General features: G+C 36.7%; 3 protein-coding genes across 3 annotated transcripts; 1 reads left to right on the top strand and 2 right to left on the bottom strand.

The window, feature by feature from the left end:
* Positions 1-46,516: 46,516 nt before the first annotated feature.
* LOC110909510 (1-aminocyclopropane-1-carboxylate synthase 3) lies at positions 46,517-48,737 on the top strand. Its single transcript, XM_022154426.2, has 3 exons — positions 46,517-46,880; positions 47,036-47,196; positions 47,488-48,737. The coding sequence occupies exons 1-3, from the start codon at positions 46,605-46,607 to the stop codon at positions 48,467-48,469; spliced, it is 1,419 nt and encodes a 472-aa protein (XP_022010118.1). The 5' UTR covers positions 46,517-46,604; the 3' UTR covers positions 48,470-48,737.
* A 664-nt stretch (positions 48,738-49,401) lies between these two features.
* Positions 49,402-60,715, bottom strand: LOC110909511 (serine/arginine-rich splicing factor RSZ22-like). The gene is made up of 5 exons (XM_022154430.2): positions 60,640-60,715; positions 60,314-60,551; positions 60,015-60,234; positions 59,760-59,904; positions 49,402-49,485 (listed from the first exon to the last, which is right to left on the bottom strand). The coding sequence occupies exons 2-5, from the start codon at positions 60,348-60,350 to the stop codon at positions 49,402-49,404; spliced, it is 486 nt and encodes a 161-aa protein (XP_022010122.2). The 5' UTR covers positions 60,351-60,551; positions 60,640-60,715.
* Positions 60,716-63,413: 2,698 nt separating this feature from the next.
* LOC110909512 (cyclin-A2-1-like) lies at positions 63,414-64,628 on the bottom strand. The gene is made up of 5 exons (XM_035983697.1): positions 64,515-64,628; positions 64,334-64,428; positions 64,175-64,250; positions 63,657-63,733; positions 63,414-63,580 (listed from the first exon to the last, which is right to left on the bottom strand). Exons 2-5 carry the CDS (start codon positions 64,381-64,383, stop codon positions 63,490-63,492), a joined length of 294 nt encoding a protein of 97 aa, XP_035839590.1. The 5' UTR covers positions 64,384-64,428; positions 64,515-64,628; the 3' UTR covers positions 63,414-63,489.
* Positions 64,629-72,089: the final 7,461 nt, after the last annotated feature.

Below are 72,089 nucleotides of genomic sequence, written 5' to 3'. Positions count from 1 at the left end.
GTAGGGTTTATATACATATGAAACGGTGCCTTGAACCAACACACCTATTTATAAGGCATAACTGCCTTAACTACCAATCTAAATAATGTTTGTATATCACTGTAGGGTAAGGATAGTATAAAAAGGTTATAAAGTGTGAGAAGTGTAAGAAGTGTTTTAAACAATTAAATCTTTGATCTAATGGTTGAGATCAATAGGGACCAAATTGCAAATTGTGTTTTAATTATTTAGACTGATTTGAAAATTGTAAGGGTAATAGTGTCTTTTTATATGTTTCAAATAAGTTAACCTCTCCTAAGTTCCAGCGATCCATTTTTAAACTAACACTAAAAATCCGGACATTCTAAAATCTGGAAACATCTAACTGCTACCAGAAATATATAAGATCTATAACACTATATAACCCTATATAACACTATATATCACCATATAACGCTATGTAACACTTTATAACACTATACATCTATCGTAGACCTACTACAAGAAAAAATATAACACTATAACACTATATAACATTATATAACACTATATATCCATTATAGACCTGCTTCCAGAAAATATAACACTATATAACACTATGCATTATCATAGACTGTTACCAAAAAAAATATAACACTATAACATTGTATGTTATAATTGATGAACTTTAAAAAAAATTACAAACTCGTAGATTAATTCGTATTCCTAAAATAAAGAGTGGCGGTTATGGAAGGTTATCAATTAATTGAATCAATGAGAAATTACTTGTTTACCCTTTTGAATTAATTTTGATTGAGGACACATGCCATCTCCACAATATTTCTCACACTTCTCACACTTTTGAATTAGTGTACAGGATCTTTAATCTATCACTGTATATCCCTACCATACTTATAAAGATATGTTACAAATAATACATAACTAATAAAGTTTAATATATGCTAAACTTATATTCCAACATTCATGCCCCTAAGTTTAGCATCCAATCTTCACGAACCTTGCACGTTTCTAGGGAGGCATATCTGCTTCCGTCTTCATTCTTTTTCCTTTCTTTTCTGCAGCCATGTTTTTTTTCTCCATTTTCTATTACCAGTTCTCTGCCTTTGTATTTTAAGTGGTACTATTCTGCCATTTCTAAATACCTTAAATACACCAACTTGATAGTCTTCACAATCTCATCATTCTCGTTATATTTGAGCAGTCCAAACCCATAGCCCAAATAAATGGAAACTTATTCCCATAGATTATCATTGTTTACGCCTTCATATCTTCCAAATTTCTATAATATCATGTATAAATCTAAGATACTTATACGGTGTCCTTGATTATCTTTAGGGTTTGTCGCAGTCACCATACTACAAATCTCTGGAGCCAATCCCCAGATGTAGCGCTCGATGCGCTTAAATTCAGGAGTTACGAGGTAGGGGATCACTCGCGAGAGATCACAAAATCTTTGAGTGTAACCTACAATGTCCGCACCAACCATGGACAGATACCAAAACTCAGTTTCAAGCTTCTGAAGTTCAGCACATGAACAATACTTCTCCCTCATCCTTTCCTTTAAGTCATCCCATGACATACCATAAGCTGCATCATCACCCAGAGTTTGTACTTGTAAGTTCCACCAAGTCAGGGCTTCATCGACAAACAACCAAGTAACGAAAGTAACTTGGTGATTCGTGGTGCACTTATTCAGATCGTGGAATCAGTTTTCTCCGTCCAGCGCACGAAAGCCACTGCACCTCCAGTGCTATCATAATTCAGTGGCTTGTAGTCTAGAAACTGCTTATAGGTGCAACCTTGGTTAGGGTTTCCTCCTGATGAATCTCCATGTCCATTGCGGACAGTACCTCCTGAGCCGCCACTCTGCTCAGCACGGTTCGCCTCGTACTGGTCGACAGCTTTAGAAATCCGTTCTTCAAGAAGAGAGTTAAACTCCTCAGCAGTCCTCGGCATTGGTGGGGGTGGTTTTACCCTTCATGTGCGAATCATCCTTCTTTCTGGTGCCATATTCTTCTAATTAATCATACGACAATGATTAGGGTAGTGTGAGGGGAATATGAGGTGTGAGTGGGTGTATAGGTAGGAGTAGGAGTAGATGTAGCTGGGACCGTAGAGGCGAAATCATCAGCAGGTTATACCTCTAAGCCAACGGTCCGAAGTGCAGTCGATGTAACTAACTCCTTAGGGTCAGAATCAGAAGGGATATCGACAACCGGCACAACACAACAAACAGACCAACCACCACACTAGCAACGTCGAAGACTTTTCCATCCCTGAGGTCCTCATCAGCGAGGTCTTCGTGAAATAATGGGATATTGTCAGCGTCATCGTCCAAGTCGATGATGAATGGCCAATCCTCAGCGGGAATAACAGCAAGCGGGATGGCGTGAATAGTTATGGGCTCAACGATATGCTCGCGATCAGGGTGTGTGATGATAAGCTGATCGTGGATAGGTAGGGGTAGAGCAAGCACGTCATCCTCTAGAGGGATGTCATCGTCACCAAATCAGGTAAGGCAAAAAGCTGGAAGTTCTCTAAATCGTCCTCATTGGGCATCATCTTAGGATCGGACTCGGAGTCGGAAGTGAAGATCTCGGAAATAGGTGCTATCTCATCATCAGAGACGATCGCCATCGGATCGTGCTCATCGGACAGACCGCTACTCTCAAAGGAAGACATGAGTACCTGTAATCATAAAAATAATGGCATATGTACATATATTAATTATTATTACTTAATTAACATATATATATATATATATATATATATATATATATATATATGTATGTATAAGGTCAGGATTTAGAGAAAACGGTGAAAAGTGTGAGAACGGTGAGAACGGTTATGGATCGTCCGATCAAAACAATCTATGGACTAGATTGGGGCGGTGGCATTTTCGTAAATAACATCAATTTTATTACGTAGACGTGCTTCATTAAAGGTAAAATGGTAAGATATAACAACCATCCAAAAATATTTCCGACACCCCTAATATATTTAGAATGTCTCTAAACGTCCTAAAATACACCCCGTATACGAAAACCAGATCCAAAATACCTTATATAATTAAAAATTAAATAAAAACAAGAATCTGGGGGTCGCTCGCGGGCCGCGAAGTCCTTAGTCGTCTTCTACGCGAGCCGCGACAGCTAGGAGATCAGGCGGAAACCCTAGCGTGCCATGTGTCGGCATCGTGGCAAGTCTACCCGGTGATTGGTCAAGGCTAGGGGCTACGTACCCTACGTGGTGGGCCGCGAAGGCCTTTCCTTCTATTTATGCGGACCACGAGGACCTAGTCGACCAGCCCTATAAAATGGGAGCTCAGCAATTCATTTTCATCGCTCATTCTCTTGATTGTAGGTCCCTTTTCGCGGAGGATTACGAACCTAAACCTTGTTATACAAACCTACTAGCGAGTGCGGAATCCAAGCTAGCAAGCAAACCGAGTTAGTAGCAAGTAGAGAAACAAACACACAAAGATTCACCGATTAACACTAGTCGTATTAATGCAAATGAAGGTTCGGTTACAAGCTCAATGTTTACAGAAGTGTTCTATAAACTCTCTAAGTGTGTGTGTGAGTTCTGGGCAGAATGCTCTCTAAGCTTCTATCTCTTGGTGTGTAAAATGGCAGAACTCAGAACTCCAGAACTAACTCACACTCAACACATGCATGGGTATATATACCCAGCTCAGCAGGTCTGGTCGAAGGATTCGACAGATGGTCCGAAGGATCATCTGTCGACCACATGTTACACGAAAGATCAGCATGGACCTCGAAGGATCATCCTTCGAGGTCTAATGGTCGAACCATGGTCGAACCATATCTTTCGATCACCTCGAAGGATCAGGTGTATCCTTCGAGGCTATCCTTCGATCAGAACCTCTTTCAACTGTTGTCCAAGTCAAACCGGAGGATGGTTGACTTGGTCAACTTACAATACAAATCAGGACATCGTTTATATCAGACCGAATACAGACAAAGTACAGACACAAGTGCACCAACAAACTCCCCCTTGGCTGTAGCTTTGTCTTTGATCTCTAATCTTTGTCTTGTTCTTCTAAAAGTGTAGACTCGTCTTGAACTTCGACGGTCTTTGGTCCTCAAGTCTTCAAGACTCTGATGTCCTATCATGTCTTCAATGTCGGAGGATCTTCAAAGTCTTCACGTCTTGAAAGTAGAAAGTGTATCAACAAACTACCCGTATCATGTAGGAAGTGTGTTGACAAACTCCCCCTTAACATAAGCTCCCCCTTGAGTTATGCTCGTGAAAAGACTTTATCTTTATGAAGTGAGATCCTTGTGGTGATGATGATGGCCAGCGGCGACTCGATCACCTTCATTCATTGAGTGCCTTCGTGTCTTCATTCCAAAGCTCGTCATCGACCATGTTCTCCTAGCCTTTAGAATCTGCACATGCAAGAAATCTAAACGCGTAATGAGAACAACTGCTTGGAATAGTATAAACAAATGACACACGAGTGACCATGTCAAAATCAAACACCGTCCGACAGTTTGAAAGTTTAATAAAATTTGTCAATTTTAGTTTTTAACTTTCAAAACATGCAAATTTCGACCGTTTATGAAGATTTAGTCAGTTTGGTTTTCAGTCAGGTTTCAGGTAACGAAGACTTGAGCTCCAACATCGTACGATCGAAAATAAAGCAGAAATAAAATCTTTTTGGCTTTTATAAAGTTTATATTAAAACAAGCCTAAAATCTTTTTGGTATTTTTGAAATTAAAAGACAACAATTTAAAATCCTTTGAGTGTTATCAAACGACATCACCGCTAATGTCGTGCTGATATGCACCAAACGACGAAACTGTTTAAAAGAAATAATAAAAGTTAAGCAGTAAATAAATATATACAAACATTCTTTTTGCGAGTTTCGAGGGTAAGAGAATCATATCAGTGTACGGTCATGCCAAAACACTCTTGTTGTTTAGTTAGTTAACATTAAGATAAGCATCCTATAACAATTATCGGTATTGTTGTCCACTTAAGCTCAACTTATCAGATGTAATCATGTTTAGAGGATACGTTAAGGTATGATTTATACTTACCGACCGGTGTTCATCCACATCACGACACATTCCCGTATCAAGGTATGCACGAGTGTTCATCTTACCGGTGAGTATACCGATTATCATCTGTTTGACCGTATAAAATTGTGAGATACTCACTTATTTTGTTTTGAAAACAAGTCCTATGTGATATAATCACTTATTGATGAGGAACTTGATTTTCGTATGCATGAGGGCACAGGTGCAAGTCCGTGAACAGGTCAGTACTTCCGTACAGCAGAGAGACGAACTTGACACCCGGATAAATGTGATATTTTATCACTTATTTGATATGGACATGTGATTGTTTATCACTTATTGAGGTCGAATACAGTATGCAATATGTACACGTATGTATAGTATCATGGAAGATCTAGACTTGCGTCCCCGTTATTTTTCGGTAAAAGATACAACCATGATACCCAGATGATAAGCAGCATAAAGACCGAATATCTCAGAACCTCGGCAATCTATCAAACGAAATTTCGGTACTAAGACCATATGCCAATGAATGGTTCCCACCTGATCTTCAATCGATTAAGATTTATATCACCCTGCACACTTTAAAATGATTGTGAGCCTACCGATACATCTTATATAGAGCTGCTTATCGTTTTGCATTTAAGGTTTAAAGAGGTTAGGATAGACCACTGATGTACTATCATTTTCTCTTTTGCTCGCCAGGAAACTCATTTTTGATTTTCTATTGTTTTTGTGTTTTTGAAATTTTTCAATGTTTTTGGATTTTCAGATTTTGGATTTACTCCCCCTAAAATCAATAAACTAAGATAAATTTAAAAACACACAAAGATATTTACAAAAATGATTTTCCGATGCTGGTTTTACTCTTGCTTGACCTTAATGCCGTTTACCAAAATTAAGTTTTATCAGAAAAGATTTAACAAATTTTGGAAAAATGAGTTGGCATGTCGGTAAGCGGTGCGAACCATGACAACATTGATGAGTTTCACATTGAAACAATCACGTGTGAGGTGATATCCGAGATCAACGTGTCAGGTCAAAGAGTGCTGTACGAGATAATAACAATTCACAAAGCAGCTAAAATATCGACAAGTATAGGAGAGATTAAGGATTTAAAGGCGTATCCTGCAACTGTTCCGTGCATTGCAAGGAATCTAAGCACTCCCCCAACTTAATATTCACCCGGTGTGAACTTCAAGGTCGAATGTGCAGCTACTGAGAAATCTCTTGACAGCAACAAGCTCATAAACCTCCGGGTCCGGCTGGTCTTCCACATTCCACCAGCGAAGGTCTTTGACTTTCTCTTTCAGAAATGGTGTGCGGATGTTCAATCCATGCCAAGGCATCGGCACACATTTCACTTCATTCGTTCCTGAGGACCCGATCAAAAACCATAATGACCAACTTTTGGCACGTTCTTCATTTGGTCGAATTTTTGCAACTTCATTCAGCCACATTTTCTTTTTCTTTCCTCTTTCTCCATCAAAGGCAACAATTTCTTCTGTCGCCTATCTTGTGCAAGGACATTCCACCATCAACAATCCTAAGACTATCAATAGTTCCTCCTGGAACTTCCTGCACACTCACTCAGAGATTAGTTGGAGAGAGGGACCCAAGCCTTCACAGACTTGGGTCGTCCGTCATCATCGAGAATTGTAACATCCATTTCCCGATGATTCGGAATTGATGTAGCTCCCCCTGAAACAGTTACCGGTTTTGGTATCCAAATCTCTTTCTGTTTTTCATGTTTAACATCCGATTTAACAGATTTTGTTTGGATAATCTCCGGTTTTAAAAACTTTTCAACTTCTTTTCTTTGTTTCTTTTTCTGTTTCTTTGCTCGTTGTTTAACAAGACGAGGGTCCTGTTTTGGTGAAACAGATCTTTTATGGTAATTGTTACCATGGGGGGCATCAATTTTTGTCTTTCTTTTGGTGAGATATGGACAATTCTTAATGATGTGCCCATACTCACAGCATTCAAAGCATGATCTCCGCTCAACAAACCTCGGAGTATCATAACTGCAATAGCCGGATGATGAACTTCGTGATCTTGAGGTACTTGGTCCTACATCACAACCGTTTGTGTGTTGTGTATAGTTGTTTTGACTGTTTCTTTTCAAAATTTTACTTTGTTTAACAAAATCCTTATTGGATTTGTTTTTGGAAGTATCAATTTTATCAGTCCCTCTTGATTTCACGAGGTTTATCTTCCGAACCTTTTTCTTGTTTTCGCCCTGTTTGCCTTTTCTATTCTCTTGGACGGCATGATTTTGTTCACGGGGATCATCAACCTTTGCTTTCAGCTTATGAAGATATGGACAATTTCGAATGATATGTCCAATTGTTCCACACTCAAAACAATATCTTCGTTCAACAATCCCCGAAGCATCATGTGCTCGTCTTGACGATGATGATGAACTTTGTGATCCCGAGGTACTAGGTTTTGAACAGTTTGGATCATTTCTTTTCAAAACTGTTGCTTGTTTAACAAAATCTAAGTTAGATTTGTTCTCATAAGTTTCGATTTTGTCCGTTCCCTTAGATTTCACAAAGTTCACATTCTTGTTTTTCTTTTGGGTCTGTTTCTTCTGACCCTGAGTCGGTGCCTTTCCTTTAGGTTTGGCATGATTCTGCTGTTTTTGTACTGTTGGTAATTTCTTATTCCCAAATTGTTTTCGAATTTCAGCCTTTGGAATAGGAGGACACTGTGTAACTGTAACACGTGGTCCTGTCTTTCCCAAAAATTTACTTGTCGAATCTTCAAAGACTTTACTTATTAAAGATTGATTAACATTCTTAATAGGAAAATCTTTGTCAGAGTAGATTTTATCATCACCAACAAGAGTGTACAGCAAATTCACACCCTCCGACTCTTTTGCAGACGAGGACTCGATTGCAACAGTCTTAGCGGGTTTTGCAGGAGGATCACATAGAATGTAATTCTCGAGAGGTATGTCCCCATTTTTGACTTCCGCATCAGACTTTGCTGGGATGGTATCATCAGATTCATCATCAGAAGAATCAGCATCCTCAATGATGACTGGAGGATCCTGATTCAGTTCAGCAGAGGACACACATGCATCTGCTGAAGTATCTGAGTCTGGTGATACATCTTTCTTGTATCCGAGTCCTGCTGCAAACTCCTTTACATCTAGAGGAACAGATGGTTCAAAGAACACTCTATCCTCCTCGTCAGGCATCGCATCATAATTGTGTCTCACAGGTGGTGGACATTTCTTATATCCTATGCATGTGACATCCCGTTTTTCTTTCTGAACGTCAATGATGTGATCCAACACATAGCTAGAGCTCAAATAACTATCTAGCTTAAGTTGGATCGCATCACTTTCGGTTTTCACACAAGCCATTTCTTTTTGCATTGTCTCAAGACGTGAGATATACAAATTAATTTCCGTTTGTTTTCTGGAAACCATTTTAGTCAATTCAGTTTTATCTTTCTTTAACGTCTCAATCATTGACTTAAATTCTTTTTCATGGTTTTCATAAAACATATTGGCTTCTGTGCATTTTGAAAGATCCACGGTCAACTTCTGGTTGTGGATAAATGTCACATCATATTTCTCTTGCAAAGCTTCGTGTTTGCTTTGAAATTCACACCACTTGGCATTCAATGAAACATGTTTGTCTTGCAAGTCAAACAAACTAGCTTGTACAGCATCATGTTTGCCTTGCAACTCAGACATGTTTGCCTTTAATCTAGCACAATTATCACAATCTACAGCAGTTGGTTCATCAACACATACCTGACTGGAATTACTCTCAGGTGTTGGCCTTTCTGCATCAGAATCAATACCAGATCCATCCTCACTTGAACTTGAAGTTATATCACCTTCCACTGAAGTTGAAACATCTTCACCTGAACTTCTAACATGTTCAGAACTGTTATCATTCCCCGAGGATCCACCATTGCTGACATCTTTGACAATTTCAGCATACAACGCCGTTTTTGTCTGACTACTGTTCTTGGGATTAAGAAATGACGATTCTACAGTAGAATAATGGTGTTGCACGGCAACTGGGGGTAATGGATTTCCATACATGTCTGTGGTGGGAGCTGGCTTTACAGGAACTAGTTTTGGATTGCCAAAACAATCTGTGATTGTGACGTACTCCGTTTTTAATGGAGCATGTGAAACGGGTCTTGCAAACGAAGTACTGGAAGTTCCAAAATACATATCAGAATTGCATGGCACACTGGATCTTGCAGAAAACGTACTGCTCTCTGCAGTTGACGGATTACCCCATGCTGGATTCATTTTTGATCAGAAAAATGAAAACTATATCAATGTCTCAAAGGATAATAGCCACCCGAAAGATCACACAGCCGAAGGATCCTGGTTGCAAGATCTGAGATCACAGAAACTTGTTAACAATAAACTGACCACAATCGAAAGATCAATTATTGTTCGAAGGATCAACAGTACTCGAAAGATTACTGTTGAGTCTTGAACAATAATATCGAAAGATTCAAGAACTCGAAGGATTCCCTTTTGAAAGATCCTTATCTTTCGAGTCAAATCCCTATCTTTCGGACACTTATCTTTCGAATAGCTAACTTCCGAAGGATCACACTTGTTCGAATGATCAACAGTGTTCGAAGGATCACTGTTGACTTTCGAGCACTGGCTTCGAAAGACTCAAAATCTCGAAAGATTCACACTTGAAAGATCCTTATCTTTCGAGATAAAACAACTATCTTTCAAAAAGATTCCCTGATCGAAAGATGTGTTTCGAACTTCGAAGGACTACTCGAAAGATGTTTATCTATCGAGCTGTCACTGATCGAAGGATGGTCTTTCGATGTCGAAGGATATCTTTCGATGTCGAAGGATATCTTTCGAATGAGCACTGACACACTGACACAGATGTGACGGGTTGGTGAAAAGGTGATGGGTAGGTAAGTCAACTTTCGGCAGAATGGGTATGGCAGGCTGACAACTTTCCCACCAACCAAGATTTTGAAAGATAATTTGCCCAAAAATGGAAAACTTAACCCAGAAACCGGTGACCGGAACCTTAACCGGAATATTGCCGGAATTCACCAAATCACTCAAAAACAAGTTTTCAAGTTACCCAACCCACTTTAAACACTCCCGGTTAGTTTAGACACGTTTTTACTCAAAGAAAATGCAAGAAAACAAGTAAAAACAGGTGCAAAAACCAAGTGTTTCAACACACCAAAACTTGTAAAAACCCGGTTTTAAACAAGGTTAAGAGCCTTAGCTCTGATACCACTTGTAGGTCCCTTTTCGCGGAGGATTACGAACCTAAACCTTGTTATACAAACCTACTAGCGAGTGCGGAATCCAAGCTAGCAAGCAAACCGAGTTAGTAGCAAGTAGAGAAACAAACACACAAAGATTCACCGATTAACACTAGTCGTATTAATGCAAATGAAGGTTCGGTTACAAGCTCAATGTTTACAGAAGTGTTCTATAAACTCTCTAAGTGTGTGTGTGAGTTCTGGGCAGAATGCTCTCTAAGCTTCTATCTCTTGGTGTGTAAAATGGCAGAACTCAGAACTCCAGAACTAACTCACACTCAACACATGCATGGGTATATATACCCAGCTCAGCAGGTCTGGTCGAAGGATTCGACAGATGGTCCGAAGGATCATCTGTCGACCACATGTTACACGAAAGATCAGCATGGACCTCGAAGGATCATCCTTCGAGGTCTAATGGTCGAACCATGGTCGAACCATATCTTTCGATCACCTCGAAGGATCAGGTGTATCCTTCGAGGCTATCCTTCGATCAGAACCTCTTTCAACTGTTGTCCAAGTCAAACCGGAGGATGGTTGACTTGGTCAACTTACAATACAAATCAGGACATCGTTTATATCAGACCGAATACAGACAAAGTACAGACACAAGTGCACCAACATTGATCTCTCTCTCAATTTCTCTATAGTAGGCACTATACTCGGGCATTATACCCCCCCCCCTAATTAACGAAGTTCTGCCTCGTTGTAAGTATCATAGCCCCCGGTTACGTATTAGATACGCTGCTCGATTGATCTAGGGTTCCATAACGGCTGTCGAGGTTCTGCCCGACGTAGTCGTTGGAATTCTTTCTCGGGGAGGGTATTACTAATGTAAATATTGGGTTATTATACTAATGTGTGTGCATTGTGTAATTAATAGATAATCACCAGGAAAATCAAAGCAAAAACCCTAAAGTTGCAATGTGAATAATCTTCCTTTTTGTAAACCTTTTTGCAAACTATTTTACAAAACCTTAAAAATTTTACAATGTGATTAGCAGTGATTGAGTCTTTGTAATTCTTCAATTACTGCCGGTATGTTGGGGTTTTGTATACAAAATGTGGAACACGTTACCATTGGACAAAGAGTTAGCCAATGTGTAATATGACCCACCGGTCAGGATTGACAATACTGAATAAGTAATTGTGTAGATATAAACATTGTAGTCGCTCTCAATACTGTGAAACGATAAACCTCCTCTTGATTAAACTGGGATTCACCCACTAGTATTTTCCACTTTTCCACTGACAAAATGTTTTTAAACGCGTTTTAGGTAACAAAATGTGACAGCTAAATAGAATCCAGCTGGACAGCACTAAAGGCTTGGAAAAGTGGCTATAAAAGTTACCTAAACAAAGAAGATGTTTTATTTCAATAAAATAGGGTTTACCCCTATAAATCAGTTTGTAATAAAAACTTGGGTTTTATCCCAATATAATTTATATAAAATGTGATGTTTTACTCTGATAAAATATTTCCTAACTACGGTCCTGATGAAATTTCCACTGCCAAAATTGATAAACACCGATACCACTAAATCTGATCTCGCGGCCACCCGTTCCCAGGGTATTAGGGGGCGGGGTTGCGACAGAAGGTGGTATCAGAGCTACAGCCACTGATTCAGTCACAGAAGTGTTTTGCTGATACCAAAATATTGTTCAATATGTTAGGAAATTATTTACGGAACTACGTGCATATCTGTGTATTATTGTTGTATGTTATTTGACTATTTGTTAGTTTACAGTATGAGCGACCAAGGACCTTCAGACGCTTACCGTCAGTTGTCCAGCTCACCTAGGGATGAAGGCACCTCTTGACAGCCTACCCTCTCAGGGTACTCGGCTGACAATAAAGACGGGATATTCGTGTTCAAGGCACAATCTGAAGAGCCATTCCCTCCTAAGAAGAGAGGATGGTTCAGCAGAGGAGCTCATGAACGTAGGAAGATGTTGAAAAAGTTACAACAACAGCGTGCTTTAGCAGACGTGAATAGAGAAACGAATGCTCACAGTCAGGATATGCTTAATAGGAGTCTAGCAAATTTTCATATCTTAGCAACCACAGTTGTCGACCCGAACCTATAGCAACTCATAGCACCCCGGTCATTACCATTGTTTCCCACAAAACCAACGGAAATTGAAGCCAACCTAGAAAACCAAATCCCGGCACCTGCCTTTGATCCAGCTGAGATCCCTAGAGTACCAGCACCTCATCCCTCAGACCCAGACTATGACCCATGGTTTGACGACCATAGGGATTACCAACAACGCTACCCAATACCAGACGAACCCATGCCAAACCTAGGAGCTTACCCAGACCTGGACTCTCTAGACCCCTATTATGATAATGACCAATACATCAGGGAAATTTTAGAGAACCACACTTCCCAGACCCAATACCAGCCCCTGCACCACCCATGAGCACTGAAAATGTGCAAGATCTCCGAACCTTCGGTGAGGAGATTTTAGAAGGAAGTGAAAGAATGCGACAAATAGGTGAAAGGCTCCTCTGGAAATATGACGAGCGTCACATGGAATTTTTGATGAACCCGTACCATTAATATTAATAATATATATATATATATATATATAATATGTGTGTATGTTTGAATATATATATATATATAGCTACGGATGCATAATAGTATTTTAATTTTAGATTTCAGTTCCGGTTTGTACTACACGCATAATATACAAAATAGAGTAAAAGGTCGCAGTGTTCGACAATTTTGATTAATATGCGTGTTGTATGATTGTTTGCATTAAATATTATTTCGTAATATTAATATGTGGCAAATGTTTAAAATTCAGATGGACAACGAAGTGAACCAGGAAAACCAGAATAACGATAACCAGAATAACAATAATAATGGAAACCAAGTGGATAATTGTGCCATCCAACACGTAGTGGCACAAGGAATTATAGACGCAATGCCATATGTTATTAAAACGGTTAAGGAAGCGGATAATAAAAGTAGTAATGGCAGTAAACGACCTACTGAACCTGAACACAGCGTAAACAATGGACCCATACTTCAAGTGCCCATTCCAAAAAGAAGAAGAGCCATGTCATATGGTTGTTCTTATAAATAATTATGGTCTTGTAAACCAATAGAATTCTCGGGCAATAAAGGACCCATTGCAGCTTTACGCTGGATCGAAAAGACTGAGGCAGTCTTGAAAATAAGCAAGTGCGCAGAAGAGGATAAGATAATGTTTGCCTCCAATTTGTTTAAGAACTCAGCTTTAGAATGGTGAAACACTATCCTCCAATCTAAGGGAAGTGACAGGGTTTATAATATGGAATTGGAAGAATTTAAGAACATGGTGGAAAGGAAAATTTGCCCTTCCAATGAAAAAGAACAGATAGCAAATAAGTTCTTAAACCTTAGAATGACTGGAGTGGATAGTAAGGGCTACATTACTACATTCTTCGAATATGCTAGAATAGTGTCAACCTTTGCATCCCCCGAACCAGTATTAATCTCCCGTTACATATGGGGATTAATTAGTGAGATGAGGCATGTAGTCAAGGCAGCTAGACCCCAAACTATAGAAGAAGCTGTAGAACTAGCAAACACCCTGACTGATGAATTAGTGCGTACACGAGAAGAGGACCAGAGGAGGAACCTAGCTCAAAGGATTACCCAAGAATTTCGTTATGGAAATTCCAATCGTGGGAAAAATGTAGGTTCTACTTCTGCCCCTTACAGCAAATATTGCAAAAGAAAGCATTCTGGAAAATGCTCTATATATTGCAATTTTTGCAAAATATCTGGACACAAGGAAGAAGACTGCAGGAAGAAACCTAACAACAGGATATGCTACAAATGCGGAGAACAAGGTCATATCAAGCCAAACTGTCCAAAGCTAGCTCCGGCCACAAATAACAAGAACACTAAAAATGCTAGAGCATTTGTTCTGACTGCGGAAGAAGCAAAGATGATCCCAGACGTGATCGCCGGTACATTTTTAGTTAATGATGTTTTTGCTAAAGTATTACTTGACTCTGGTGCGAACCAAAGTTTTATTAATACTTCATTTTGCAAACTTCTCAATCAACCATTAACTAAACTCCCACAAGAATGTCTAGTAGAAACAGCAAATGGGGAAACCATTAAGATTTCTGAAATCTTGCAGGGAGCAAAAATAGAATTTTTAAATTAAAAGTTTATTGCAAATCTTTATCCATTGAATCTGGCAGGATTTGACGTTGTATTAGGAATGGATTGGTTAGTAGCCAATAAAGCCAGTATTCTTTGTGATCAAAAGTTAATTCAAGTAAATTCACCAAAGGGTGAAAAGATCACAATTAAAGGAGATAAACTGAGTTGATCCACAAAATTCATCTCTGTAATGAAAATAGCAAGTTATGTAAGAAAAGGATCATTAGTGTATTTGATTTTCAATAATCATTAACACTAAAGGAAAGGAATTGAAAGATATTTCAGTAGTATCAAAGTTTCCAGATGTATTTCCAGAAGAATTACCATGACTACCACCAGACAGGGAAGTCGAATTCAGAATCCATCTGCTACCAGGAACAACACCAATTGCCAAAGCACCCTACCGTTTGGCACCAGTAGAAATGCAAGAATTGAAGAAACAATTGGACGAACTGTTGGAGAAAGGATTCATACAGCCAAGTTCATCACCATGGGGAGCGCCAATCTTATTCGTCAAACAGAAAGAAGAGTCAATGCGTATGTGCATTGATTACCGTGAATTGAACAAAGTCACGATAAAAAATCGGTACCCATTACCGAGAACCGATGATTTATTTGGTCAATTGCAAGGAGCTCGATTTTTCTCTAAACTCGATTTATGTTCATGATATCATCAATTAATGGTACAGGAAGAGGACATTCCTAAGACCACTTTCAGAACAAGGTATGGCCATTATAAATTCACTGGCATGCCATTTGGTTTAACCAATGCCCCAGCCGCATTTATGGACATGATGAACCGAATATGTAAGCCATATTTGGATAAATTCATAATTGTCTTTAAAGATGATATTCTCATTTACTCTAAGAGCAAAGAGAAGCATGCAAAGCATTTGCACACACTTCTAAGTTTATTAAGAAAAGAAAAGCTTTATGCAATATTTTCAAGTGTAAATTTTGGTTAGAAGAAGTACAGTTTCTTGGGCATTTAGTTAACCATGAAGGAATTCATGTGGATCCCACAAACATTGAGGCAATTACCAAATGGAAAACCCCTGAGTCACCAACTGAGGTTAGAAGTTTCTTAGGATTGAACAGTTATTATAGAAGGTTTATCCGAGATTTTTCTAGAATAGCCATTCCCTTAACTAAGCTAACCTGTAAATCTGTTAAGTTTGAATGGGGACCAAAACAAGAAGAAGCCTTTAGAATTCTTAAGCAAAGATTAACCAACCCACCCATACTAGCGTTACTAGAAGGAACTGAAGACTTTGTAGTTTATTGTGACGCTTCTAAGTTAGGTTATGTATGTGTGTTGATACAACGTCAAAAGGTTATAGCTTACGCCTCTAGACAACTTAAGAATCATGAAGAGAATTATTCAACCCATGATTTGGAATTAGGAGCCATAATTTTTGCCCTTAAGATTTGGAGACATTACCTTTACGGTAGTAAGTTTACCATTTTCACCGATCATAAGAGTTTAAGGTATGTTTTCGGGCAAAAAGAGTTGAATATGAGGCAAAGACGCTGGATGGAAATACTTAGTGATTATGATTGTAATATCTAGTATCATGCCGGAAAAGCAAATGTAGTAGCTGATGCTTTAGTCGAAAGTATCACGAAAAGCCAACAAGAGTACGTTCTCTTAAATTAAATCTACAAGTAGATTTAAATGAACAGATTAGAAAAGCACAAGAATCAATAATCAAGGACGATACTGAGAAGTTAAAAGGAATGATTAAGGAACTAGAACAAGGAACAAATGGAATTTAGAGATTCCATAAGAAAAGAGTGTGGATACCCAAATTTGGAAACCTACGCCACCGTATATTAGAGGAAGCCTATTAGTCTAAGTATACGATGTATCTTGGAAATGATAAGATGTATCAGGATTTAAGAAAGAATTTTTGGTGGATAGAAATGAAGAAGGATATAGCAGCTTATGTTTCTAAGTGTTTAACCTGTTCACAAGTTAAAGCTGAACATCAGAAACCCTCAGGTTTATTGCAAAAGTTAGAAATGCCGGTGTGGAATTGGGAATTGATAACAATGGATTTTGTTACCAAATTACCCAAAACAAGAAAAGGTAATGATACAATCTGGGTGATTGTAGACAGGCTAACTAAGTCAGCTCATTTCCTACCAATAAAGGAAACTTTCAGTATGGAACAACTAGCCAGTTTGTATGTAAATGAAATAGTTTCATTGCATGGAATTCCTTTATCAATTGTTTCTAATAGAGATAGCCATTTTACCTCTCATTTCCAAAAGGCAATGGGAACCAAGTTAAATCTAAGCACCGCTTATCATCCTCAAATGGACGGACAAAACGAAAGGACAATTCAGACAATGGATGATATGCTTAGAGCTTGTGTAATTGACCTCGGAGGTAATTGGGACGGTCATTTACCATTAATAGAATTTTCTTACAATAACAGCTATCATACCAGTATCAATGCTGCACCATTCGAAGCACTTTATGGACGGAAGTGCCGAACTCCAGTTTGTTGGGCAGAAATTGGAGAAAAACAACTATCTGGACCTGAAATAGTACAAGAAACAACAGACAAGATTGTTCAAGTCAAGGAAAGACTAAAAGCAGCACGTGATCGACAAAAGAGTTACGTTGATAACAGGCGAAAACCGTTGGAGTTTGAAATAGGAGATAAGGTATTGTTAAAAGTCTCTCCTTGGAAAGGAGTGGTAAGATTCATCAAAATGGGAAAGCTAAACCTCAGGTATGTTGGACCTTTTGAAATTATTAGAAGAATAGGACCTGTAGCCTATCAGCTACAAATGCAAGAGAAAATGGCAGGAATACATGATGTATTTCATGTATCTAATCTCAAAAAGTGCTTAACCGATGAATCACTGGTAGTACCTCTTAAGGATATAGAGGTAAATGAAAAGTTGATATTTGTAGAGAAACCTCTACAGATTGAAGACAGAAAGGTCAAGAACCTCAAACACAAGAGATTAGTTCTGGTCAAAGTAAACTAGGATTCCAAAAGAGGACCAGAATACACTTGGGAACTTGAATCAGAGATGCAAAGGAAATACCCGCACCTATTTCAGTAGACCTCGAGGACGAGTTCTAAAACAAGGTGGGGAGGATATAACAACCCTCCAAAACTATTTTCGACACCCCTAATATATTTAGAATGTCCCTAAACGTCCTAAAATACACCCCATATATGAAAACCGGACCCAAAATACCTTATATAATTAAAAATTAAATAAAAACAAGAATCTGGGGTCGCTCGTGGGCCACGAAGTCTTTAGTCGTCTTCTACGCGGGCCGCAACAGCTAGGAGATCAGGCGGAAACCCTAGCGTGCCACATGTCGGCATCGTGGCAAGTCTACCCAGTGATTGGTCAAGGCTAGGGCCTACGTACCCTACGTCGCGGGCCACGAAGGCCTTGCCTTCTTTTTACGCAGGCCGCGAGGACCTGGTCGACCAGCCTAATAAAATGGGAGCTCAGCAGTTCATTTTCGTCGCTCATTCTCTTGATCTCTCTCTCAGTTTCTCTATAGTAGGCACTATACTCGGGCATTATACCCCCCTAATTAAAGAAGTTCTGCCTCGTTGTAAGTATCATAAGCCTCGGTTACGTATTAGATACGCTGCACGATTGATCTAGGGTTCCGTAACGGCTGTCGAGGTTCTGCACGACGTAGTCATTTGAATTCTGTCTCATGGAGGGTATTACTAATGTAAATATTGGGTTATTATACTAACGCGTGTGCATTGTGTAATTAATAGATAATCACCAGGAAAATCACAAGAAAAACCCTAAAGTTGCAATGTGAGTAATCTCCTTTTTGTAAACCTTTTCGCAAACTATTTTACAAAACCTTAAAAATTTTACAATGTGATTAGCAGTGATTGAGTCTTTGTAATTCTTCAATTACTACCTGTATGTTGGGGGTTTTTTATACAAAATGTGGAACACGTTACCATTGGACAAAGAGTTAGCCAATGTGTAATATGACCCACCAGTCAGGATTGACAGTACTAAATGAGTAATTGTGTAGATATAAACATTGTAATCGCTCTCAATATTGTGAAACGATAAAACTCTTCTTGATTAAACTAGGATTCACTCACCAGTATTTCCCACTGAAAAAATGTTTTTAAACGCGTTTCGGGTAACAAAATGTGAAAGCTAAATAGAAGCCAGCTGGAAAGCACTGAAGGCTCGGAAAAGTGGCTATAAAAGTTACCTAAACAAAGAATATGTTTTATTTCAATAAAATAAGGTTTACCCCTATAAATTAGTTTGTAATGAAAACTTCGGTTTTATCCCAATATACTTATTTATATAAAATGTGGTGTTTTACTCTGATAAAATATTTACTAACTACGGTCCTAATGAAATTTCCGCTGCCAAAATTGATAAACACCGATACCACTAAATCTGATCTCGCGACCGCCTGTTCCCGGGGTATTAGGGGGCAGGGGTTGCGACATAAAACATCATTTATCACATAAAACGCCGTTGAAAAATAAAAATCCAAATAAATACAAAACGCCAATTTTATCACTGCGAAGTTTGTTTGTGTTTTTATTTATGCTCCCAGGCTACAAAAATGCCACAAAATGTGAAATGCCATAATATATAAACACCAGGCCTTACATCCGGATAAATGTTAGTTACATTTTTTCTTATAAAAATAATATCCCGCCTAAACTACACGCCAAAAGAATCCTATAAATAGAAACGTCTCACCATCTTCCGTTTATCACACCAAAAAAACACACAAAAACACAGTGGTTCCTAAAAAAATACAACTCAATGTAAAACGCCAAAAAGTACAATGATGGCAAACATCTTTTCTTTGATACTCAGTAATGTTCTGCATGAAGTTTCGCTGAATGATTTGTTAGATGAGTGGAGTAAGAATTTTGCTGCATGAGATGGACAAAATTCTAGAAAGAGGGACTGATGACACCCATATGTCATTTTGTCTTCTTTGTTCTTGAAGGAGGTTTGGATGATTAGAAGAGACCTATCCCAGTGTAAAGGCTACTTTGGCCTCGATGATTATAATGAAGACGACGGGCAGATAGCATCCACCCACACGGAGTCGATCTATGTCTCCAACATCCACAAAGACACTTCAACACATGAACAAAGAAAATAAACCACGCCAAACCCAAAATGACATTTATTTGTGACAGTTCTTGTTGTATCAAAAGAAGAAAGAGACTGATGACACTGAAGATTTAGATCATAAATTGTTTCTATTTTGTTTTTTTTTTAATTTTCTTTATCTGTTGTTTGTTATGTAATTTCAGCTAAGAAAACAACAAAAGTACATTAATCCTATAATGAAAAATATAATAAAACGCCAAACAGGCAAATGATTGTAAAACGCCATCATGCCATAAAACTCCCCAAAAACTACCAAACTATAATAAAATTAATTTAAACAAGTACTATTATAATAAATCTAAAAAAAGCTTAAAACAATGTGCAAAGAAAATTAAACAAAAAAGTCCCATCGTTATCTAAATGCCATTGGAAAACAAAACGCCATAATTACAGCCGTCAAAAGATTAGACGTGTTACACCATAAAAACAGATCAATCTGAAAACAAAACACGGTAACTGCAAAAATAGTAAAATGAAACGACGGAAACACAATTACTAACATTTATTATATTGAAAGCCAAATACTTGGGGAATTGAATTTATTTATCTTTTTCAAAACGCCATAACTACCTATCATGCGCGGGAAAAAAAAGTCAAAAGAAGACCATGAGAACACAACCTCAAACACGCCAAAAACATTGGCTAAAAACGCCAAATATTGTCCAAAACGCCAAAAAACTTCAATAAATGGCTAAGGTTATTGCATGGAGGTTTGAAAGGAAAGAGAAACGATTCATCATAAAGTTATCTGATAGGAGAAGGGTGAAGGTAAGGACAATCAAAGCCCTGCTTGGTATGAATGAAGGGGTTCAGAGGGATATCCTGGCCCTTGGGGTTCCAATGGCCAACGATTGTGAAAGAACCTGAATTGTAATAAAAGGATTGAACAGAAAATTTCCAGCAGAAGATGATGATGATGAAGATGATGATAATATTGACGATACTCCTCTACCAACACTTAGCAATTGGGTGATGCATGAAGAAGCAGGAACGTTTGAAGTGACTTATCAACACGGGGTGCAATATTCAATGCCAATGGAGGAAATGTTGAAGACAGGGAGGCTATCTCTCATTGAACAACTCTGTGATTTAGCACCTTCGAACGATCCAAAATCCAGGGTTGCAATGATATTCAAGAATAGGCTGCAGCAAAGAAGAGACGAGCTAATGGCGTTATACGCCAATCCAAAATTTGATGATGATAAATCTGAAGAAAGTAATGAACAAAGCGATGGGTGCATCTCTGATGTAATCCCATCCACGGAAGACTATTAGTTTTTTTATTTCGTATCATTGTAATTTTATAAAATATTAATCTATCAATTATTAACAAAAAGAACCAAAACACCAAAAAAATGACCTAGAAAATGCCATAACGCCAAAAAAATTAACTGTGTGGCACAAAAAAATCAATTCAACGAGAAGAAATCTGGGAAAACACAGTAAGACGCCAAGTAATTAATGATTCTAGTTAACGCTAAAATTATCTTGCACGCCATAAATGAAGCAGCATGTCACTCGCGAAAATCAGGAAAGAAGAAGAATATTGAAAAGACAAAAAAAAACCCCTCGGACCCTGATAATGTCCCACGCCATGTGTTGGGCCAGGATGCGTTCTCACCGTTCTCGCACTTTTGAGCGTTTTCTCCTGATCCCGTTTCTATATATATATATATATATATATATATATATATATATATATATATATATAGTTATACACATTGTTGCAAGTAGTCCCTAATTGTATATACGTGCTACATTTGGTATACCCTAAGTCACGTAGTGTCCTCGCTTTGTTTTTGAAAAATAAGTTTATGTAGTGGATGTCGCGGAAAGTTTTATGAAATAAAAACTTTTGTGAAAATTGTTTTTGTGAGTGGATCCTAAGGATTGTAGACTAGACTCGAGAAAGAATCCTGGTTCATTACAATTGAAGCTCTGATACCAATCTATCACACCCCTTTCTAAGGTGGAAGCACAAGGTGTGATCCTGAAAGGTTCTCATTGCATACGAATAGTAAACATTCTACATGATTATAAAATAACTCCGACTTACCATTCATAGTTTAACATTCAAAACAAAAGTTAAGTTTAAAGTTTACATCACAACATAAGATAATTGTTTGAAAAGTTGTAATTCATTTCATAACAAAGATTAAGGTTTTGTTCACTATATCACTGCAAGGAGGCGGGATATAACAAACAAATCCATCAAAAGTGGCAATGGAGCATAGACACATGATAACTTGAAACACAAAAAACATTCTTGAGCAAGAGACGCACGCGCATCCACTTTGTTCCCTGAAATACATGTAAGTTTTGAAAATCGTCAACAAAAGTTGCTGTGAATTCATGCAGTTTTATGTAAAACATATAAGTAATTGTTGTAAGAATCATGGTATGTAATTGTAAAATGTACTTGAAAATGTATTCCGTAAATGTAAGGAAATTGTGATCGTTAATGTTTCGCGAGGATATTAACATTTGTCACGACATAGGAAGCATCCAAACCATAGGCATTTTTCTGTCGATTTACGACTCAAGACAATAAAGCACTCTAGGTGAAACGTGGCCAAGAGTGTGGCTGCCTGAAACCCATTAGATCTAACCTTTTGTTCCGCAGTCTAGGTATATAGTTGATAATGTTGCTTAAGTCTCACCCTAATCCTCACATGATCTATACGTCATTCCTTAGTTTTGTTTCTACATACCATAATACATGTATTTTCCTCAAGTTTAGAAAACAAGAAAATGTTTAAAAGTGTGGACATTAACTCACAGATTTGCGTATCCTGCATCATAAACTTCACCGGGCTTGTCTTGTAGACGTCGTAAACTATATATGTTCTATATACGTTAATCACTAGACTTGTAACTCACTAAGTACAAGTCACCATCTTAAGTTAAGTATTTTTTTCGTGTAAGTTCATCATTTGTGAGGGTCGTGCCCTTGTTTGTCGGGTCTCACCCGTTCGTCGCGTTATTACAATTTGACTTGGTATTGCTTACTTGTAAATATATATTTTACTTCCAAAAATATATATTTGTATATGTAGGATTTGAAAAAAGGTATGTGTTAAAATTAATCTATATTTTAAACTTATCAAAAATATGATACTTATATTATTTTTCAAAAATAAATATAAGTAATTTGTTAAGTAATATTTTCAATATTATTTTTGTGTAAGTATACTTAGGGAAGTAGACTTGTATTTTCATGTAAATACTTGTGTATTTTACATTATTTGTCAAAAATCAATATTTTCATTTTTAATACTCTCCGGAATTATATTTCGTAAAAATAATATGTTTTTAAGATTTGTTTGATATATATATATATACATATATATATATATATATATATATTGTTATGCTTGTAAAATATATATATTCATTTTTGTCATTTACACGGTTTTTGTATAATTTTCATCACTTAATAGCAATTATATATATATATATATATATATATATATATATATATAGGGGATGGTTCAAATGAAAACCACTTTTATTATGAAAACTCGAAAACTAATTAAAAAAAGCCTAAAAACACACAAAAAAAAATTTTTTCAATTTTTTTTTTTATAAAAATCGCTGGTTTTTACATATAAAAAAACTTTTTTTCAAAAAAAAAAAATTGTGTAGTGCACATGTGTAATAATACACATGTGTAGTACACATACACATGTGTAGTATTACACATGTGCACTACACAACAAATTTTTTTTTTTTGAAAAATTTTTTTATATAAAAAAACCTGCAAAATTTGGTTTGCAAAAAAAAAAAAAAAAATTGTATGTTTTTTTGGCTTTTTTTAATTTGTTTTCGAGTTTTCACAGTAACTAGTGGTTTTCATTTGAACCTTCCCCTATATATATATATATATATATATATATATATATATATATATATATATATATATATATAGGGGGCTGCTAGAATGAGAACCACCCCGAGTTGTAAGAACCGCGAGAACTACACCCCACGGAGCGCCGTTCGCCATGATTTTTTTTTACAAGTAGATGTGTGTATTATAAACACAGCCGTAAAAAATCATGGCGAACGGCGCTCCGTGGGGTGTAGTTTTTTACACCACAAGTTTGGTGTTTTTTAATTTTTTTTCTTTTTTCTTTTTTTTTACCAAACTTGTGGTGTAAAAAACTACACCCCACGGAGCGCCGTTCGCCATGATTTTTTACGGCTGTGTTTATAATATACACATCTACTTGAAAAAAAATCATGGCGAACGGCGCTCCGTGGGGTGTAGTTCTCGCGGTTCTTACAACTCGAGGTGGTTCTCATTCTAGCGGCTCCCTATATATATATATATATATATATATATATATATATATATATATATATATATATATATATATATATATATATATATATATATATATATATATATATATATATATATATATATATATATTTGTCCAAATATATATTTATGTCCAAAATGTCCAAATATTTGCCCAAGTCCATATGTTTTGAGGAATATATTTATGTTAATATATACTTTGTTTATTGTCCAAATACCTCTTTTCATGGGCAATTCTTGTATATATATTTATAAGTATAAGTATGTCCTTGTATATTTTTGTGTGTATTTTGGTATTTATACTCGTTGTGAGTATTTAGTGTATTTTCAAGTACCTAATAAACTACTACATATAATACACATAATATACACTTAGCACAAAATTTGGTGACAACTAAATATATATATATATATATATTTATATCGAGAAATTAAAGATTACAAGTAAAGGTCAACTACCGACATCTATTTTGAAATCACGGGCTGCGACTTTTCTAGAATGTGCTCGTGTTGTGATACCGTGCAAGACGGAGTTGTAGCTGACCCTGGTAATACTGGTAAGTGAAAAACTCATTTTTAGACGTTGCAGTTTCATTTCTTTTATCAAGCCTGGTATATTTTGATATTTACCTTAAGCATATATGATACTCAATGTTGAATCGTACATTTGCGAAATTTGATCAGCGTTTATGAAGGTAAAACATATAATTAAATGCGCTCTGTTGTTTCAGGAATTCATATCAACAAGGGCTTATTGGCTCTGTTGTTTCAGGAATTCATATCACCACCACCACCGCCACTCCCACCACAGACGCTTCAACGTCGTCCGGCGCCCTACATTCAACCGACACACCCGCAGCCGCCGTCCAACGTTGGGCCTTTGTTATCTCACAACGCTACCAACACCTGTTGGACAAGTCAACTCTGTTCTTGCTCTACCGTTAGATCGTCTTCTGCGTGATCGCGATCATCTACACTGCACGCGTGCTCCACTTGCAAGGGTTATATGTGGTGTCGTACGCGCTTGGGATTTATATTCTTATGCGCTTGGGATTTATATTCTTAGTCTCCTCATAGGGTTTCTGTCTCCTCAGGTTGATCCCGAGTTTCAAGACCTATCTGATGGCCGGTTCTTCCTAATCGGAGCTCCGATGAGTTTCGCCCCTTTGTTCGTCGCCTTCCCGAGTTTAAGTTTTGGTAACTATTGCTACAGTTTTGTTTATTGTTTAACATGTTTTAATTGGAATAAAAGGGATTGTATAATATAATTGAAAAAAACTAAAATAATTGGAGTATCAGATCTGAGTTTTTTTCTTTTTTTTTAAGACTTTGATATGCAGGGGCTATTTAAAAGTTTTGTTAGAGAAGATGACAAGCTAAGGAATCTATGGCGCTTAGTTCGTCTCGTGGTTTGACCGATCCATTGACTGAAGATGAATCTATGTCACTTAGTTCGTCTCGTGGTTGGCCTTCGTCTGCTTATTTTATTCAAGGTATTTAATTTAATTTGTTTGTGGCAGTTTGGATTGTGACAGATTTATAATAAAATTTTGCAATTTTATATCACTATTATGCCGAAGAAATGGTTGATTTGGTTGCAGGTTATATTTTAGGAGCTGGTAAATCATATTATGCCGCAACACTCCTCGGTTTAATTGCCCACATGTCTTTTTTTTCAGGTAAAGAAGATTCCTTGCAAACATCCGTCTCTCTTTAGTGACTAAATGTTGTTAAAATATGTCTATAATACCCAACAGTAAAGAAAAGGTGTGCAATAACTTTGTTATTTGTAATGATGACGCTTGGTAAATTCATAATTTTTGTTTGTAAAACATTCAAGAAAATGAGACATTAAGCATCATGGAATCTTTTGCAATATAGATTTTGCATTTGCAGATGCATTAGAGGCATTTGGTGGTGGCCAACATGATCCTGTGAGCTCATCTATTGGAGGTTTGTTAATGGTTACCCACGTTGCTTTAGTGGACCCTTTTACCAAATACATGTTCTTTATCAAATAATCGGTTTGATACTGGCTGAAACAGGACTGACATGCACTTGGTTTTTAATGAAAACAATTTTTTTGATAAGTGTCTGAATGATAAAAAGCTAACATTTTTAATATGTATCGAACCTTTTTGTTATCACAAGTTTATTAATAACTTAAAGCATATATATGGAAAGTCAAAGTCATCACTTTAAGTAGTAATTTAACTTTGACACCTTTGTGCAACTTTTCTGCACCTGCCCAAATTATGGGATCAATATTCTGCTTAGGGTGATCGGGGCACTTTCGGTGACCCCGTGCGGGAACCTCCTTACCGATTAGAGGGGGTGCCGCCATCAAGGCGGTGAGGTATTTGGGGGACCAAATTCGGTGGGAAGTCACCGAAGGGAGGGAGGAGAGAGGGAGGAGATGGGCCAATAAAAAATTTTCTTTCTTTTTTTTTTAATAAAAAACCAAGTCATCTAAGAGGGGAGTGCCGCCATCAATTTAGGGTGTTAGGGGAGTTTAAGAGGGGAGTTGACGTGGCACTCGAGGATTGGTTAAGCGTAAGAGAGGGGACTCCCCTCTTAGGGGAGTGCCCCTTACACCCTTATGAACATTGGGCTAAAATTGAAGTAAATCCTTATGCCATATCTTACATTTCTTGGTACTGTTCATCTTGTAATAATTTTTAGACTTTTAAAAGTTATCTTTTAATATCATAAAACTTATCTTTTATTATTTAAAAAAGACAAAGTCATAAAATTAGATCATTTACTGTTAGTTAACTATATAATAGTAAAAACATGCCAGAGTCTAGACGCAAGCGTAGGCTCTCGGGGCAGGGCGAGGCGAGGTAAGGCACAACTTAAGTGCCTCAAACACACTCAGGTGCTGAAAATGCTCTGCACTAGCCTGACTAACCCGTTTATATTTGTAACATGCAGTTGTCCTTTGTGGGCGGAAGGTTTGTCATTGCAAGTGATGGCGTTTGGGTGCCTTATCTGCAGAAACGGCTTGAAAGTGCAGTCGTGGCAGTAGCCCGACAAATTGTCAATGTAAGGAAACACATAATTTTCAATTAATATCTCACCCTCCTATAAACATCAAATTTCTGTTTATTTATTCTGTTTGCTGTAGAGCCTAAGGGATTAAGAGATGGTACAACTTGCATGATGATATTCTACATGAAGAAAAGATGAATACTCTTGTCTCTTTGACTATCTTTTGTGTTTTTTTTTATGAATTGAAGTTTGTTTTATTTCATGCCTTGTAAGGTGAAATGTTCTATTCATCTTAGATGTTGGCATTTTGTTATTGCTTGTCATGTCATGGGTCAAGGCTTTTAGTTTTGTACCATGCCCTTCATATAATGTCTCGCTGTTTTTTTGTAGCAGCGGGTTTTTTCTGGGTATGCAAGTAAAAATGTCAAATGTGTTGGGGGTGGCAGGCTTTAGTAAGCTGGTTTGGGTTGAGGGCTGTAATTTGATAAACCAAAGATCAAAGATGTTCTAAATATTTATTCATGTTGAAGTTTAAGACATTAGTTTCGTTTTAACCTGGTGGGTGGGTTGACACTCCATTAGCCCATCAATGGCCAATCTACAAATATAGTTTGCTTTTTTTTTTTATTATAGTGTTGTCTCTGTTTAAAATTATGACATGATTATATATACTATATACTATGTTAGCATAAATAATAGAAGAACAAAATGATATCTTTACAAAAATTTTAAGAGGCTTAGAGTTACAAGATCTACAAAACAATTTACAAGTGAAAAACAGAAGAAAAATTGGTATATATATGGTGTTTGAACATGTTAATTGCTTTAATCTTATCATGAAGTACTAGACGACATACACAGAAAACGATTTTTCCTATTTTGGTCTAAACAATATCTAACGAGATAATTGATAAAATAACAAGAAAACAAGTATCGCGTTGTAAATTGTCGCATTGAGCGAGAATGGTAAACAACTACATGGGTTTGGGTTGAAACACGTAGGGTTAAGCCCAGCCTATTAACACCGTTTTGTCTTTCTTTCTTTCTTTCTTTTTTTTTTTTTTTTGATTATGAAGATAGTTATTATATTATGGTTAAGATATGTTATATTTAAAATGATAATGTAATTTCTTTGAAGAACAATTTTTTAGAACATGAAAGCATTTCAATAAGGCTATTTTGACACACACGTTTAACCTCATTGTGGCATTTGACCCCTTTTTTAATTATTTTTATTACTATAACAAACTTTGAATGTTTTATCCATCATTTATAAAGTCGATTTAGATTAGACTTTTCAACAAATGGGTCAAGATGGATATCACGATAAAAAATACAAAGGTATTATTACCTCCTCCAAAGACTTAGATGAGACGAATTATATATCTCAAATGTTGCTTATCGGAATGATTGAAAAACTAAAAGAAAAGGAGGACCGTGTTATAAATCGTCGTTTCCGCCACATCGTGCGGGTTTCCGCCTTGTAAGACAAACGAGTGCCAACATATCACGAATAAGAAAACTAACTTAAGTACTATACAATATATGACGAGACGACTACTGATAAACTAACGGTAAATGGGTATCCTATTGTAAATCGTCACTCCCGCCGCATCGCGCGGGTAAATGGCTAGTATATATATATATATATTTCCCTAAAAATATACATACTTAATATAATTTTTAACATTGAAGAAATCCTTATTTCTTGACATGAAATTTTGTACAAAAATTAGGAAACCTTAGTAAATATTTTTAGGTGATTTTTTGGGGAATAAGTTTCACAAATACTTATATTTTTCTAAGTGTCAAAATTTTATAAAAATGTTGACATAGTTTCCCCTAAAAATGGAGGTTTCCCATCTTTTCAAAACATATGTTTATTTTCTTTTCATCACCAAAAATCAATTTCCTACAATTTCACAAGTTACATACACTAATTTCATCATATAAAACCCTAGGATGAACTTGATTATTTTGTAAAAACATGTAGTCTTGTAAATCTACACTTAACATACTTGGTTCTTTCAAGAATAAGCTTCTTGATGAGTTTTTCATGAACTTTTTATAAAACTTAGTTTCATAAGTTAATCATCCATAAACTTAGTAACTTCAAGATCATGAGAACATGCTTTAAAAACCATTTTCCAAGTTTACATAAAGACTTTTCAAGTTCATCTTCAGGTTTAACTATGGATCTTTCAAGATCTATGCTTAAACTTGTTAGATCTAAGCCTCTAACAGGCTTTCACATGATGGATCTAACTAAAAACACAAGATTCAACATTCACAACTTCATAACATACATCAAACAACTTCATAACATATATCAAACAACTTCAAAACATCTTGTGTTCACTTAGATTATGTTAGATCTTCATGTTACCATCTTTTAAAGTTTAGATTCTTTGATGGTGGGACTTGTACCTACTAACAACATGAAGTAAAAATAGTGTTTAGAAGGATTACTACTAGCTCTAGTGGCTAGGGAAGTGGCAAAAACAAGAAGAAGATGAAGATTGATGAAGATGAGTGGTTAAAAGCTCCACAAGAAGGTCCTTCAACTTCTATCACTTGTAGCTTCCTTAGATCACCTTCCTTCACCTTTGTATAAGCTTGGAATGGTTGTAAGATGATTGAAAATGAAGGTGTGTGGGTGGTGGTTGTTGGCCGTAAGGTATAGAGAGGGAAAGGAAGAAGATGAGTTTGAAAGTATGGAAATGATCTTGTTCCTTCACTTATGGTTTCTTATATTAACTTTCCAACCACACTTTACCCAAAGGAAAATGTGCTTAATATATAGTTTACACAAGTGAATTGTTTAATGGAAAGGTGATGGAGACCACCTTTGGCCGGTTACAAAAAGAGGGGGGGGTTAAGTGTAATTTTTGGAAGTTAAAGGTTATAAGTGTAAGTTAGAAGGTTTATGATGAAGTTAAGCGTGTTTATGTGTTTCTATGATTTTTAAGACGTTTTATCACCATAACTAGCTTAAAATCATAAAAACAATGCTTCTAGTCTATCTTTGGTGTTTTGGGTAGTGTCCGGTTATTCGTTCGGTTATCGGTTCGTTAAAGTGCTAAATAGTGCAGTTTTACAAGGTATGAAGTACCTTTTGTGACAGTTTTCATTCCCAACACTTTACAATTTATTCTGGACACTTAAACATAAATTATGCATGTTATTTTATTGTTTAAAGGTTGTTTTTGCTGATTTTCTACAGAATTCTACATTTTAGGTGCGTTTCGGGTACTTTTTAGTGCTTGTTTTAGCTTTCGGAAAGTGTTTATGTTAACCCTTGTTCCTACACTTGGGGTTTAATATATTTTTGATGCTGGACCTACATCTAGGCCCTAAATCTATTGTTTACTGCATGTTGAGGCTGTGCTCTCACAGCTTGTTTTACCGGTGAGTTTACTAGTCGTTTCGACGCAACGTTTACTGTAATGCACAATGCGATAATTGAAGTATAAAAATGCATGAATTCATATGTAAAATAAGTAAGCATATAATGTTGACGTTTTAGCACATAATTGCAGGAAATATATAATTATTAAAATAGTACGGAAATTACTGGTTTTGTGCCAGTTGTCACACGTGAGAGGATGGCCCGACTAGAGAGAGTATTGTATGAAGTGTATTGTCGTTTATATAAATGGGGGTCTGCTCAAGGGCATCACATATAGAAACCATTAGTACGCAAAAAATGCTTCACAAACGAAGGTTCAAAGCTAACTTTTACCTATCATTCAATAGTCAACTGCCGAGGTTGAATTGTAATTTGGTATGTTTTAGTTGAACTTGAATCACGTGGGTGACTGTTGGAAATATATTAGTGAAAATGATTTTTCACTAATTTAGGACAATAAATATAATTGTATTTATTTGAGTTCTATATTTAATTATTTATAGCTTTGTATTCTACGATGTGAAAGTTTAGTGAATCAAACCATGTCCAAATTGAAGTTGAAATTAACGGGATATCACTGCTTGAAGTTGAGTGATTAAAATGGTGATCTCTAGACTTTGGTGACTCTATGAAGTTGAAATTAATGGATATCAATACTTGAAGTTGAGTGGTTAAAATGGTGATCTTTAGACTTTGGTGATTCTAGTATGAATTTTTATCATTGTCATAAAAGACTTATTTTGATTTGACTGATCATTCAATAATTATTTTGAAGCTTTTGATTATTTCTGATAATTTTATTTAATATGACAATAACATTTTATGAATCAAATAGAGGTTTTATTTGATTCATAAAATTATTTTAAAGGTGTTTAAAGAAAGAAATTGAATATACAGTTTTATTGATGAGTGTTAAAGTGACCTTTAGATTCATTTTCAATAGAAGATGAGAAATAGAGAAGAGAAAAAGTAAGATACTAATGATTTTTATTTTTTTTAAGAAAGTTCTTAGAATTTAAAGAATAGTACCCTCTAATTTTTTCACCATCATCAATTTTATATTTTTTATTGAGTAAATTACAAGTTTGATCCTGTATGTTTACATCAAATTGCAGACGTTGTCTTTTAGCGTAAAAGTTGACGAGTTTTGTACTTTATGTTTCAAAATCTTGCACGGTTTGTCCTTTGAGGCTAACTCAGTCATAATTTTTTGTTAACTATGGTCATGTATCTTGCACATTAGGGAATACTTGTCATTTCAACTTCCCAGTGGTTATTTTGTAAACACTTATTATTGAGGGACTGTATCTACAAAACTAAAAAATAAAAAAAAATTCTAAACTCGTTCTTTGTAATCTAAACCCACCACCACAACCCAATCTCTCTCAACCGACCACCACCAACCCCCACAACCTTCACCGCCGCCACCCACCCCACCTCAACCTTCACCGCCGCCACCCACCCCACCTCAACCTTCACCGCCGCCACCCACCCCACCTCAATCTTCACTGCTTCCACCCCCACCTACCGACCACCCCAACCCTACTGCACCAACCATCACCACCGTACCCACCATCACCGCCACCCCTAAACGATTATTCGGTGCGGGTGAACAGAACACTCAGGTGTAGTCGTACACACCAGATCCGACCCAATCAACGGTCAGATTTTGTGGATCTGAGAGTATTGCTTGCTTCCATGCTTGTAAAGCAATATAAGCACTTCTCAACCTAGGGTTTTCGAACATCAACGACGGATCCACCACCATGTTTTCACCTCTGTCGCCGTTCTCGTCGAGGTAGTATAGCAGTTGCCGTTGTAGGATGTACTTCACCTCGCCGTCGGTCAGCTGGCCGGAGCTGGCGCCGGCAAGGGAGTCATCGAACAAAGATAAAACCCTAACAGGTGAAAATGCAAGCAGAGAAAGAAGAAGAAAGGAGATTAAACTTAAACAAATGGTCTTCATCTGAAGGAGAAATGAGACATAACAAATGGTGGTTTGATAAGATTGAATAATTATTGAGATTGTTATTTAGTTGTGAGAAGAATTTGAAAATGTGGGAGAGAAGAATTTGAAAATGTGGGAGTGAATGACGGTTTTGAGTATTTAGAGAGAGAGTATGAAGACAAATAGCTAATCACAACTCAAAACCCACCACATTCTTTACATAAAAATAATGAAAATCACTTTCTCTTTCTAGAATTGCGGAGAGAGAGAAAAAAAGAGAGATTACTTATTGACACGAACTCCGCAGGCCGCCTGGTTTACCGGCGTTAACTTGGCCTACTGGTTTACCGGCGGTGAAGGTTGTGGGGTGGTGGTGGTGGGTTGAGAGAGAATAGAGAGAGATTGGATTGTGGTGATGGGTTAGATTACAACAGAGAAAAAGATAGAGTTTAGAATTTTTTTTATTTTATTTTTCACTTCTGTAGATACAGTCCCTCAATAATAAGTGTTTACAAAATAACCCATGAAAGGTGAAATGACAAGTATGCCCTCATGTGCAATGCACATGACCATACTTAACCAAAAAATATGACTGAGTTAGGCTCAAAGGACAAACTGTTCAAGATTTTGAAACATAAAGTACAAAACTCGTCAACTTTTGCGCTAAAAGACAGCTTGTAAACATAAAGGACAAAACTTGTAATTTACTCTTGTTTATTTTTTTCACATAAATTTGTAACACCTTAACATGATATAACCTTGGACGGGTGGGCCATCTCTGACAGTACACATACCATTTTAGTTATTGAACCGTAGGAGACAAACACGTTTATTTAAGTAGAGGAGAGGAATTTATTTTAAAGGACCCATGTCAAAAAATACGATCCTCAACCACTACCGTAGACGAGTATTATTTATTCTTGTAGCGGAGGTTCTTGCAATAAGCGGTGTTGTTGAAGTTCTCGATAGACAACGACTTGAATAAGTTTGGTATATAAATTTGTACTTTATATTTTTTGTTCATTTAGTTTTGTAAGTAGTATTGTATTAGTCATATCTTACGGGTAACGAAAGTATCCTTATTATTTAATTTATTATTATTTTTAATAGAAAAATGAACCAACTTCCTAAAGAGATGATTAGATAGAGGAGAGAGAAGACGAATTTGTTTATGTGTAAAACCGATGAAGTTGGTGAATGAGAGTGGGAGGGAAGAGAGTGTAGAGCGGAGAGATAAGTAATAATTTTAGTGGGGTGAGTAGGGCATTAGAGAGTAACCAACATTGGTTGGGCATGTGTCATGTGGCACACCAAAAAGACTTGAAACAAATATTGCAGAAGCTCTGAATATGTAGAAAAACGGTTGTGTAAAATCTTGACATGTCTAGTAACTCCTTATGTAACCCAAGTCATGGCGTTTTAAGTTTGATCGTTTTCTGCTACATTGACTTTGTAGAAATAATACAAGTCTTAGTCTGCTAACTATTGTAGCACTTTCATATCAAAATCTGCTAGTAAAGAAAACCGGCAAAAGTTTGAGATTAAGATCGTGAACATTTGTTTAGTGAAACAACAAATTTCCATTAAGTGTTTCTACCATATTTATCAACTGAAATTCAAAGGTTGACTCCAAATTTCAATCCAAGTGGCCGACATGAAGGACAAATATGGGCCAGGGAGGGGGGCAGCTGGAAGACCATTTCACCTTGATTGGTCCTAGCTTGCATGCCCTTTAAGCTCTTCTTCCATTTTCTTCAAGATTTCTTGTCGGTAATGTGTTTTTAAGTAAGAAAACACGCTTTTGGTAATCTTTTGTTCAGGTTTTTAAAAAGAACACTTGTGTGGTGTTTGGTTTAGGATTTTGGCAGTTTCAGCTCTACTCTTTCAGTGATTTCATAAGTTAAAAACTATACGTGTTTCGTATTTTGTATCCATGGAGAGTAGACTTACGTATCGTGCTGCGAATTGGTTACGACGTTGAGGTTGAGTGTTTCAGAATAGGAGAGTTTCTATTTTCTACGCACACCTATATTTGAATTACAGATTAGTTTAAACAAAACTTAGGCTAATGAATTAAGCTGTGAGAAACTGTAGAAAGAACACATCTAGCCTCGAACAAAACTAGGCTAATGACTTAGACATGTTAATTCAATCATTAATAATATGTTAAATTTTATCTCTTGCAAGCACAACATCGTGTACATGAAAAACACATACTTACATACTTGATAACAGTATAAGGAAAAAATAGAAAAATTGTAGGTCCCTGTTTCGCGGAGGATTACGAACCTAAACCTTGTTATACAAACCTACTAGCGAGTGCGGAATCCAAGCTAGCAAGCAAACCGAGTTAGTAGCAAGTAGAGAAACAAACACACAAGTTCACCGATTAACACAACTTGTATTAATGCAATGAGGGTTCGGTTACAAGCTCAATGTTTACAGAAATATTCTATAAACTCTCTAAGTGTGTGTGTGAGTTCTGGACAGAATGCTCTCAACACTCTCTATCTCTCGGATGTGTAAAATGGCAGAACTCACTCACACTCAACACATGCATGGGTATATATACCCAGCTCAGCAGGTCTGCTCGAAGGATTCGAAAGATGGTCCGAAGGATCATCTTTCGGAAACAATGCTTTCGAAGGATAAGCAGGGACCTCGAAGGATGATCCTTCGAGGTCTACCATTCGAAGCATATCTTTCGAGCACCTCGAAGGATCAACAGTATCCTTCGAGGTTATCCTTCGATCCAGACAAACATATCAAACATATTCCAACTGTTGGCCAAGTCAATCCGGAGGATGGTTGACTTGGTCAACTTACAGACTACCAAGGACATTGTTTACATACAGACCTAATACAGACAAAGTACAGACACAAGTGCACCAACAAACTCCCCCTTGGCTGTAGCTTTGTCTTTATCTTCTATAGTTGTAGACTCGTCTCGAACTTAGACGATCTTTGGTCTTCGAGTTCCCAAAACTCTGATGTCCTTTCAAGTCTTCAATGTCGGAGGATCTTCAAAGTCTTCACGTCTTGAAAGCAGAGAGTGTATCAACAAACTACCCGTATCATGTAGGAAGTGTGTTGACAAACTCCCCCTTAACATAAGCTCCCCCTTGAGTTATGCTCGTGAAAAGACTTTATCTTTATGAAGTGAGATCTTTGTGGTGTTGATGATGGCCAGCGGCAACTCGATCATCTTCATCTTTTGAGCGCCTTCTCGTGGTGTCTTCATTCCAAAGCTTGTCATCGACCATGTTCTCCTAGCCTTTAGAATCTGCACATGCAAGAAATCTAAACGCGTAATGAGAACAACTGCTTGGAATATAGTATAAACAAATGACACACGAATGACCATGTCACAATCAAACACCGTCCGACAGTTTGAAAGTTTAATAAATTTATCAATTTTAAAGTCTAACTTTCAAAACTTGCAAATTTTGACCGTTTATGAAGATTTAGTCAATTCGGTTTTCGTTCAGGTTTCAGGCCACGAAGACTCGAGCTCCAACATCGTACGATCGAAAATAAAGTAGAAGTAAAATCTTTTTGGCTTTTATAAAGTTTATATTAAAACACACCTAAAATCTTTTTGGTATTTTTGAGATTAAAAGACAACAAGTTAAAATCCTTTGAGTGTTATCAAACGACATCACCGCTAATGTCGTGCTGATATGCACCAAACGACGAAACTGTTTTAAAAGAAAAATAATAAAAGTTAAGCAGTAAATAAATAAATATATACACACATTCTTTTTGCGAGTTTCGAGGGTAAGAGAATCATATCAGTGTACGGTCATGCCAAAACACTCTTGTTGTTCAGTTAGTTAACATTAAGATAAGCATCCTATAACAATTATCGGTATTGTTGTCCACTTAAGCTCAACTTATCAGATGTAATCATGGCGAGAGGATACGTTAATGTATGATTTATACTTACCGACCGGTGTTCATCCACATCACGACACATTCCCGTATCAAGGTATGCACGAGAGTTCATCTTACCGGTGAGTATACCGATTATCATCTGTTTGACCGTATAAATTGTGAGATACTCACTTATTTTGATTTGAAAACAAGTCCTTTGTGATATAATCACTTATTGATGAGGAACTTGATTTTCGTATGCATGAGGGCACAGGTGCAAGTCCGTGAACAGGTCAGTACTTCCGTACAGCAGAGAGACGAACTTGACACCCGGATAGATGTGATATTTTATCACTTATTTGATTTGGACATGTGATTGTTTATCACTTATTGAGGTCGAATGCAGTATGTAATATGTACACGTATGTATAGTATCATGGAAGATCTAGACTTGCGTCCCCGTTATTTTTCGGTAAAAGATACAACCATGATACCCAGATGATAAGCAGCATAAAGACCGAATATCTCAGAACCTCGGCAATCTATCAAACGAAATTTCGGTACTAAGACCATATGCCAATGAATGGTTCCCACCTGGTCTTCAGTCGATTAAGATTTATATCACCCTGCACACTTTAAAATGATTGTGAGCCTACCGATACATCTTATATAGAGCTGCTTATCGTTTTGCATTTAAGGTTTAAAGAGGTTGGATAGACCACTGATGTACTATCACTTTCTCTTTTGCTCTCCAGGAAACTCATTTTTGTTTTTCTATTGTTTTTGTGTTTTTGAAATTTTTCGATGTTTTTGGATTTTCAGATTTTTGGATTTACTCCCCCTAAAATCAACAAACTAAGATAAATTTAAAAACACACAAAGATATTTACAAAAATGATTTTCCGATGTTGGTTTTACTCTTGTTTGACCTTAATGCCGTTTACCAATAATAAAAAGTCAAATCTTGATTTGTCAAAAGCTTTGGTAAATAAGTCGGCACGTTGGTCATCGGTGTGGACCTTAACAACATCGATTAGCCTTTTCTCAAAGCAATCACGTATGAAGTGATATTTGATTTCGATGTGTTTGGTCTTTGAATGCTGCACAGGATTTCTAGTGATATCTAAAGCAGCAGAATTATCAACGTAAATAGGAGTAGTTAGGAATTCAAAACCGTAGTCCCGCATTTGTTGTTGAATCCAAAGAACTTGGGAGCAACAACTTGAGACAGCAATGTATTCAGCTTCGCATGTTGATGTAGCTACACACGTCTGCTTCTTGCACTGCCATGTAACTAGGCGATTTCCTAAAAACTGACATCCAGCCGTTGTGGATTTACCGTCGATTTTGCATCCGCCAAAATCAGAATCACTGAAAGCTACCAATTCAAAGTTATTATCCCTAGGGTACCACAGACCGGTGTCAGGGTACACCTTCAAATAACGAAAAATCCTTTTAACAGCAGCAAGATGTGAGGCCTTCGGGTTAACTTGATATCTGGCAAGCAGGCACGTCGGGTACATAATGTCTGGCCTTGATGCTGTGAGGTACATAAGAGATCCGATCATAGCGCGATAGATTGAAGGGCTAACAGCTTCTCCCTTCAAGTCTGGAGTAATTCCGTGATTAGTTGGCAATGGGGTACCAATGGGCGTTGCATCAGACATCTGGAACCGGCTCAAGATGTCACCAACATATTTAGTCTGATGGATGAATATCCCAGACTCCGTTTGTTGCACTTGTAGGCCCAAGAAGAAAGTCATTTCCCCCATAGCACTCATCTCGAATTTATCCTGCATGATGCGCTCGAATTCCCTACACAAGACATCATTAGTAGAACCAAAAATAATGTCATCAACGTATACCTGTACCAGAAGAAGATCTCCATCTTGTTCCTTGATGAAGAGAGTACAGTCGATAAGACCTCTACGAAAACCGTTCTCCAGCAGATAGTGAGATAAGGTTGCATACCAAGCTCGTGGTGCTTGATGAAGACCATAGAGAGCTTTGTTGAGCAACCAAACCCGATCGGGATGGATAGGATCTTCAAAACCTGGAGGCTGTTCGACGTACACCTCTTCTTCAACCACACCGTGTAAAAATGCACTTTTCACGTCCATCTGATAAACCTTGAATCCTTTGAAGGACGCATAGGCTAGAAAGATTCGAATTGCTTCGAGACGTGCCACTGGTGCATAGACTTCGTTGTAGTCGATCCCTTCAATCTGACGAAAACCTTGAACGACTAAACGTGCTTTGTTTCGGATAACAACTCCGCGGTCATCCTTTTTGCATTTGAAAACCCAACGGGTACCAATCTTCTTGTATCCAGCAGGTTTCTCTACTAGCTTCCAGACACCCAGCTTCTGGAATTGTTGTAGTTCTTCCTGCATTGCTTCAACCCAAGCATTATCTTTCAAGGCTTCTTTCCACGTTCTTGGTTCTTCTTGTGAGACATAACACGCGAAAGACCAATCGTTTTGTTGCCCGGATTCTCGAATAGCCGCATACAAGCCTGCATTGTTGTTGTTTCGCAACATGTTTCTTGTTTGTACGCCACTTTGCACATTTCCAATGATGTTTTGTTGAGGATGGGTATTATGAATCCTTGTTTCTGGATTATCTGGAACTGGAACATTTATACCCAGGTTGTTAAGATTAAGATCAACAACCAATTCAAGACCCGGAATTGACGAAGAGGATGATGCAGTAGTCTCAGCTGTTCTATGCGTATCCACTGGAGGAGTACCCTCTGAAGTACCATGAACTGCTGTTGTAGGAGCTTCTTGATCTGCATCTAGAAATTCATCATCCTCTGAAGATTCGTTCAATTCGTTTGCATCATGAAAATCCTCATTGTTGAGAGTATTGTTGTTCACCGAAGAAGATGGTTCTTGATTAACAAGAATTGGACGAACCACCGGTGAAACTGTTGCATTGTCACTCTCGAAAAACATCCTAGCCGCAGCATTTTCTTCAACGGCTTCAACATTGATCGAATTGAAAAAGTCATCGTACTCAAACATCCAAGGTTGACCCGGATTTTTGACTGGCAAGGTGTGCCTTTGTACTCTGACCTCAGACCATTCCTCGACCCTTTTAGTCTCTAGATTCCAGACTCGTAAGTTAGGGGTGGCATACCCAAGAAAGTATCCATCAATTGCTCTTGCCCCAAACTTTCCATTAGGATCGATTATTGTGCAAGGAGCTCCAAACGGTTCGAGATAAGACAAATCTGGTTTCCGTTTTTGAAGAAGCTCAAAGCAGGTCTTGTTGTGTCTTTTGACTGTAAGAACTCTGTTCAATGTGTAACATGCAGAGGCCACAGCTTCAGTCCAGAATGGAATGGGCAACTGTGACTCTACCAACATTGTCCTAGCAGTCTCGATCAATGTGCGGTTTTTACGTTCAGCGACACCATTCTGTTGAGGAGTATAAGCTGCACTAAACTCATGAAGAATACCCTTTGAAGTGTAGAACTCCGCCATGGAATGATTTTTAAATTCAGTACCATTGTCGCTACGTATCCGCCTAACCTTCAACTTATACAAATTCTCAATCTGAATGATCAAGTTTTTGATAATGCCAAAGGTTTCACTCTTGTGTGCCATGAACGCAACCCAAGAAAATCTTGAATAATCATCAGTAACCACGAGGCAGTATTGATCACCCCGAATACTCTTGTGCTTGACAGGACCGAACAAATCCATGTGCAAACGTTCAAGAGGAACTGCCACTGTGTTGATCTTCTTTGTAGGGTGCTTCTTCTTTGTTTGCTTTCCTTTCTGGCACGAAACACAGACGTCTTGAAGATGGAAATTTTTGAGGGGAACACCATTCACCAATTCATTTGAAACCAAGTGATTCATTTTTCGTAAGTGAATATGACCCATTCGTCTGTGCCAAGAGATAGTGTCTTTTTCTGTGGCTTTAGAAACGAAACAAGTTGCTTGTGCAGACGTAGTAATAGCCTGGCTCATGTCAAGGACGTACAAATCATTTATCCTTGGAGCCGACAAGAGAATCCATTCTTTTGGAATTTTGAAGCCGGGTTTCAGCACATAACATCCATTAGCATCAAAGTGTACTGAAAATTTCTTGTCACAGATTTGAGAAACACTAAGAAGATTGTGATCAAGTTGTTGCACAAAATTGATCTTGTCAAAGCTGACAATCCCGTTAGATATCATTCCTTCACCCGTAATGTATCCACCTTTATCTCCAGCAAAAGCAACATAACCTCCTCTTATAGATTTAACGTCGTAGAGGAGCTTCATGTCGCCTGTCATGTGCCTGGATGCCCCACTATCAACAATCCAGTGACTACTGATAGTTCCTCCTGAAGCACCCTGCACATGAACTCAAATGAATTAGTTGGAGATGGGGACCCAAGCCATTGTGGTCTTGGGTCTTCCATTTTCATCAATGACAATCACTTCTTGTCTTTGATGGTTGGTGAATTGTGATGGTCCCCCTGATTCAGTAACCGTTTTTGGTTTCCAAGTCTGTTTGGTTTCACCAGTGTTTTTCTTTAAAATTTTAACTTCTTGATTGTTTGAAGTTTTAGAATTTTCTGGTTTTACAACAACAGATTGTTTTTGAACCACATCGGTTTTAATCGCTTTTTCAATCTTTTTGACCTGTTGGCGTTTCTGTTTCTTTTCCCTTTCTTTTACAAGGCGGGGATCTTGTTTTGTGGTAACAGTTGGCTTACGGTCAGTTTTGCCACGGGGATCATCAACCTTTCCTTTTTGTTTATGAAGATATGGGCAGTTTCTAATAATGTGCCCAATGGTTCCACACTCAAAACATGATCTTCGTTCTACAAACCCCGAAGAATCATGTGATCGTCTAGCCGATGATGTTGAACTTTGTGAACCCGAGGTACTAGGTTTTGAACTGCTTGGTTCATTTCTTTTCTCGACAATAGCTTTCTTGACAAAATCTAAGTTAGATTGATTTTCAAACTTTTCAATTTTGTCTGTTCCCGTCGATTTCACAAAGTTAACATTCTTCTTCTTCTTTTGATTCGGCTTCTTTTGCACTGGAGCCGGTGCTTTACCTTTGGGTTTGGTGTGATTTTGCTGTGTTGGCACTGTTGGCAATTTCTTGTTGCCAAATTGCTTTCGAACTTCAGCCTTTGGGATTGGAGGACACTGTGTGACTGTAACTTTAGGTCCTGCCTTTCCCAAGAACTTACTCGTCGAATTCTCAAAGACTTTGCAGATTAAGGATTGATTAACATTCTTAATGGGAAAATCTTTGTCTGAGTAAATTTTATCATCACCAACTAGAGTGTACAGCAAATTCACACTCTCCGACTCCTTCTCAGACGAGGACTCAGTTGCAACAGTCTTAGCGGGTTTGACAGGGGGATCACATAGAATGTGATTCTCAAGAGGTATGTCCTCATTTTTGGCTACCGCATCAGACTTTGCTGGGACAGTATCGTCAGATTCATCATCAGACGAATCAGCATCCTCAATCACAACTGGAGGATCTTGATTCTGTTCAGCACTCACAAATGTATCTGCTGACACATCTGAATCTGAGGATACTTCCTTTTGGTATCCGAGTCCTACAGCAAACTCCTTAACATCTAGAGGCACAGAAGGTTCAAAGAAAACCCTGTCCTCTTCATCAGGCATGGCGTCATAATTATGTCTCACTGGTGGTGGACACTTCTTGTAGCCTATGCATGTGACATCTCTCTTTTCCTTCTGAACATCAATGATGTGATCTAACACATAGCTAGAGCTCAAATAACTGTCTAGCTTGAGTTGGATCGCATCACTTTCGGTTTTCACACAGGCCATCTCTTTTTGCATTGTTTCAAGACGAGAGATATACAAATTAATGTCTGTCTGTTTTCTTGAAACCATTTTTGTCAATTCAGTTTTATCTTTCTTTAATGTTTCAATCATTGACTTAAATTCTTTTTCGTGGTTTTCATGAAACATGTTGGCTTCTGTGCATTTTGAGAGATCCACAGTCAATTTCTGATTGTGGAGAAAGGTCACATCATATTTTTCTTGCAAAGCGTCATGCTTACTTTGCAAGTCACTCAAATTCTCATTCACAGTAGTATGTTTGTCTTGCAAGTCAAACAAACTAGCTTGTAAAGCATCATGTTTGCCTTGCAACTCAGACATACTTTTCTCCATTTCAGCACATCTAGCATGCAACCTAGCACATTCATCACAATTAATAGCAGTGGGTTCATCGACACATACCTGACTTGATGAACCGTCGACATTAGCCATAAAGGCTGAATGGAGAGAAGACGAAGTATAAGCAGCTTGATCCACCAGAATAGATCTTCTTTGAGTTTCTGCTGCAGCTTCCTCCAAGAGTTCATCAGTATCTGCATCGATTGCTGCATTCGATGTCTCACCCACATAATCATCACCAGAATTGGATGATTCTTCATCAGTACTCCTGCTATAACCAGAAGAGTCTTCATCTTCAGACGATTCACCACCACTGGCAGAAGATTCTCTACCACTGGTGTGAACTAGCTCCTTCACAATCTGAGCAAAACATGCTGTTTCATCAGGAGCATCACCACCCAACTGGATTGACCAGTCACAACCTTCATCCACCTGAACTGCAAGTGCTCGGTTGGTTTGGTTATTTGCAGGCACCAATGAACGCTCAGTGTTTCTGTTCTGATTCTGCTGGTTGCCTCGGTTTCTGAAGGGATTTTGATTCCTGTGCTGTGCTGGCTTTGTACATTCCCTTTTAAAATGGCCCCGTTCACCACAGTTGAAGCACTTAACAGCCTGCTTATCGAACCCATACTTGGTGTCTCGCTTACTTTCCAAGCTGGTTCTGCCAGTACTTTCCATCCAATCCTTTGCTCTTCTCACAGCACTCGCAAAGGCCCACTTGATATCCATCAAGTCCATCTCTTCCTTATCAATCTGCCTGTAATCTTCTTGTGTCAGATTAATGTTTCCAATCTGACCTTCTATCAACCCACAGTACGCGCTCACTACAGTGTTAAGCAGCTCCATGTGTTCCTTAGCTACTTCTACACTGATTTTAGAAAAACTTGAAGTGTCAAGCTGTACTGTATTTGACTTTGATTGTTGACCTGCAGCAGATGATGTTCCTCCATAACACGCATATTGTGGTTGTTGAGCAGGAGGAGGAGGAGGTGGTTGTATTGGATTTCCATACAGATCTGTGGTTGGAGGCGGCTTTACAGGAACTTGCACTGGATTGCCATACATATCCGTGCTTGTGACAAACGCCGTTTGAAGTGGAGCATGTGAACCGGCTTTTGCAGATGAAGTAGTGGAGGTGCCATAATACATCTCTGGATTCTGTGGCACTGCAACTCTCTTTGCCTTCAACGTTTCTTCCTGATCCTTGTTCTCCAGAAGCTGCACGAAATCGTTGATATTTGTGGTTTTCAACGTTCCGTTGTACTTCAAGATTTCCAGGAAGTTATTCCATTGAGGAGGCAATGCATCGGCAAACTTCTTTACCACCTCTGTTGGAGTCGTTGTGACTTCAAAGTTGGTCAGCTCAGTAAGTAGATGATAGAAGCGGCTTGTCATATCTCCCAAGGACTCCTTATCCATACATGTGAAGCCATCGAATTCTTTCTTCAGTAGATCTCGTCGTAGTTGACGTGTGGCTTCATTACCTACTCCTCTTGTCTTCAATGCATCCCACAGTTTCTTCGTAGTCTTGAAACTGACGAACTGATGATAAATATCCTTGCTCAGTGCTTGAGTAAGAATAGCGTATGCTTTCTTTTCTAAGTCATACGTCTTCTTTTGATCTTCAGGAAGATCGGCAAATGTAGCTGTAGAAGAAGCAGCAACCTCGATAGTTTGATCGAATTCCGTAGTGAACCGCAACCATAACTCTGTATTTTGACCAAGAATGTATGTATGGAAACGATCAACCCATCCTGGATATTCATTAAGATGCATCAACTTTGGAGGCCTGTTCAAACTTCCGGTTTCACTTTCGCTTAGAAGAAGACTTTGAATACTCGGAGTTTGATTTGAAACAAACGCCCATTGACCAGCTTGAGTGGCATTTGTTTGTGAGGATGTAGATACCGGAGATTCGGCCCATGATGGAGATTGACTGGTATTCATGTATTTTCCACTGTCTGGAGCCGGACTTCCCCACCAACTCGGATTCATGATAGATAAGCAAAATAAATGCTAAGTAAGAATGATCCGAAAGATACACAGCCGAAGGATCCTGGTCGAAGGATCTGAAATCACAGAAACTTGTTAACAACAAACTGACCACAATCGAAAGATATAACCTTGTTCGAAGGATCAACAGTATTCGAAATATTACTGTTGACTCTCGAACAATGATTTCGAAAGATTCAAGAGCTCGAAGGATTCTCCTTTGAAAGATCCTTATCTTTCGAGCTAAATCCTTATCTTTCGAACAACAGATCTCGAAAGATTCACCAATACGATAGATCCTTATCTTTCGGACACTTGTCTTTCGATTAGATTCCTTTCTCGAAGGATATAATTCAAACTTTGAAAGATGAATCGAAGGATAGTAATCTTTCGACCCTTTCTTGATCGAAAGATGATCTTTCGATATCGAAAGATATCCTTCGAGACTTCTGACACAAACTGATCTGATGTGAAAGGTTGGTGAAAAGGTGACAGGTTGGTAGGTCAACTTTCGGCAAGATGGTATGTGCAGGCTGTCCTATCACCACCAACTTTGAAAGTTTGCCAAAAAAGTTTGCCAAAAATGACAACCTTATCTTCAACACCAGTCACCGGAATTTTGAACCGGAATATAGCCGGAAAATTCAAAATCACTTAAAACAATTTTTTAAGTTACCCAACCCCACTTTAAACACTCCCGGTTAGTTTAGACTCGTTTTTACTCAAAGAAAATGCAGGAAAACAAGTAAAAACAGGTGCAAAACCAAGTGTTTCAACACACCAAAACTTGTAAAAACCCGGTTTTAAACAAGGTAAAGAGCGAGGCTCTGATACCACTTGTAGGTCCCTGTTTCGCGGAGGATTACGAACCTAAACCTTGTTATACAAACCTACTAGCGAGTGCGGAATCCAAGCTAGCAAGCAAACCGAGTTAGTAGCAAGTAGAGAAACAAACACACAAGTTCACCGATTAACACAACTTGTATTAATGCAATGAGGGTTCGGTTACAAGCTCAATGTTTACAGAAATATTCTATAAACTCTCTAAGTGTGTGTGTGAGTTCTGGACAGAATGCTCTCAACACTCTCTATCTCTCGGATGTGTAAAATGGCAGAACTCACTCACACTCAACACATGCATGGGTATATATACCCAGCTCAGCAGGTCTGCTCGAAGGATTCGAAAGATGGTCCGAAGGATCATCTTTCGGAAACAATGCTTTCGAAGGATAAGCAGGGACCTCGAAGGATGATCCTTCGAGGTCTACCATTCGAAGCATATCTTTCGAGCACCTCGAAGGATCAACAGTATCCTTCGAGGTTATCCTTCGATCCAGACAAACATATCAAACATATTCCAACTGTTGGCCAAGTCAATCCGGAGGATGGTTGACTTGGTCAACTTACAGACTACCAAGGACATTGTTTACATACAGACCTAATACAGACAAAGTACAGACACAAGTGCACCAACAAAAATAAATAATTATAGCTATTCACCTTTGAAAATAAGAAATATATTCTAGTATCAACTATTATAAAAACTAATTATGGGAGAGAGACAACATACATTTGTATTATCAGGCCGGCTTTTCGGCCGGTCAAACCGTACCGACGCCCGATGCCCAAATTTTCAAAGGGCTCGAAAAGTCTTTATAAGCTTTTATATATTTATTAAATTATCTATTTAGTATATTCATCCATGTATTATGCAAAACAAAAAAAAAAATGTTCGTGGTGTAGTGGAAACAACTATCTTAAGATGATATGATGGTCTCAAGTTCAAGTCTTAGCTTCACCACTAAGGTTTTATTTTTTTAGTTCATTTCCCTTTAACTACAATTTTGGGCCTAATTCTTTTGGTCACTCGAGGCCTAATTTTTTTTAAGAGTTTCCGGGGACGACTCTAAATACTATCTTAATATACTATGATAAAATTAGAATTTTGCTTTTTTAATATTAATAACAATCTTAAGATAAAGTTAGAAAAACCGAGGAGTACACTATGAGATACAAACGAAAAACATTTTGTATGCATCACATGTGATGATGTGAAGAGGATCCGACATGTCATTCTCTTTCTTTTAAATTTGGACCTTATTCAACTTCCCCCTCTATATATTATACTTCAAAAATCAAAACACACCAACACAATCACTCACACTTCATTTCTGCAAATCACTTCCAATTTTAGCAAATCTCCTTCAACGTTAACTTTCTTAAATATCTACACTATATTGAAGAATCAGCAACAAAAATGTTGTCAGAAAAGGTAACATGCAACTCTCACGGACAGGATTCGTCCTACTTCCTCGGATGGGAAGAGTACGAAAAGAATCCCTACGACGAATTTAAGAATCCCAACGGTATCATCCAAATGGGTCTTGCCGAGAATCAACTCTCTTTCGACCTCCTCCAATCGTGGCTCGAGAAGAACCCGCAAGCTATGGCTTTCAAGAATTATAATAATCAATCCATCTTCAAAGATCTTGCTCTCTTTCAAGATTATCATGGCCTCCCTGCCTTCAAAAATGTAACCACTCATCCTAATTTCTTTTTTAATATTTAAAAATATTGATATCTAAAATGAGTATTTAAGAGTATTTGTTTTTGTAAGGAAAAAACACGTATCTAGTATGGCCATTTTCGCAAAAAATGTTGGTCTAACAAATATATGGTTTTTTACAGGCACTAGTCAAGTTCATGTCGGAGATAAGAGGAGGCAGTGTTAGTTTTAACCCAAACAACCTTGTACTTACCGCGGGAGCAACTTCGGCTAACGAAACATTAATGTTTTGTCTCAATAATCCTGGCGATGCCTTCCTCCTCCCGACACCATATTATCCTGGGTAAGTTGACATTTCTATATGAATAATGGTAGGGCGAAACCAAGGGGGTTAAGGGGGTCTGATGACCCTACATTCATTGAAACAAATTGTATTATTTCTTATAAAATCTAGGCATTTTTCCTTTAAAAATACTTGAACTTTAACTTTTAGTTTCCTCTAATTGTAATTAATAACTTTATGATAACCCTTGGATCAATAAATTCTGGTTCGTCACCGAATCATGGTAGAAAAGTTTCTCTTCGATCTCATAGTTAATTTGAATCTAATTTGTTAAACATTTATGTTATGTAGATTTGATAGAGACCTCAAATGGAGAACCGGGGCAGAAATAGTACCAATTCAGTGTTCAAGCTTAAATGGTTTCAGAATTACCAAATCTGCCCTTGAAGATGCTTACAAACAAGCAGAAAAACAAAACCTCAAAGTCAAGGGTGTCTTGGTCACAAATCCTTCTAATCCATTAGGCACGTCACTGAGTTTGCATGAACTCGACCTCTTGGTTAACTTCATCTCGTCCAGAAACATCCACCTTGTTAGCGACGAAATCTATTCCGGTACTGTCTTTAGCTCTCCAAGCTTCATAAGCATCATGGAAGTCTTAAAAAACAAAAACCTTATGAACACCGAAATAGCAAAACGAGTCCACATTGTGTATAGCCTCTCCAAAGATCTTGGACTACCTGGATTCCGAATTGGAGCCATATACTCTAACGATGAGAGGGTTGTCTCGGCTGCGACAAAAATGTCCAGCTTTGGTTTGGTTTCGTCGCAGACACAACACCTATTGTCTGAAATCCTTTCTGACCAGAATTTTACAAAAACATATCTTTCTGAAAACCGGAGAAGACTGAAGGAACGACATGAAATGCTCGTGAACGGGCTTAAAAAGTCTGGAATCTGGTGTCTTCCAAGCAACTCCGGTTTGTTTTGTTGGGTGGATATGAGACACCTTTTGAGCTCGAATACTTTTGAAGGAGAAATGGAGCTTTGGAAGATGATAGTTTATCAAGTCAGGTTGAACATCTCGCCCGGTTCATCATGCCATTGTAGTGAACCGGGTTGGTTTCGTGTTTGCTTTGCAAACATGTCAGAGCAAACCCTAGATCTTGCCATGCAACGTGTGAAGTCGTTTGTAGACTCGATGGCTAAGCAAGACAACCAGAGTCGTCACCAGAAGTTGATGAACAGAAATTCGAGAAGAACAAAGTCGTTACCAAAATGGGTTTTTGAGCTATCGTTTCATCAACAAGAAATTGTGGCCAATGAACGTTAGAGCATCTTCATAAAACGTGTCTAGTTAGCTCACAAAAATCCTAAAAATTGTCATCGCACAACACATTCAAGCGCCCACTCTACTCAAATGACCATTGGAGATGGTTGTTAGATTAGGGGTGTGGCAATTTACCAACTAACCAATACATGTACACTAATTTTAAATTTTGTTTAGTTTCCAATATATTTCATGCATGTTGAGGATTTTTGGTATATCTTTGTGCGATTGTTGTTCTTGAAGAGATTGTGCATTCAATCCTTATGGATTAGAAGTGGCATATGTTTTTTTAGAATCGTAGTAATTATAATGTAATCGAATTTCTGAATTGTTCTACGCAAATTCTTTAGTGTTTCTCTGTGTTCCATACCATGAGGATTACAATATTTTTATAAAGTTCTATGTGAAAATTTTTGTAATATAAAAAGGCTAGACATCGCTGTGTTTTAATGAGAAATTCCATAAAATAGTAATATGAAAATGGTTAGTGTCCCAACTTGCAAAAACTATTGTTTTTCAAAAACAATCGGTGCAAGATATGTTAAAACATTATAAAACAAACATTTTTCCAACATCAATCGTGTTATGTCACTTTTGTATTATCTTAAATTTAACAAGGCTCTTATATAAGAAGACTTAACTTGAGTTTCTTGGAAAGTTATATTATTTTACTTAATTATTACCTATCTACACAATAACAAGACTTTATGAAAAGTGGGTTGGTGTTAAAATGAGCTCTCCGCATTTAGACCATGTGTAGTGAGAGAAGGATGATGATACCTCATCATTGGTCATTTTGCGTCATGTGGCGGTCCAGTCAGCTTTTGGATATTATGGGGTATTATCTTAAAATGAGTGTAGCGGAATAATGTCTCATAATACCTAAACATTACATTACATAAATAATAAAACATAAACATATAATACTACTCGTCTTAATTTTCGTCTTCGCTTTCGCCATTCTCGTCATCTTCGTCTTCCTCGTCATCCGCTTCTTCTTCACCCTCGTTTGGAATATACTGAACCGACCATGCATGTTGAACCAAATCAATCACTAACACAGTATGTGCGAGTTAAGACCACATTTCATGTGCATTCTTCACTTTGTCTTCCATTGTTGCTTGGGGATATTCCTGAACAGCTTCCGGTATATAGTTCTGACATATTGCTTTTCTTTCGTCTTCCAATATCATATTATACAAGCGTACATAGCATCTCTCATTTTTTCTTTGGTCCATGCACGACAAGGATTTCCCAAATAATGTCACCGTTGTTGAAGAACCTCAAAGCATCTCTGAATATCCTTCCGCGAAGACTCTTGAACTTTTTTAAAGTGAGTTTTTTTCATCATACGGGTCCTAAACGTCTTCACGACAATCGAATACCTAGGATAAATTCCATCGCACAAATAGTATCCGTGCGGGTAGTAGTTTTCGTTTGCATAAAAATATGCTTTTGCAGCTCTACCAGAAATATAGTCCTCTACCAATGGAGATTGTTCGAAACGTTTATATCATTGCATCACCCTGCGATACCAAAGTAAGCTGACCAAACCCAAAAGTCTTGTGAGGCAACCGCTTAAATAATAACAGTTGGTCCGTCTTAGTCACCTCGTGTGTGTTGACCTCGCCATGCGGTCGGATAATTATACCATTGCCAATGGAGATTAGAATGGACCTCGTAAACCATGGAGATTAGAATGGACCTCGTAAATTTGTTGAAGGTCATACCATGTGGGCTTTCTCAGATAACGGACACCGTGCAAATTTATGATACCTTTAACAAACATATATAACTTTAAGCGAACTAAGAAAATATGAGTGCATGTCATGTTTATAGTATAGCAATGCACCGTGACAAAATTGCTCCAAGGTATCTCGTGTTGTTTTCTCGGTTATTTTTAAATACTCGTTGTTAATGTCGGTCGTGTTTCCATACGCAAGGACTCGTAGCGCTCAAGTAAACTTTTGAATATCGGTGAATCCAGGTGTCCCTCTCGCATCCAGTTTGTGTTTAAAATACTCAAAGTTGTTTTCCAAGTCTTCAGCAATGCGTAAAAATAAACGTTTACTCATCCAGAAACGACGCCTAAAAACTTCTGGGTTTGGGTAAGTAGGCGCTTTATCGAAGTAATCTTTCATCAACCGATTGTTTGCAAGACGTTGGTCTCGTTCAATATATTCTCTTGGTAAAATTTCACGTTAAGGCCGGCTACAGTGCTTCATATACCGCGCCGTGAGTTCGCACGCACTAGTAACCGCCTCTTACTCGACCTCCTCATCGGTCGAGTCACCCTCATTTGCTAAAAACCTTTTGTAATAAAAATTTGCAACGGACGACGACGAAGTCGGGGGGATACATTTTTTATATAAATGATTTGTAGTTTGAGGTTGTATTTCTAGGTTTTTGTTTGTGGTTTGTATAAAATAGGGTGTAAGTTAAGTGTATATATAAAAGTGAAATTAAAAAAAAAATATATAATCTATCCGTTAATTTGACCTTTGGCAACGGTCCTATTGGTCAAAAGAATCATATGCATGCGTTTAAAATAGGATGCCCCAACCATTTTTTTTCAAAAAAAAAAAACACGCTCCCGAGATTGTTGTATTTCATGTGCAGGCGTGAATGGCCGTTTTTTTGGGGAGATTGTCTTGTGGCGTGAATGGGCGTTTTTTTTAGTCGCTCGTTGCTAAAATAGTAGATGCTTTGATGAGATTGTTGTATTTCATTAAAAAACGGGGTGTAAAAAATTTTGGAGTAAAAAAATGTTTTTTCGAAAAAAAAAAGTTTTTAAAACCGGTGCGTAAAGGAAGTTTTTAAAACCGGAACATAAAAACGGGGCATAAAAAACGGCGTGTAAATACAAGGTGTAAAAAACGGGCGTAAAAACGTGGCGTAAAAAACGGTGCCTAAAAAAACAGCGCTTAAAAACGGGGCGTAAAAACGAAGAGTAAAAACGTTTTTTGTAAAAAAAATCTAGCAAAAATTGTTTTTTTTTTTTTGTAAAAAATCTGATTTTAAAATGTTTTAGTAAAAAATCTGATTTTAATAAAAAACAATTAATATAATAAGACAAAAAAATAATAAAAAACAATAAATACAATAAGACAAAAAAAGTAAATTTACTAAACTGTCTTTTTGACATTTGTGTATATATATAGAGTAGAAGTTGGGTGGAAAATCTATTTTTCCTAAAAAGTCTAGGAAGCAATGAGAATTGGACATGTGGCATTGAGTTATTTTAACTAAAAGGGCAACTATGTAATTTCACATTTAATTTTATTTTTGGAATTTATTTTTCATTAACTAACATTCCATGATTTTCGGAATTTTTGTTTTTTTCGAATTCAAATCTGGAGGTCAATGTGTTTATCTGGAAAACTATCAGCAGGTCTTGGTGATGTGTTTTACCAGTCAAAGAGGTTGAAGTCAGTGTGTTTTAACAGTCTGAAGTCAATATATAATCAGGTTGTGTTTTAACAGTTCTGTTTGCATTTTAACACTCTGAATGTGTTTTATGTTGTTGTCTATGTCACATTACATCACATTGTGTTTTTTGATGATTACATTACATCATAATGTGTTTTACAACAGGTTGTTTTAATACTGGAGGTTAACAAATCTGATTGTGTTTTAAGCCAGCAGATTTGCTGGAGGATTCTTGATATTGTGTTTTAACAGCAAACAGATTTCTTGACATTGTGTTTTAACAGCAAGCAGATTTCTTAACGCTGTGTTTTAACAGCAAGCAGATTGCTGGCCATTGTGTTTTAACAGCAAGCATATTTCTTGACGCTGTGTTTAACAGCAAGCAGATTTCTTGACGCTGTGTTTTAACAGCAAGCAGATTGCTGGAGGATTCTTGACATTGTGTTTTAACAGCAAACAGATTCCTTGACATTGTGTTTTAACCGCAAGCATATTTCCTTGACGCTGTGTTTTAACAACAAACAGATTGCTGGACATTGTGTTTTAACAGAAGCAGATTTATTGACGATGTGTTTTAACAGCAAGCAGATTGCTGGAGTATTCTTGACATTGTGTTTTAACAGCAAGCAGTTTTCTTGACGCTGTGTTTTACCATCCATGCTGGTAATCCTTCCATTTATCAAGAACGACTCAGAAACCACGGTACAAGCCTCTCTACAATCATCAATTAAAACAGCAAAACCGCAGCCAAGTTACAAGCATATTATGACCGAAAACGTATATGCACTTCAAGAACTTTAATCACAACACAAGATATGAATACCTAGTGAAGAAAAGGGGTATGAACAAGCCTTGGAACCGAAATCTGAATGCTCTTCGGGTCCCGTTTTGCGTCGCCAGCAGCAAGGGGAAAGAGATTGCATGTTTTATTAGGTTTAGGGTTGGATTGGAGAGAGAGAGAGAAAATCAAATCAATAATGGAGAGAGAGAGAGGGAAAATCCCGTGAAAGTAGGGATTGCGGTTATCTAATTGATTTAAAACACGGCACATTGACAAAATTGCCCCTAGTCTTTTAAAACAATGACTTAAATAAACTAAAAAATTACAAGATTGCCATTGACTTCATCTCAACCATTAAACACACCCATTGGATGGCCCAGATCGCTTCCTAGACTTTCTAGGAAAAACACACTTTTCGCAGGATCCCTACTCTATATATATATATATATATATATATATATATATAGTGGAGGGTTCAAATGAGAAGAATTTTTTTGTAAGAAGAAAAAAGAAGAAATTTCAACCAATAAGAATGCTTCATTAGACTTCATTTAATATATATTGTGGAGGGTTCAAATGAGAAGAATTTTTTTGTAAGAAGAAAAAAGAAGAAGTTTCAACCAATAAGAATGCTTCATTTTACTTCATTTAATAAATTTACATTTAATTTTAATATAAGGGTATATTGGTAAACTTACAAAAATCATTAATTTGTATTCTTCCTCTTTAATAACTAACTAAATTAAATTTGTAACTCCTTTACAAAATATATACTTTTTTCCAAATTAAAAAAACAAGTTAATTTAAAGTGTAGAATAAATTACTAGTTGTGTAGGATAAATTACGAGTTGTGTAGGATATATTTTCAAGGTGTGTAGGATAAATTTCGACTGTGTAGGATAAAATTCTATAATGTGTACGGTATATATAGGAAAATTTTGATACGTGTAGGTTTTGTAGATTATAGAATAATTAATGATTAGTTCACTAATTAATTAAAGAGTTAATAATTAATGACATGAGTTAGAAATGAAATAGTATTTTACTAATATGCCCTTTCTTCTTTTTCTTCTCACATTAAATTTCTTCTCAAATTAACCTTCCCCTATATATATATATATATATATATATATAGGGTCGGGATTTAGAGAAAACGGTAAAAAGTGTGAGAACGCTTATCGATCGTCCGATCAAAACAATCTATGAACTAGATTGGCGCGGTGGCATTTTCGTAAATAACATCAATTTTATTAGGTGGACGCGCTTCATTAAGGGTAAAAGCGTCTTTTAACTACTTCAAACAAAACGCCGCCTCATGAAACTAAAACGCCAAAACAAAAATCACACAACATTCTGCTAAAAACGTCATTAGATATAAAACGCCAAACTTAATTATAGTAAAATCCCGCCTAAAAAACCTCCAAAAGAATCCTATATATACAAAAACTCATACCTTCAACTAAAAAACACAAACAAAAACCCCAAACGCCATATTTAATATAAACCATTCGACTGATAAACGCTAGAAAACCCAAACATCAAATATATTGTTGTCAATAAAGTGTAGCTGTATGGTGTGGACAACATTGTGTCAGTTATCTTTCTTAACTAAGGATTAACAATGTTATCCAACACCATACAGCAACACTTTATTGATTTTAGCATGATCAAATTTACAGTTTTAAGATGGTTTATTTTGTGGCGTTCTTTTTCTCGGTAAAACGCCAAAAAAAGATAACATTTTGGCTGAAAGGGTGTAAACTCAATAACATTTTGCTGAATGAGATAGACAAAAATTATAGAAAAAGAGGCTGATTTCATACGAAAGTCGAAACAGCCAGTGAAGATGCTTCAAAAGAAGAAAGAGACTGGTGACAGTGAAGATTTGGAAGATAAATATTTATTTTGTTTAATTTTCTTTTTCAGTTGATTGTTATTTAAATAAACAACGCCATATCTAATAAAAACGCCAAAAAGGCAAATGGCTTACACCTTTGGCGTTTATCAAACCATTATAAAATTACTTTGGACAAGTATTATAATAAAAACTTTTTTTATGTATTCTTTTTTTTATTTTCCTTTTCAGTTGATTGATGTATAATAAAAACGTCATATATAATAAAAACGCCAAAATAGCCAAAATGCTTGTTTAAACGATATCATCCCGTTAAACGCCCCAAAAACTCCCAAACTATAATAAAATTAGTTTGAAAAAGAATTATAAAAAACCCAAAAAAATAATAAAATAAAAAATAAAAAACAAACTTGAAAATGTAACTAGAAACAGTAACTTCAAATCAGAAAAACTGAAGATAGGGAAAATTTATTTTATTAGAATCTAAAACGCCAAACTTGAAAGATGGGACGTGTTACAGACTTCAGAGATAAAGTTTGTCAAAAACAATAATTACAAACAGCAACTGAAAAGACGAATACTTTATTATAATAAGGCACCGCCTAACTTAGGCGCCAAAAAGAGATCATATAAAATGATACATCTCAGCAACTTCCATTTGATCAAACCAAAAAAAACAAACGCCACTACTAAATACCACTCACTGTAAAACGCCAAAAAAATCAAAGATGGCTAATATGCTTTCTTGGATATTCAGTATTGTTATTCGTCAAGTTTCACTGAATGAATTTTTAGCGAAGGCGAGTAACTCAGTAAGATTTTACTGCATGAGATGGACAAAATTTCAAGAAAAAGATACTAATGCCAGTCATATGGCATTTTGTATTTTTGGTTCTTGAAGAAGGCTTGGATGAGGAAAAGAGATCAATGACACTGAAGAGTGGGTTGATTATAAAGATGAAGATCAACATGAAGAAAAAGCGAAAAACCCACCCACACGTCATAGATCTATGTCCCCAGACATCCACAAAAAAGCCACTTCAACAGACGAGCAGGCAAAATAATCAAACCGATGGGTTTGTTAAGTTTTACATAAAACGCAATATATTTGGTGACAATTCTTGTACTATTAAAGAAGAGAGAGACTGATGACAGTGAAGATTGTGAAAAAAGATACGATTAGGATTAGGATTTTTAATTTATTTTCTTCCCTTGTATTTTTTTTTCCTGTGGTTGAAATATAATTTAACAATAGTAAAACGGCAAGATACCACAAACGCCAAAATGTTTATAAAAAATAATAGAACAATGGGCCATCTTGTTTAAAACCCCTTGAAAAACGCCATTCAAATAGATTTCCTGCCTCCCTGGGTTCCAATGGCATACGATGCGAATAAACGCCATAAAAGCCAAAATGTTGATACAATGCAACCATTAAAACGCCATTAATTATTGAATTTGGTTAACGCCGAAAATCTTAAAAACCAAAAATTAAAACAATATTGGGAAAAGCGGAACTGGAAAAGCAGAAGATAAAAGGACAAAAAAGTCCCTCCGCCCTTTTCTAAGCGGCGGGACACGTGTTGGGCTAGGAAGCGTTCTCACCGTTCTCACATTTTTGAGCGTTTTCTCCCGATCCCGTTTCTATATATATATATATATATATATATATATATATATATATATATATATATATATATATATATAGATTGAGGTTCCTGTAAAAAAGACCAAAAGTGTAAGAAGGGTAAGAAAGAATCTCAGCCATTAGATCTTTGATCTAATGGTTAAGATCAATAGGGACCAAATTATAAAATTTGTTTTATTTTTTGGACTGATTTGAGGGTAATAGAGTCTTTTATATCCACTTGAAATAGGAAACTGTAAATCAAATCCCTACATTTTCGAATTCTCTTTCTTCTCCAGATCTTCAAATCCTCTTTCTTCTCCAGATTTTTGAATCCTCCTTCTTTTCCAGATCAGTGCATCTCGAATCATCATCATCAGTGCATCTCGAATCATCATCATCAGCGGTGGTGTCGGCAGTGGAACGACGGCAAGGTGGTGTCGGTGGTTGGGTTCGAGCGAGAGAAAGAGAAGAGAGACTATAGAGAGGCGGCGCCGGCCACCTCCCCACGACGACGGGCGGCACTGGTGGTGCCGGCAGTGGAACAACGGGGTTGTAGTGTTATATAGAGTTATAATAGGGTAATATGGTGTTATATACTATTCATAGTGTTTTTATAGTGATTTGTAATGTTATATCTTGTTTTTTAGTATTATGTACTTATTACAGTGTTATGAATTATTGAATGGTTTTTTATAGTGTCTTTAATAGTGTTATATACTTATTGAATGGTATTATATAATTGTTGAACGGTGTTTTATATGTACTGAATGGTGGTTGGAGTGTTATTCGTAGTGTTTTTATAAAGATCTTTAAAATGGTATTATATACTTACTGAATGGTGTTATATACTTATTGAATGGTATTATAAAATTATTGAATGGTGTTATGTATGTGCTGAATGGTGGTTACAGTGTTATTTGTAGTGTTTTTATAGAGACCTTTAAAATGGTGTTATATACTTACTGAATGGTGTTATATACTTATTGAATGGTGTTATATAATTATTGAATGATGTTATATATGTGCTGAATGGTGGTTGAAGTGTTATTCGTAGTGTTTTTTATAGAGATTTTTTTTAAAAAAATCATGTTCCTATAAATAACGGTGGGGGTTATGGAAGGATATCAATTAATTAAATCAAGAGTAAATTACAACTTTTGTCCTTTACGTTTACATCAAATTGCATGCGATGTCCTCTAGCTTAAAAGTTGACAAGTTTTGTCCTTAATGTTTTAAAATCTTACGTGGTATGCCCTTTGAGCCTAACATTGTTAAATTTTTCTGTTAAATCAGGGTATTTTTGTAATTTTAGTAACTACTGAGGGTACTCTTGTAATTATCCGTTTAAATAAAATACATGCTAATTAAAAAATATAAAAACTCAAACCCCCTTTCTCTCTTCAGTATCTCTCTATCTCTCTCTTCTTTCTCTCTCTATCTCTCTCAGCCACAGACCATCACCACCGCCTCTGGCGACCCACCCCTCTCTCCATCTTTGCCACCGCCACCATCAGCCTCCACTACCACCACCTGCTACCTTCCACCACCACCATAGACCATCACCACCACCTACGGGGGCATCAGAAGTATTACAAAACGAGAGTATGTGATGAGCAATATATTTAGGAAGCTCTAAGATTCGATCCATCTCTACAAAACGGAAATTAAAACTGAAAGAATTATAACAAGACCTATTTGTAAACATCAACCAATTCCACTCAAAAACCCTAATTCAACTTCACCCTCGTCATTTCTCATCAATTTTAAACCCTGATTCCACCACTCCACTCTCCAGCAAGGAGAAATCAAGAGCAGTCCTTTCTCTCCTCAAATCAAAGAAAAACCCAGAAAGAATAATCAAAATCTGCCGTGCAGCTTCACTCACACCCGATACCCATCACGATCGTGTTGCATTTTCACTCGTGATTTGGAAGCTTAAAGAGTTGAATTACTATGAGGGGATCCGTAATTTCATTGATGAGTTGTTTAAAACAAGACTGCAATAAAATTCAGCCTTTATTGGTTTGCAGAATCTGGTCAATAAAATTCAACCCTCATTACAGTTCTTGAGAGAGGAGAGAGGGAGAGAACAGAGAGAGATGAGTTGAGAGAGAGAGAGAGTAAAGGCTTTTATTTTTTATATTTTATACAAAAGTCCCTTATTATAATTTATTTACTTAATAGTCCCTAGAAATATAAAATGACAAGAATACTCTCACGTGCCTTCCACATGACCATATTTAACTAAAAAATCTTACTGAATTTGGCCTAAAGGACATAACGTGCAAGATATTGGAACATTAAGTACAAAACGTGTCAACTTTTGCGCTAAAGGATAGCGCCTGCAATTTGATGTAAACATAAAGGACAAAACTAGTAATTTACTCGTAAATCAATGATAAAATTACTTGTTTACCCTTTTAAATTAATTTAGAATGAGGACACATGTCATCTGCACAATATTTCTCACACTTCTCACACTTTTAACCTTTTTTTACAATAACCTTACGCTATATATATATATATATATATATATATATATAGGGAGAGGATCATGAGAAAACTACATATAAATGAGAAAACTAGAAAACTAACTAAAAAAAACTAAAAAAAAAGCTAAAAAACATACCAAAATTTTTTTTTTTACAATTTTTTAACAAAAAATCGCTCGTTTTTATACATAAAATTTTTTTTCAAAAAAAAAAATTTGTTGTATTGCACATGTACAATATATGTGATTATATGTGTACTACACATGTGCACTATATCCGTAATAGTGCACATGTGCAATACAACAAAAAAATTTTTTTTTTTTTTTGAAAATTTTTTTCCAGGCATAAAAACCTGCGATTTTTTTATAGAAATTAAAAAAAATTGGTATGTTTTTTTGGCTTTTTTAGTTAGTTTTTTTGTGTTCTCATTTAAACTAGTTTTCTCATGATCCATCCCCTATATATATATATATATATATATATATACTAGCCGTTTACCCGCGCGATGCGGCGGGAACCATATCACCTAGGTTGGTGAGTTTCGAGCTATGTACAGGGCGGTTCAGTTTTGAGCCATAACCAAAACCAAATTCGCGATGCAACGGAAAACACAACACTTGTTAGTAATTTTAAGGGTGTGCATGAGAAGGTTCAGTTCAGTTGGGTTATTACTAAAATCCAAATTTTCGTTTAAGGTACTTCAAACCGGTCATGAGGATTTAATGGCATTTCTGCACCCACCTATTAATCACATTCACATCTACACATCATCAATAACTATATATAGTGGGAAACCTACGCGTTGCCGCGAAGTCGACAACATAGGGCGTGAACATATCACCAACTTACCATTACCTATACCCGTAACATAGATTACCGTATTGTTCTATCACCAACTTAAATATTAAATTCACATCTAGCAATTTTGAAGATAAGAATCCATGCAATATTAATTTTGTTTTTTTATTTTTACCAGTCTCCTCAAAATAAACTACTGGGATTGTCTGCGACAACCCACCAGTATTTATGTTGTTTGTCTCAAAGCAACATACCATATTGAGCATTTCCATCTCAGACTCAAACTAACACATTTGAATTACATATACTTTCAAAAAGAAACAGAAATAAAACACGCCGTTTGTGTATGCCAACTCTTCTCGTCCACGATGCGGAGGTGACCTGCTGTAGTTAATCTTGCGAGGAGGTGACACCCTACGGCGTGGCGGTGATCGGCCACGAGGACTGTAGCTCCTGCTTCCGGCAAAAAATTAAGTTATTTTCATGTACTGATGTGAATAAACATTATATGGCAATTAAGTAACAAAACAAAAAAAAATAATCTCGTGTTTCAGAAATCTCACCTCTGACCGTAGCTAGGACTCCGTCGGTATCTGTTGACTGGGCTACGACTGCGGCGTCTACCACCACCACCACGGCACTCACGAGCAAACTGGCCAACGTCACCACACTGGTAGCATTTCAAATCAGAACCACCAGAGCGACCATGACCTCCACCACGCCCTCCGCCACTGCCAGATCCTCTAGAGTTGTGAGACATTTCTACTCTCCAACCGTTCTTACCTGGTTTAGTCAATATATGAGAACTCAGAAAATAATAAACCCAATGTGCAAATATGTAACTCTAGACGTTAAACTTTACCTAGTCTACAAATCGGGGGGAGTTTTTTCCCTTTCATTCTCAACTCATCAGCTTCTTCTTTCGTCAACCCTTCTGGTGATTCTTGTATAAGCTTAGGGTAAACCGGAGTTGCAGGCTTCCACAGAATCACATGGTATTTCGGCCTGTTGTGCGGATCATAATGGCTACCCCGAAAAAGATACAACACACCACCAGTCCTAAGAAGAATCTTACCACCAGTCTTCTCCTTTCATTTCAACTAACATTAACCATAAATGCTTCACTTAAACAGTTAACTTAATCAACTTACAGAACCTAAGTGATGAATCAAAATTGTCTGAACAAACCTACAGAATGCGGCAGAGGTTTCGCATGTCGACAGTCGGAACGCCAAGACACCGCACCTTACAAACCGGATCCCTTCGACAATGCGAATGAATCAGCTCCAACATGTTTTGTTCAGTCGTTCCTCCATTCATAATCTAGTTTTGTTGATTCAACAGTTGCAAGCATTGAATTGTTGTTCCTCCTATAAAGAATGAACAAAACATATGATTACATACATACTAATCAATTAATCATCATTCAGCAAATATTTCTTCAAACTAATCAGATTTTATCAAGCAAAATGTAAGCAAAAAATCAAGAAAAAAAAACTAAAACAGTAAGCAATGAATCACAAATTAAAAAAATAGAGTAAAATGCCATTTTCGAGCCTGAGGTTTGACCAGTTTTGCGACTTTCGTCCAAAGGGTTGTTTTTTCGCATCTAGATCCAAAAGGTTGGAAATCTTGCCATTTTCATCCCCCCATCAAGTCAGGGGTATTTCTATCTTTTTTGTTAACTTAAAAGGCAATTCGGTCTTTTAGGGGTATTCGATCTTTTAACATAAGTGAAAATAATCAAATTGCCCTTTAAATTATGAAAATGGCAAGATTTCAAACCTTTTGGATCCTAATGTAGAAAAACAAACCTTTGGACGAAAGTCGCAAAAAACTGGCCAAACCATAAGGACCATCCGTGTAATTTACTCTTTGTGTTTGGTATATACAAAAAATTAAAGCAAACAATTTCTTAATAAACAGGCAAATACCATTCATTTGATCAGGTATTTCAAGATTGTGTATTGTTCTCTTGATTTAATTATATTAATATATTTTTCAAAAATCATCTTAATGCATTTCACCTATGCTTATATTTCAAATCTTTATTAGTTTCTGTGAGATTTTTTTTTATATTTACAAACTTACATGAACAACACAGAAAAATAAGCACCTCTATACCTTTGCGAGAGATTGATTGAAATATAATCCTCGCATTTGTTGCTTTTCAAACACGAATCCCGTTGGAGGATTCAATGTTGTAGAAGGCGCTAGGCGCTAGTCGGTGGTGAAGTACCGCCAAGGGATTGTCTTTACCGCTTCCGTGTATTAAAAACTTTGATTCCTTCATAAAGAGTTCCGCAGATCCCAACTGTAAAAGGATGTTTTTTGTTAGAACAATTAAACATTCAAACAGAGACTCAAAGGAAAAAAACATAAATTTTGACTTTTGAGGTCAAACTAACAAATTTTCATATTAAACCAAACCAATTTTTAATCTACTGGAACAAAATCTAGAAGTGGCAATTTAGACTAAATTAACTTATGAAAGTGTTATATTTGAGCTATGTTTACTCACAAACAGGTCAAATAAGCCAAAATAATACACAAACGTGCTAAAAAGGGAACGGGTCAAATGAGTCAAATTGTCAAACGGGTTGAAACTTGAAAGTACACGAAAGTGTAAGTTTAGTGCATACAGTTTCTTAATCAATTTATACAAGGATGTATTTATTCATGTTTGAGCATTAATTATTATAAAATATATAACAAAGGTGTTTGCGAGGCGAGACGACCCACCGACTCCTTTTGACCTGTACTGAAAGTGACTTGTTGCGATTCACTCAATCCGTCTGACCCATTACCAAATTTAACCTCCCATCTCGCTAACTATAACAAAAACCATATGTGGACCCCGCTTCGAGAAGCAGGAGTACAACCGGATGTCAAGCAAAATTCATATGAAATTTGTATGCAAAAAGTAGCTTGTTTGACCTTTAAAGTCAAAGTCTACAACTGCAACACGGGGATCATAGGCTCAGTATTTCCAAATTCCAATATGACATACTTTAATAGTTTAATGTCACCGAATCAATGTTAAAGAAATAAAAAACAATTTACATTGTGTTCATAATACAGTTGACTTACATAAGCTAGTTCTTCATGTACAATAGGTCTGTTACCGTCTTTCTCAAATATTTCATAGGCGTCACGGCTCTGCCTTTCCCGTTGATCAAGACCCTCGAGTTGATGGACACAAAGGGCAGCTGCACAGAACTCCTCAAAGTCCATCCTCCACACGTCTCATTTCTTGTGCTTTTTTTTAGCTGATCTAAGTTTGTCCATACTTCATAATTTTATCCATTGACGGTGATCTCTTTTTCTCCAATTTCATCTACAAAGTTATATATTTACTTAGATATGAATTTAAATAACACCAATGGATATGCTCATATGCAAGAAAAGTGAAAGTGCACCTCAAGTTTCCATACATCTGCTTCTAGCTTAGCATTCTGGAAAGTGAAAGCAAACCTCAATTAAAACATATATATATTGAACATGACATTTGATCCTATATTAATTCTGAATAACCAACTTGCTCTATAGTAACATAATCCTAGGGAAGCACAACCAACCTTAGAATATAAGCAAACTGAAACATAAAATTTTACTTTATAAATGAAATGAAAAGGTCGCTTACCTTTACGTGTGGTCATCCTTCTAAAATCTGGCGAAACGGGATGGTCGGGTTGAGTGATGGGTCAAAGTAGGTCCTGGTTAAAACGTACTCAAAGCAAAATGAGTTTGGGTCAAAACGGACCACTTTAAATACGTTATCAATTTGGTTGAATGGCTCGAACCCAGAAAGTTATTTAAAAATGAAACGGGTTAAGTGAGTCGAATGAATAAGTAAAAGTAATCCAACAAACCAGGGTGAAAGTAAATGAAAGTAAATGAAAACATACCAAGTATGTAACAGCAAATGTAAAAGAGATTCGAACACAAAGAACCTGCAAACCAGAGTCAACACAGCTAGATAATTTGCCAAACACTCCAATACAAAACTCGGTTCTAACAAATTGTAGAAAACAACAATTAAGCATGTGAAGAAACAGAATTAACCCAAATTACAAGCAAATAGAGAATATTTACCTGGTGGGAAGCCTGTGTTGCTCTTATGAATCTCCTGTAAACAATAAATATTCATAAAGGTGCTCTCTTTACAAGAAATATAAGGAAAACATAACTTTTTATACAGATACCCGAAAAAAGCTTCTGTTGTTGGTGGTGAAGGGTGAAAATTCAAAATGTTCAGAACTTGACTTTCCATTTTCAGAACCTGCAATACTTAGGGTGTACGGGGCGTAAGCGGTGAGTGAAATCGGTGACCCCATTCACCTAAGGGGAACACCGCCGCCATCCCTTAGGTGAGGCAATTAGGGGAGTGAAATCGTGGGTTGTTCACCGATGAAGATTGAAGAGAGAGGGTGTGGGGTCCATTTTTTCCACCAATCAAATTGTTGTTGTTGTTTTTTTTTTTAATAAAAAACCAAGTCCCCTAAGAGGGGAGTGCCGCCATCAAATTGGGGTGTTAGGGGAGTTTAAGAGGGGAGTTGACGTGGCACACGAGGATTGGTTGGGCGTAAGAGAGGGGACTCACCTATTAGGTGAGCACCCCTTACACCCTTATTTAACTAAATAATTTGAAGATATAATTGGAGTTGACAAAGAATACAAATGTGATTAGCGATATATAGTCAAATAATTATGGAAATCAAACCTCTGATTTTGTGTAAGTAGTATATGTGATGAAACAAAATTCCTCAACACGTGTGGTCCTGGTTACTTCATCTTTCCTTCAAACAATAAATTCAGTATACTTATCGGTATCAATATAAGAAATAAAGAATGCAAGAAAAGAAAAGATGATGGAGCTTACCAAGGAGTAGATCTATAATCATCCTCATCCCCTGCCACTGTATGAGTCATAGCAGCGACCTCCTTCTCACGTTGCCGCCTTACCGACACCTAGATCTGCAAGTTTAAAGCAGATACAAACATCAGATTCAAAAACTAAAGGGCATGACCTAAATGAAATAAAAGGAGGTTGTCGGACTTACCTCGGGTTGTTGGAACTTGCCTCGACCACTATTACAGACCACATAGTTGTTGGATCTGGTGAGATCTTGCTCATACTACAGGAGGTAAGAAACCCTAAGTTGAAAATCACCAGATATTAGGGTTTGCAGAGAAGGGGAGCGGCTGGATGAAATGAATTAGGGTTTAGAAAGAGACTGATAGAGACACTATATTGGATCCATCAGAGGTAAAACGGGTCAAACTGATCCGGTTAAGATCCATGCAGGATCCATGTGGCTTTACAGCATGTTAAGAAAACTTTTCAACACATTCATGCTTAAATTATTGTACAATGTGCTTGAAATTCTTGTACAATGGCAAATGACCATTTTTGCCCTTCCTATATGCTTATTAAAGTAGTATAGATATATATATATATATATATATATATATATATATATATATATATATATATATATATATATATATATAGGGTTTTGGGCTATATAGAAAACCCTAAATATTTAAGAAACCCCTGGAAAACTCAAAGCTCCCGACTTTTTTTTTTGAAAAAAATAACACATGTAATATACATGTTTTTAAGAGTTTTGGGCCAAAAAAATCAAAAAAGCGACGAAGGGTTTTTTTTTAAAAAAAAAATAAATTTCAGCAACTTTCAGCATTTTTGTCTAACACATGTTAGGCAACCGGACATTGATGAAATTTGTTTATTTTTTAAAAAAATCCCTTCGGCGCTTTTTTGTTTTTTTTTTGGCCCAAAACACTTTAAAACATGTATATTACATGTGTTATTTTTTTCAAAAAAAATGTCGGGAGGTTGGGTAAAAATGGGGGGAGATTTGAGTTTCCAGAGTTTCCTAAGAATTTAAGGGTTTTCTGTCTAGCATTCCCCTATATATATATATATATATATATATATATATATATATATATATATATGGTAGGGTTCCAGCGTGAACAACCTCCCAAGAGTGAACTGCGTGAACATATCTTGACCGTCGATTAATATGATCTTGATTTGTTGATGGGGTGGCATGATTGTAATTAATAGGTTATCTTTTATTGTTTTTTTTAAATCAAAAGGGTAAAAGTGTAATTATGTTAATTGCTTATTTAAAATCAGGAAACAATATTATTTCCATAATATTAGATGAAATCTCGTAATAATCTAATTATTTGTTTATTACTTGTTTAGATATCCATTTTAATCAAATAAAAAAAACCCCTTTGCTCCATTCTTCTACGGCGACGGCAGAGGAAGAAAACACCCCATTTACTCCATTCTTCATCGATGACGACAGAGGATAAATCTGGTACTTCTTCAACAATCAACGGTACACATTTGAAAATCTTAATCCTTATATGTTATCGAAACTACCTGCATTTTCTTTTTAGTTTATTAATGAAGTAAGATCGCAAATGGGAATTAGGGCTTGAATGTTGTGTTATGAAAGTTGTTTATTTACAAATCTTAGTTACAATGGTATGATTTTAAGTAGGAGTCAATCGAATCGAAGTATGATTACGTTGAAGTAGTTAATCGCTGTTCAGTGCTTGAATGTTGTGATGTTGTTCTGTTTTTTATTGAATTGTAAGTATGTTCTTCAATCGATTCAGTTTCATAGTACACCTGTGTACGGTTTTGGCAATTCTGTTGATAATTTTGTTAATTCGTGATGTACACCAGTGTATGTAGTGTTAAAATAGTTTTAGATTTTTTTTGTTTGTTAATTTTGTAGAATAAAAAGTTTGGTTAAACACAATGAAGGGTTGTGCCATGATTTTAATATGTTAGGGCGTCAGTATGTTGAGTTATATATGATTATGTGGTTTAAGTACACATGTGTACTGGTCGCCCAAAGAAAAAGACAGGGAAAAAAGTTGGGCTTGAAACGGATCTGAACGAAGTTGCCAACACAAATGCGTAAGGATCATAATCTTTTCCGAAAAATGATTGATATTCGATAACAAGACTGATTATATATTTACACGTGTTTACGTGCTCTATTCCCCGAAACACACCCATGTAGTACTACAAATGTTATGTGCACTGCACATTTTAGTTTGAGTGCGCTATTTGAATAATAGGTCTGTTTACACGGTGTACACATGTGTACACCCATATAGTTGCACATGTGTACTGCTGTGTTCAAATCGCTACAACAAGACAATACACATGTGTACTCGACATATGTCATACTTTTTGTGAACATGAGCATGTGTTCGAATTTGAAAAATGACCATAGTATGCGATGTACACATATTTACTAATGGGTCAGGGTTCGAGAACCGCATATGTGTAGTCGGATTTTTTTTTTTGGTTAAAAAATGCAATAGTTTTTTTGGACACACAAGGCTAGTTGTCCTTTGTGTCTGATTGGTACACAGGTGTACTCGTATGCTAGTGTAATTGGCCGACATTCGGTTAATTGAAAACATTATTAATTTATTATGACATTTTTTGCAGGAAATTGGTGTTTGAAATGGAGAGTGGCATTGGGTTGTACCATTTTCAAATGATGGATTTACAACCAAGCAAGTGTGGATTAACGATGGAGTGATAAATAGCTTTGTATCAATGCTAAACTATGAGGAAAAGGAGCGAACAAGCAGATCCAATATATTCGGGCATGCTGATAAAGTAAAAGACACAAAGCCACGACTGTTCGGCCATACAAATTGTTTTGTAAGTTAAATTGTGTATTATAATTGTGAATAGTATGTTAAATTGTGCGTGGCCGATTATTCAAATATACATTGGCTGTTATTTGTGCGTTCAGACCAAGGATATCTTATGGAATGGGAAACGTGGTTTGGGGTAACAGCCGTTAAGTGGGATAGTGGCTTCCCACTTGGGCATGCGGCCAAGAAGGCGTGCTTGACACGTTTGAGGAAGAAGTATGCAATAAAGCTAGTAACTTCAAAGGTTAACAAGCACCGTACTCGCGTATTAGCTGAAGCAACTGAACATGACCAGGCGATGGTTTGAGTTTTTCGTATGTATTTGATTAATAAACATGTGGTGATTGGCAAACTAGAATCATTTGATGGTTTGGTATTTTGATATTTTTTGTAAAAGTGAAACTTGACAGGTTTGGTATTTTGATTATTTTGTATGTGTTTGGTTTTTTTGTATGTCAGACTACTTGACAGGTTGTTAGTGTACATATTATGGGTTATGTGTACTAAATCTAATTAAGCTTTTTTACAATAAAAAAATGAGCAGAGTTATAACGTAGTAAAGTAAGTGCACATGAGTACTTGTTATGTAAATATACAAGTACACCTGTTTACAAACATAGGTGATAATGTCTACGTTACAACAACGGATTGTCCAGGTAGTGTATTCGTATGACCGTTGATTTCCATAGATTTAAACGAACATGTAAGATTTTCGTTGTTTTTGGTCGTTTCAGCAGTATTAGAATTATAGTTTACTCATTTTTTTCGTTGAATTATAGTTTTCAGTCCTCTTTTTTATTGTGTATAATATTTAGCTCCGTCGTACACGTGTGTACAACTGTGTTCTATAGAGAGGAATGTTATTTATGTGTATAATATTTAGCAGAAAAGTGCACATGTGTACGGATTTTGTTTTCAGATTTTTTCAATAGAGATGAATGTTATTTATGTCTATATTGACTTTGTTTAAGACATAATACAAGTGCAATCAAAGAAAAGAAAAATAATAATTGTTAGTGATACCAAGTCTTATTATGTCGCATCAAACAACCAAAAAAAAACGATGATTAAACGCTTAAATGAAAATCACAAAACAATAAAAAGAAAAGACTATCCAAATTGTTTCAATTGTTTGTAAATCCAAGAAAATTCCTAGATGTCACTACCGTTATCTTCGCTCTCATCAAAATGGCCATCAGTACAGTACTGGTTTCATTTCCTTCGTCATACACATACTGCTCATCCTCTTCTTCCTCATCATCTTCTTCTGTAGACGAATCATCCTTCGTTGGTTTACCTTTTTTAAGTGGACAATTCTTTTTATCATGCTTCCTCACCCGTTTACCACAAAATTACATTTCCTCCTATGTTTTTTGAATTTCTTTTTTGCTATTTCCTTTGGGCCCATTTGGAGTTTCGTAAACGTTACTAGCAACCAACTCTGCACAATTACAATACAAAAAGAATCATTCAAAATAACAAGGACAAACAATGATGCATGTCTTTAAAGGTTCATTAACTAAGATTATGCTATTTACATGTAACCACCGTATATTATACACATGTGTACTATCGCGTTGGAGTGTATAGAACACAGCAGTACACATGTATACGACGGAGCTAAATATTATACCCAATAAAAAAGAGGACTGGAAACTCTAATTCAATGAAAAAATGAGTAAACTATAATTCTAATATTGCCGAAACGACCAAAAAACAATGAAACTCTTACATGTTCGTTTAAATCTATGGAAATCAATGGTCATACGATTACACTACCTGGACGATCCATTGTTGTAACGTAGACATTATCGCCAACGTTTTGGTTAGAATTATGATTGTCGATTTCTGGGTCGGCCATGAATAAATTACGGTATCACCTGCCGGAAATAATGCAACTATGTTTCAATGTAGACAAAGACACCAATTTAATTACAAAAACATAAAAATCAAGTTCTAAATCAATATTGAAGTTGTAAGTGAAAGAATTTCGCAAACTGAATAACCATTTAGTTAAACAACATGGGCTACGATGATCGCCGGAATATTAGTCCAACTTATCTTCCGATGTCTGGCAGGTGACGGCGACGGCAACAATATTCTAGGGTAGAAAACTTGATAAGTCCGTCGAGATTGTAACACCTTGAAAAATTTCGTCCAATAATGTATTGACACGTGTCATAAGGTTCCGGTATGTGAAAACAAACTTTAGAGGGACTAAAGTTGACAAACAGTGAAAACTATGGAACGTAAGGGTCCAAAGTGTCAACAATGGATAAATAGACTCTATGATAACCCTACATAATCTTTATAACCTTAAACGGATGGTTCATGGATCATACGAAGCGGGAAATGCACGAAAGTGAGGAATTACAAACTATATGGGCCAAAAGTGTCAACATGTTGAATTTTTACCTCTGAGTGAACTTTTGGCAGACCCGAAGCCTTGTAATGCTAAAATATACTCACTAGAATATGTGGTAAAAATTTCATGAAGTTTCGTTATCGTATGAGAAAGTTATGGCCAAAACCGTACTTGAGGGGTTAAAAGCGTCAACGTCGAAATTCATGGCTTTTCGGTTGAGCGCAAAGTTATCCGAGGACATTACCATGTTGGTAAATGTCCCAAGGTTCTTAAAAACCAAGTTTGGGGGTTTACGAGTCAAAATAAGTAGCCGAAACATCGCGTGCAAGGACAGGGACCAAAACTGCCAAGTATGAAAGATGTTTGGCTGACCAGCAGGCCAGGCGACCCGCCTGGGCAGGTCTAAGCGGGCCGCATGCCCCTATCAGATGCAGTAATTCGTGAATTTTGCATTCTGGTCCAAATTTTGAAGTGGGGAACAGCTATGTGCACCTCTAAAACTCACCAATGGAAGCCTTTGCATGTTGGGACACCTGTGGAGCTCTGGTAACATCTGAATTCACCATAAATTAGATCAAAAGCTCACATTTTTGAGGCACTTGCATTGTGATCAAGAACACCAAACTTGCAAGAACTTCACAAGGCTTCTCCAGGGACATTCTGGTCGACAAGGCAGACTCTAAGTGTTAACTAAGCTTCATTAGGACCTTTGTAAGCCTTTATATCATTCTATAATTCGTTCTTGCTTTGATTATTAGTTAAAAGTCAAACCGTTGTTCATATAGTTTGACTTTTCGATTAAACGAGTTTGGCTCTGTCATTTCTCAAATTGAACCCACTGATATGTTGGTATTTATGTGGGAAACAAACCCTCAAAAGGGTATTCTCTGATTCCCACTCTAAGCATGCTATTTGTCGAGTCAAAGATATTCTTAAAAAGTCAACAGAAATCGTTTTTGCGAAAAATAGCTTAAATGGTAATGTAGATGACATGCAATCAGTTTGATCATCAAAAATAACTTATAATGAATATAAGAATGTGTTTTATCATAATCAACTCGACAATCTTTGATATAAACTCGGATCGGAACCGAAAGTCCTATAAGACGACTTTTTCGTTGACTCTCGATTCGGATCCATGCATGCATGTTTGAGATCTGTATTGGAGTTTATTTTAGACCATTTTTATTTTGGTTAAACTCTCTGGAATTTTTATTACTTGAGTCTATGCTTAGCCGATTCATTTGCATGTTTCCGATTTAGGCTTAAAGTTGACTATTTTGCCCTTTTTGATATAAAACGTGATTTTTGGAAAAGTGAAAGAGTAGAAATCTTTATTATTAATTTATAAACTTGCACCGAAAATTTCAGATCAGTTGGTGGTCCAGATTTTGAGTTATGGTCGATAGCGTAAAACTAAAGCTTTTTGTTTAATAAACGGCGCATTTCGCGTATAACCCATTTCAGGCCACGTTTTGATATAAAACTTTTTACCCACTGATGTTATATAATATTTTGGGATTTTTGATGATTTTTATTTAATTTTTGGCTGATCGGATCATACGTCGCTAAGTCGATTCGGTTAATGCCGGTTTTGACCGTTTAAGCCATAAAATGAGTTTTATACATTCTTTTGACCCCAAACCTTTTTCTACTGATTTTATATGTTAAATAAATTATTTTGAGCATTCTGGAAATATAAAAATCTCAGCTTTCTTTTAAAAACCCGGAAACGGCTCTAAATCGCATTTTTAGCGTTTTTAGCGCATAGTAAGCGTTATACTCATTTTAAACATATAAGACTCATACCTACTGATGTATTTAGTATATTTTCATATAATAACAGTAAGTATAAATGTTTTAACTCAGATTTCCAGTTTTGGCATTTTTAGCCCTTGTGAAATTACTAAAATACCCCTACAGTGCATAGTTTGATTTTAAATGATAAGTTTTGTATACGGGTCATACTCCACTGTTATAATATATCAAATGAAGTATATTTACTGTATAAATCAGACCCGTAACTCAGATTTCCAATTTGACTCTTTTATAATCTTTTAAATGACCAAAATGCCCTTCTAAGGCATAAATTGAGTTTAAAATCATTCGGGGCATAATAGAACATAACTTACTGATATTATATCATATTTAAAGCATATTATCTCAGGGAACTTGCATATGACTCGTTTGGCTACCCGTAACGCCCTTTTTGCGTTCGGTTCGGTTTATGTAACTAGTTTGCATAAATTGACCGAAACGGGTCAAACGTTATCATTTTTATCTCAAAATCCAGAATGTATTTAGTATACCCATATTATACAAGTATTCAAACCTGTCGGGTCTAAATCACATTCTATCCGGTCTTTCGCTTAATCGTGCGCTTGTACCGTATCGTCCTTAAAACTAACCGGTCAAAGCTTAGGCTTAAATAAAAGACCCGTTAGGAATCTAATAGGTTATTATAAACCTTTGTTCCAGATTAGGAGGCCCAGTAAAAGCTACCTACACTTACCAATTGTGATTCATACTTACTCAGGTAAATACATTT

Source organism: Helianthus annuus, chromosome 15 (genome assembly GCF_002127325.2).
Source record: "Helianthus annuus cultivar XRQ/B chromosome 15, HanXRQr2.0-SUNRISE, whole genome shotgun sequence".
NCBI classification, from domain to species: Eukaryota; Viridiplantae; Streptophyta; class Magnoliopsida; order Asterales; family Asteraceae; genus Helianthus; species Helianthus annuus.
Note: the sequence above shows the minus strand (reverse complement) of the source record. Positions and strands in the feature narration are given on the sequence as shown.

Coding starts and splice junctions, on each gene's coding strand:
- LOC110909512 (XM_035983697.1), bottom strand. CDS start 64,383: ATGACTCATACAGTGGCAGGGGATGAGGATGATTATAGATCTACTCCT. Junction 64,251..64,333: donor GATTATAGATCTACTCCTTG/GTAAGCTCCATC, acceptor TATTGTTTGAAG/GAAAGATGAAGTAACCAGGA. Junction 63,734..64,174: donor CTACTTACACAAAATCAGAG/GTTTGATTTCCA, acceptor TAAGTATTGCAG/GTTCTGAAAATGGAAAGTCA.
- LOC110909511 (XM_022154430.2), bottom strand. CDS start 60,350: ATGAAAGGGAAAAAACTCCCCCCGATTTGTAGACTAG. Junction 59,905..60,014: donor AGTCCTAGCTACGGTCAGAG/GTGAGATTTCTG, acceptor TGCCGGAAGCAG/GAGCTACAGTCCTCGTGGCC. Junction 49,486..59,759: donor ATTTCTGTTTCTTTTTGAAA/GTATATGTAATT, acceptor TGGTCGGTTCAG/TATATTCCAAACGAGGGTGA.
- LOC110909510 (XM_022154426.2), top strand. CDS start 46,605: ATGTTGTCAGAAAAGGTAACATGCAACTCTCACGGACAGGATTCGTCC. Junction 46,881..47,035: donor GCCTCCCTGCCTTCAAAAAT/GTAACCACTCAT, acceptor GGTTTTTTACAG/GCACTAGTCAAGTTCATGTC. Junction 47,197..47,487: donor CCGACACCATATTATCCTGG/GTAAGTTGACAT, acceptor TATGTTATGTAG/ATTTGATAGAGACCTCAAAT.